Below are 72,089 nucleotides of genomic sequence, written 5' to 3'. Positions count from 1 at the left end.
GCTGCCACAACACCTCCATCTGAACCATCCTCCTACAGAAAAGGCACCTGTCGTCCCAAAGCCAAGTTGTGAAGCATACAGCCGGCCACGATTATCTGGCACACCTTCTTTTATGAGTAGAATTGGGAACCACCTGTCATATGGAGGCACCTGAACCTGGCCTTCAGGAGGCTGAAGGTCTGCTCCATAATCCTCCTAGTTTGCCCATTGGCTTCATTGTAGCGTTCCTCTGCCCTTGTCCTGGGATTCCTCACTGGGGTCAGTAGCCATGACAGGTTGGGGTAACCAGAGTCACCTGCAAATGGCGAGGGACAACTGTTAGACACACACTAACTCATAGGGACATCCACAGACAACTATTCCCACTGATTTGGGTCCAGGTGCTCAACTAATAGCCATCCCCGGTGCCTCTGTAGTTGCCCCATCACATAAGGGATGCTGCTATCCTGCATGATGTGAGCGTCATGTATTGAGCCAGGGAATTTGGCATTCACATGGGAGATGTACTGGTCTGCCAAACACACCATCTACACATTCATCGAATGGTAACTCTTCCAGTTTCTGTACATCTGTTCAACCCTGTGGAGGGGTACCAAGGCCACATGTGTCCCATCAATTGCACCTACGATGTTGGGGATATGTCCCAGGGCATAAAAGTCACCTTTCACTGTAGGCAATTCCTCCACCTGAGGGAAAACGATGTAGCTCCGCATGTGTTTCAGCAGGGCAGACAACACTCTGTACAACATGTTTGAGAACATAGGCTAGGACATCCCTGATGCTATGGCCACGGTTGTTTGAAAAGACCCACTTACTAGGAAATGGAGTACTGACAGCATCTGCACTAGAGGGGGGATTCCTGTGGGATGGCGGATAGCTGACATCAGGTCTGGCTCCAACTGGGCACACAGTTCCTGGATTGTGGCACGATCAAGCCTGTAGGTGATGATCAAATGTCTTTCCTCCATTGTCGATAGGTCCACCAGCAATCTGTACACCGGAGGATGCCGCCATCTCCTCACATGCCCCAGCAGACGGTGCCTATGGAGGAGAACAGAGAGCACAGAGTCAACCAAATCAGAGGTACGGAAACACAGCTTACTCTGAACATATTCATAAATTGAAATTTGCCTGTATGAGTGGTAAGACAAGGCCTAGGTATGTGTGACGCAGTCAAAAATAAAGCCATGTGGGCCCCTGAAATGGCGGCTGCCTGACCTGTAAGGAGGACAAGGGCATATGAGGTAACTGCTCTGGCGTTGTACACCGTCTCAGTAGGTGGTCGAAGACCGCGGCGCAATCCTGCATTGGTTAACATTGGACCCCATGGGTCCCAGGAGCCAATGATGGTGTACGCCGGCGGTAACGGTACGCACCACTGCGGAGGTGACCGCCATTTCCTCTCTGTTCAATCACTCGATACCTGATCTTCGACAGGAGAGGATCTACACTGCAAGTGCTGCTGTGACCTCAGTCTGGAAGAGACAATGGCTCGTGTGTCTGGGGAAAGGGCCCCTGCTTTCAGCACGGAGGAGTTGGAGAAACTAGTGGATGGGGTCCTCCCCCAGTACACGCTACTCTATGGTCCTCCAGACAAACAGGTAAGTACACTGTGAGCATGCTGTATGGGCAATGCCTGTGTGGAGTGGTGTGGATGAAAGATAGGGGGGGTAAGAATAAGGCGTGCATGAAACGACGGTGAGTGCATGTGCGTCATGGCAAGGGTAGGGATGCGGGCCAATAACTGTGACGGTGCAGTTGGTAATTACTACTCTTTTTCACCTGTACAAATCCTGTAGGTCAGCACCCACCAGAAGAAGGACATCTGGTGTGCCATCGCCAAGGAAGTCCGGACCCTGGGGGTCTACCACAGACAGAGCACCCACTGCCGGAAAAGATGGGAGGGCATTCGCCGCTGGAGCAAGAAGATGGCGGAGGCCCAGCTGGGGATGGCCTCCCAACGTGGGAGGAGTGCCCGTCACACCATGACCCCCCTGATGTTCAGGATCCTGGCGGTGGCGTACCCGGAGTTGGATGGGCGCTTGAGGGCATCACAGCAGCCACAAGGGGGTGAGTACACTCTCATTCTGCTGATTCAGCACGCATTGGAGGTGTCAGGGTGGGGGAGGTGGGCTGTGGGTTCCCTTAGGCCAGGGAAAGTTTGGTAGTTAAGATCCCTTCTTCAGCCAGGCCCTGTGGCACCCCACCCCACCTGTGTACAGTGCCAACTACACCTACTCAAGCTCCTGTGACATCCATGCGTGCAGAAATCAGCTATAGCCTTGTAAGCCACGTCCCAGGGATTGAATAGTGGCCCCCAAGTGCACGGCGTAGTGCAGGAGGCTTCTGTGTCTGTCGTGTCCGCCAATGGTAGCGGTATTGCATGCACTGAACATGTCTTTCTTCTGTCTCCCCCCCCTTTTTGTGGTCTCCCTGTTCTTGCGTGCATTAGTACAATCAGGTGGGGGAGCAGTGGCACCGGAGCAGGAGGGAGCTGCATCCCACATAGCCCTGGAGCACAAGACTACGGACTCTGAATTCACCAGTGGGACCGATGGCGAGGGGTGCTCCACGGCGGGGACAGGAGTAGACACCAGTGAAACTGACTCCTCCTCTGATGGGAGCTCCCTTGCGGCCCCATCTGTGCCCCCCGCATCTACATGTACAGCCGCCACCCCACTCCCAGCAGCCCCTCAGCTTTTGCCCCGTGCCCGCTCATCCCATAGGGTGGGCATCACCTTCGCCCCAGGCACCTCAGGCCCTGCCACAGTCACCCCTGCTGCCCTCAGTGAGGAGGCCATTGACCTCCTCAGGTCCCTCACTGTTGGGCAGTCTACCATTTTGAATACCATCCAGGGCATTCACTCTGGTAAGGCAGCCCTTCAGCAAGCTTTTCAGACTCTAGCCTCAGCATTGATGGCAGCCATTGTCCCTGTCTCTAGCCTACCCCCTCCAACTTCCTCCACCCAGACCCAATCCCCAGTACCTCAGCCTATCCCAAGCACACCATCAGAACAGCATTCACACACCTCAAAACACAAGGGAAGCTCTGGCAAACATAAGCACCACACATCCCACAGGCACTCACATAAGCATCATACCCATGCAGACACAGCAACATCCACTATCTCCACTGTGTCCCCTCCTCCACATCTCCCTGCTCCCTCTCTGTCACTTCTCCTCTCACACCTGCATGCACTACATCTTCAGCCACTATGTCCATCACGAGCACGCCCATCACCACACACCGCTCACGTGCACTCACCACCCCCACTACCATTTCCACATCCCCTGTGTCCTCTCCCAGTGTGTCTGTGAGCCCTCCTCCCAAACTACACAAATGCAGTCACACACCCACCCAACAGCCATCCACCTCACGACAGCCTCCAGCCCATGCACCTTCACCCAAAGTCAGCAAACGTACACCTCCTGCAACCACTACCTCTTCCTCCACTCCCAAACTCCCTCCATCTACCTGTCCCAGTGTGTCTAAAAAACTTTTCCTGTCAAACCTTGACCTCTTCCCTACACCTCCCCCACCCCTTTTGTCCCTTAGGGCCCGCCTGTCCAGGTTTCAACCCAGCACCTCAGCCACCACATCACCGGGATCAGTGGTGCCAGCAGTAACCGGCTTCTGGAGTGCGCCAAGCAGCAGGGCAGCCAGTGTGCCAAGAAGCCAGCACAAGGACATTCCCCCACCTCAAAAAGTAAAGAAGTTGGCCACAGCCCAGAAGGAGAAGGCCAAAACACCTGCCACCAAGGGCTCTCCCAGGACTACAGTTGTGAGTGGCAAGACAGCTGCGCCACCATCCAAGGTGGGGAAGGGCCAGAGGAAGAAAGGGAAGTTGCCGCCAACCTGCACGGTGGACAAGAACGCCACAGGCACCGCCACATGTACCGCCGCCACGGGCACCGCCGCTCAGGACACCGCCGCCAGCAGCACGCTCACAGAGCCAGCCACCAGCACCACCAGCCAGGACACCGCCGCCAGCAGCACGCTCACAGAGCCAGCCACCAGCACCAGGACACCGCCGCCAGCAGCAAGCTAACTGAGCCAGCCACCAGCACCGCCGCCCAGGACACCGCTGCCAGCAGCACGCTCACTGAGCCACCTACCAGCACCGCTGCCCAATGAGCGGCGCAAGTACCGCCGCCACTGAGGCCGCCGCCAGCACCGCCAGTGGCCACGCCACATCCTGTGCCAGTGGCTCCACTGCAGACATGGCTGCCATCCCCAGTGGTCATTTGTACGTGGCTGGTGGTCAGTTCCAGGGGCCTGTACAGCTTCCATGTTGGCCCACCGTCAGTGGAGAATGACATCCACTACCTCTGTCCTTGGCAGGATGAAGCACTCTGGGCACAAAGCCCCCTGCAGAACCACTGGAGAGATGCATCCACTACTTCTGTCCTTGGCAGGATGAAGCACTCTGGGCAGAAAGCCCCCTCCAGAACCAGTGTAGAGATACATCACCACCCACTGGAGAGACTTGTGAGACTGTGGCTTTGCACTCTCCAGGATAAAGCAGTGGGCAAAGCACCCACTTGAGAGACTGTGGCTTTGCACTCCCCAGGATATTGCAGTGGGCAAACCACCCACTTGAGACACTTGAGAGACTGTGGCTTTGCACTCCCCAGGATAAAGCAGTGGGCAATCCACCCACTGGAGAGACTTGTGAGACTGTGGCTTTGCACTCCCCAGGATAAAGCAGTGGGCAAACCGCCCACTGGAGAGACTTGTGAGACTGTGGGTTTGCACTCCCCAGGATAATGCAGTGGGCAAACCACCCACTTAAGACACTTGAGAGACTGTGGCTTTGCACTCCCCAGGATACCTTAATGGGCATGGAGCCCCCTCGTAGAGCTGGCGTCGTGCACTCATCCGGCTGAGGTGCCCCCCCTTCCCTTCCTCCTGAGGTGCCTGTTTTATTTCGATCTGATGCCCCAGCAGTGTTCTCTCCATTTGGATCGGGTATCTTGTGTGGACCTCACCCATGCATTTTGGGCCCAGTGGTCCACGGACTATGTAGGCGCAGTACATGGACTTGAAATCTTGGTGTACATATTTGTTAATAGTGTATATATATTTTTGATGAATAGATTTTTACTCATTACAATCGTTCAAATAATTTCCTTTTGTCCTTGCGTTCTTCCAGGGGGGGTTGGGGGTGTAAATGTAATGTTTCAACATGTATTTGTGTGTATGTTATTGTGTGTGAGGGCAGGGGTGTTTCGTGTTGCGTGTGTGTGTCACTCACTTTTCCCTCCCCCCTCCCCTGTGTCGCAGGTGCAGTACTCACCGTGGTGGTCACCGCCGTCGTTCATGCTCCTGGTAGAGGAGCAGGAAGAGAATGGCAGGTAGAATTTGGAGTTACGGCTCCATGGCATCCTGGTTCCTTGTGGGGTGTGTAGGGGTAAGCGTTTTCCCTTCCAAGTCCTGTTTCCGCCGTGTTTTTGTTCTCATTGAATCCGCCCCGGAAAAGGTGGCAGATTGGTGGGTTGTAATAGTGTGGGCAGTACATTGTCCTCCGCCTGTCTGTTGGCGGTTACCGCTGCGGTGTTTGTTTGTACTGCCGTGGCGGTCGGAGTGTTAAAGTGGCTGTCTATGTTGGCGGTTTCCGCCACGGTCTTTATTCCATTTTTTTTACTGCCGCCTTAACACTGACTGCCAGGGTTGTAATGAGGGCCTTAGTCTACGATGCTAGGCCGCACTGAAGTTCTTATTTATGTGATGTAATTGGTTCATGGATACCTCCTTTGTTAGTAATTAGTTATTTTAGTATAGCTGTAACAGTGTCAAAGATACAGTCAGATCCCCAAATACATTTTTCAAATAGGTTTAAAATAGATGACAGGATTCTCTCTAGGTTAAGGAGAGAGGAGGAAACCTGAATATTTTGTTCCGGGGAGTTACTTGGGAGATTAACATTTATGCTCAGATCAGGAGTTTCTGAGAGATGTGAGAACAATGAGGGATGATTAGAGGGAGTACTGCTAAAAAATTGCTGGCCCGTGGACAACAGTAGGGGAGAAGAATGGAAACTGCCCCCCCCCCGTTGGGGACCATGGCCCTCATTATGAACATAGCGGTCCGTTCCGCACCGCCGGAGGTGGAGGTAGAAACTGCCAACAGAGGAGGGGTCCAGACCGCGAAATAATGAACCAAATGAAACTCACACATCCCGCGCACCACCCACAGCCAGGAAAGGAGTCCCGCTGACGATGCAGAGTCTACCCACAGGTCGTCGGAAAGGCCCAACCCACCCATCAAATTATGAACCATAATTCCACCGCCAGTTCTGGGGCGGGAACCACCACCACACAAGCCAGGCAGAAAAGAAACAAATAGAAGGAAACACTCACCTGAGTTCCACAAAACGTGCAACGGCAGCCATGGACAGAGAGCTACAGATCATGCCAGCGTTGCTCCTTGCCATATATCTACACGACCGAGACATCCGACGAAGACGACAACGGTAAGTACAGCAACCTACAAGACAAGGGAGGAAAGGGCAAGCTTACATACCCACCCACTCCATCCACCCCGCAACGCCCCAACCCTTCCCAGCAGCACAAGTTAGACACCCCACACCAAGAGGGACGTACCCGACCGAGGCTACTGCAACTTGGCCATAGTACATACACTAGCCCCATACCCATAAATAATTTAAACAAACATCAGGGTGGAACTGCGTGCAGCCCAAACACAGGCCACACCAAAACTTTATTATGTAGCTCAGTGAGCTGAATGGTGCCAACAGGGCCAATGGCCAGTCCATCAAAAGTCAATTGTCCTTGGCCACAACTGGCCACACCTGACTCCCACAAGTGCTGGGTACTCCACTGAACAGGGTACCATATGGGGATCCAGGCACCTCACGGAAGGGGGCTGGGAGGATGGGGGTGGGGATTTACAACCGGGGTGGGACTTAGACTTGTGTGAGGAGGTTAGAGGGGCGTGGGCTTCTCCTTTGAAGGGGTGGGGGCTGTTTGGCTCGGGTGGAGCAGGATGCCTTAGGCTCTGAGCGGGCCTTCTTCTTCACCGGAGAAGGGGCACGGGGAAGGCTGGACCGGGGTGGGCTGCGATGTGGAAGGAGCAGAAAGGGCAAGGAGGTGGGCACATTTCAGTACAAGACGGGGTGGGCCAGGGGGTTCAAACAGGTCTGCACGGGAGAGTAAAGTTTTTTAGGAGCAAGGGGTGGGCGTGGATGAGAGCATGGGAGTGGAGGAAGTGGGAGTGGATGTATGGGGTGTAGATGTGCTTGTGGTGGGTGCCAGTGACTGCTCTGTATGCTGTGGTGTGGTGGATGTCTGATGGGTGGGTGTCTTGGTGCCTTTGAGTGTTTTGGGAGGTGGGGGGTGGACACAGTGGGAGAAGACAGACAGCTAATGTGGATATATGTTGGGTGGGTGTCTGCAAGTCGGGTGAGTGTGCTGCATGTGTCAACAACAGTGGAGGTGGTGAGTGCAGGTGTGGTGTATGGGGTGCATGTATGGCTGTCTGCTATTGTGGTGAGTGCAGGAAGAGGAGCAGTAACTGAGTGAAGGTGCAGTGCATGAGGGTGTGGATGTAGAGGGGACAGACAGGGAGGTGGAAGAGGTGTCACACTGGGGTAAGTGGACGTTGTTGTGTGTGCAGGTGTCTGTTGGCTGTGTGAATGCTTGTGGTGGGATGTGTGGTGCTTCTGTTTGGAAGTGTGCTTCTTGTTTGTTGATGTGCCTGTAAGCGGGTCTGATTGTGTGCTTTGGATGGGTGAAGGGAGTGGGGTGCTGGAAGGGGTAGAGGAGGTTGGAGGGGGGACGGAATGGCCAGGGAAACTGGCTGCCATCAAAGAGGAGGCCAGAGCCTGAAAAGATCTCTGTAGGGCAGACACAGCACCGTGAATGCAATTCAGATAGGCATTTGTCTGCTGCATCTCTGATGCTGGCCCCTGGATGGCACTGACAATGGTTGTCTGCTCTACAGAGATGTTTCTCAGGAGGTCAATCGCCGCCTCTGTGAGGGCAGCAGGGCTGACTGGGGCAGGGGAGAAGGTGTCTGGGGTGAAGGAGACGCCCACCTTTCTGGGTGGGCGGGCACAGGCAACTCAGTGGGGTGCAGAAGGGAGGGCGCTGATGGTATGTGGGGTGGCGGAAGATCTCACGGTCGTGGGTTGTCCACTAGCCACCGCCCGAGGGCCCTCATCAGAGGAGGTTTCAGAGTCACTACCTCCTGTGGTAGTAGCCTCCCCGTGGAAGTCCCCTCGCCCTCCCAACCACTGGTCCCCTGGGCGTCTGTTGTCTCTGCCTCAGAGGATCCGTGGGCCGGTGCCTCAGCTCCCTCGCCTGATGTTGATGCTGTACCAGACAAACACAAGAGAACAGGGATGTGGAGACAAAACAGGAGAGACACTTGTAAGTAGCTGAATGCTGATACACAATGGCCAGACATACACCTAGCCAGCAGACACACCCAACAGGCAGCACCTTGCACTAGGCCCAATACCATGGCCCTGACTACTGAGCACTATACTGACCTACACCCATATCCTGTAGTTGTATTGGAGATGAGGTAGGTGAAACCTGACAGGAACCCCCCTACACCCTTTGGGGAGCAGACAGTAGCTGGACACCAGTCATAATCCCTGCTCTAAGCACAATGAGCCCTATCGCACACACACTCAACCTTCCAGGCTGAAGTATGGCCTGTGAGTACTCACCCCCTTGTGACTGCTGTGCAGCCTTCAAGCACCCATCCAGGTGTGGGTACGCCACCGCCAAGATCCTTTGCATGAGGGGGGTCAGTGCCCGACGGGCACCCCTTCCACATTGGGAGGACTTCCCCAGCTGGACCTCAGTGATCTTCGGCACCCAGCACTGCAGGTCCTCCCACCTCTTTCGACAGTGGGTGCTCTGCGTGTTGTAGACCCCCAGGGTCCGTACCTCCTTGGTGATGGCATGCCAATGTGCCCTCTTCTGGTGGGTGCTGACCTAGTAGGGAGACACAGAAATGGAACACAGAGGTCAGGCACCTGCACGATGGAAACAGCTGGCAGATTGTCAGACATAGGACAGACAGTACTCCTAGACATGCAGGACAGTGGCACGCAGCATTCCATGCACCAAGCCCCATCGTGGCTCACAGGAGCACACATCTGAGCAATCCACTCCATACGTCACTAACACAGTGACCCCCAAACCCGGACTCACCTGTACCTCTGGCCGGCCGTAGAGTCTGCGGTACAGGGGCAGGACCCCTTCCACCAGTTTCTCCAGTTCTTCCTGGGCAAAGGCCGGGGCCCTTTCCCCTGCACCACGTGGAACATCCATAGCCAGAGGCAGGCCACAGCAGTACACAGAGTGGAGTACTTGTCCGCACAGGATCAGGGAGTCAAGTGATCAAACGATGACGAACGCACGTACGTTACGCGGCGGTATGCACTGTCACTGCCGGCGGCGATCATGATATGCCAGGATTCCCTATTGGCATCCATGTTATCCAATGAGGGTGCGAACAGCGGTCAACACCGCCGTACCCTTTGACATCAACCGCTAGCGATCTTAGGTCACTCCCTACAATTTTGGGGGCAGAACTACATTGGGCAGACATTTTGCCAGCACCTACGCATCTTGAAATTCATAATACTCACAATGCTGGGCCCACTAGCCATATGGAGCACCTAGGGCTCTATCCATTGAGTATGTAATCACACATGATTTACTCCATTTCCTCTTAGTGATGTACATGTACATCTGTCAGGTTGCAGTTATTGTACAGACACTACTATGAAGAATGCAGTGAATGTATGTAGCAAATATGCCAGTGTATGTGTGCACATGACTCCTTTTTCTTACCCCTCACAGGTACCGACCCTTGTGGCGAGGAAGGGCACCAGCAGTGTACAAACCACTTGTGGATTTAGGAACCATGGTGGAGCGTCAGATCATAATCACCTATAGACTCACATGTGCAACTATTCAGGACCTATATGCATTACTGGATCCTGCACTGACTCCCGGAAATCCTAATCCGCATGCCATTCCAACTGAGGTGCAGGTGCTCTCCGTACTCCATTTCCTGGCCACAGGCTCTTTTCAAGTGACAGTGGGCATGGGTGCTGGTTTCTCACAGCCAATGTTCAGCCAGGTACTGACAAGATTTCTGAATGCATTTGTACAACATCTGCAATGCTATGGGTGATTCCCCCAAAGTGCTGACCTCCCTGCCATCAAGTCTGACTTCTATGCCTTTGCAAACATTCCCCATGTTATAGGTGCCATCAATGGCACCCACATACCCATCATCCCCCCAAGAGTGAATGAACAGGTGTACAGAAACAGGAAGAACTTTCACTCCATGAACATCCAATTGGTATGTTCTGCAGACCAGTACATATCCCATGTGAATGCCATGTTTCCGGGTTCTGTCCATGATTCATTTGTTTTGAGTGACAGTAGTGTGCCACAGAAGATGGAACAACTACAAGAGGACAGAGGGTGGATCATAGGTAAGTTTGCCTGTCACTAACTGACTCATTGCAGAAAAACAGCCTGTCTGACTAAGGACATTACAATGACGACTCTGTATTGACCATTTATCTAGGTGATTCTGGCTATCCAAACTTGTGTTGACTCCTGACACCAGTGAGGAATCCTAGGATGGATGCAGAGAGGAAATACAATGAGATCCATGGACGTACTAGGAGGGTGATTGAGCATACTATAGGTCTCCTGAAGGCTAGATTCCGGTGCCTACATATTTCTGGGGGTTCCCTGACCTATGGGCCTGATAAGGTGTGTAGAATAGTCATGGCCTGCTGCATGCTGCACAACGTGGCAGTGAGACATTCAATCCCCCTTTTGGAGGTGGAGGGTGCTATAGGTCCTGATCAGTTACCTCAGAGAGGTGAGGAGAGTGATGGTGAGGATGAGGAAGGGGAAAATGTCAATTCCAGGAACCAACTGATACAACTCTACTTCCAATAACTGTGTGGGACTTCAGCCTGTAAATGTGGTTAGTGACTGAAAATGTAAGTGTGCCATGTCATCTAGGGGGAATTGATCATGATAGGCGAGACACGGACCTCTTCAGCATGGTACTGACAGACAATATATGCATTCCCTTCTTGACTAATGTGAAAGACACATTACCACCACCATGCACAAATTGACAATAAAGTTGTTCCCTGGCAGTTGCATCTATACTCCACTTTGTTCAACACTGAAGACAGGGGACAGTGTTACAGGTGAGATATGTTGCTTATTGGTGGAATACAGTGAAATGTGCTATGTATAGTGATGGAAGTCATAACGGTTGGGTGTCCTTAAACCCGACTTGGTGGCAGGCCTGTTTGATGTCATAGGTGGGTCCTATTTGTAGTTTAGTACTTTATTTAGCCCTCAGCTAAGAGCAGTTGGTGAATGGGTGGGATGGTTGTTTGGCAGTAGTAGCAGTGTCAATTGTTGGAGGGGGGCTTGTTCTTAGCTGGGTTTCCAGTGCCATATCTTGGCCTGAGACTACGTTTGGGCACCTGCTGTGGAGCTTCTTGGGGTGGCATGGTTGGGCCTTGTGATTCCTGGGAGGGTATTACCTGTGCTGTTTCAGCTGCTTGGGTCATCTGTTGCTGGTTGTCCAGGGCTGTTGTGGGGGCCTCTTGTCCGGTGTGGGTGTCTGAGTGTTTGTTTGCCAACTACAGCAGTGCTCCAGCAATGGTGGCCATTGTGGCATTGTGTTCTTTCCACTGCTCCATGGCCTGTTGGTGTTGTTCCAGCTGCATCCTCTGACTTTGCTCCAGGGTGGACACAATCTGTGCCAACCTGTCTTGGGTATGTAGGTAGGCCCCCAATACCTCTGCAATGACGTCCTGGGCTGCTGCATCTATCCGGTGCCCTACCCCCTTAGCAGCTGGGGCACTTGACCTTGCCCTAGCTCCTTGTGCCTGTGTCCCCTGTGCAGGTCTTGACGTGCCACTAGTACTAGGGTCCTCGTCTTCCTGCATGTTGGGTGTGGGAGACTGTGGCCTCCATAGCTGTGTTCCACCTGTTTGTTCCCTGGGTCCACTGGTGTGGGTACGCCTCCCCTGGCATGCTGGTCTTGACTGGGTGTTAGGGGTGACAGTGTTTTCCTGGGTGGGGCTGTTGCACGGTGAGCATCCAGGGCTGTGTGAGGAGCCTGCCTGCTCATCAGTGTCCAAAGATCCTTCACCAGTGTCCTGTGATGTGCCTCTGTCTCCCTGGAGTGCTGTGGCACTCCTTGTCCCCTCGATTAGGGTTGCATGGGTGGTGGTGCCTGTTGGGGGACATAGAAATGTATGTTACATAGGCATGAGGGTTTGAGGTGTACTGAACTGTGCAATTTTGTGCTGGTGTGCCTTTCAGTGGCTTTCCAGGGTGCCTTTGTGACGTGGACATTGCATTTAGTGGCAGTGGTGGGGTTACATTGTAGTGCGGGTTATTATTCCATTGTGGGTACGTGCAGGGGTGGGTGGCTGTGCACAGCGGGAGTAATGTGGGCCTGGTTGTGAGTTGTGGGGGATGCAGGGTGGTGGATGTGGTGGCTAATGGCTGGGTGGGGTGTGGGTCTAGGTGGGTGTGGGTGTGGTGGGGTGGTACATGCATTACAGGTATGGTGTATATGGGGTAATTGTAGATGACTTACCCGAGTCCATTCCTCCAGTGAGTGTAGTCGGGTGGTGTGGGTGGCGGTCCTCCCCCAGTCTTCTGCACTGCGATGTGGTGCCTGAATGCCATGGCCCGGACCTTCCCACGCAGGTCGTTCCATCTCTTGCTGAGGTCATCCCTGGTGCGTGGATGGTGTCCCACTGCATTCACCCTGTTGACAATGGTCTGCCAAAGCTCCATTTTCCGGCTGAAAGGTGTGTGCTGCACCTCAGACCCGAATATTTGTGGCTCCACTTTTAGAATCTCGTCCGCCATGGCCCTTAGCTCCCTTTCAGTGAAGCGTGGATTTTTTCAGGGGGACATGGTGAGGGTGGTGGATGGCGCCGGGATGGGGTTTGGGTGCTCCTGTGTGGGTTGCTATGTGTGTCCTGTCTGCTGGCGTTCTCCGTCTGGCTCTGGTGCTCTCCGTCTTCTTGTCCTGGTTTCGTTGCAAGAGATTGTGGGGTGTGTCTGGGGGTGTTTTATGGTGTTCTGGATGTGTGTCAGGTGTGTGGGGGCTAGGCCTAGCCAATGTGTGCACTGGTTGCTGTTGGGCCCACTTGTCGTCCGGCCTCCACTCTCCGCCGAGGTGATTTGTGCATCTTTATTTGGAGGGTGGGATGTGGGTGTGCTTGGCAGTGGCGGGGTGGGGTGGGCCAGGATTTCCGCCGACAGGGTCCTGGCGGGGAGTGGTGGTCTGGGAATTTTCGACGGGGTTGGGTTTTTCGATCATTATATGGCGGGTTTCCATTTGCGGCCGCCGGCGAGATTCTGTTCACCGCCGCCACGGCGGTCAGTGGTCTTTCTCGCCATGTTCATAATGACCGCACATATCTTTTATATAATTCAAAATCCAGATCTGGAATGGTGAAATCAACCAACTGATGTACTGAATCAACACTTTGGGGGGGGACCTCCTCTGCGGCACCAACAGGCAAACCTCCCTATTATGGTCAAAATAGACAGAGTTGCATGCAGAAGGGAGGAGAAGACTGTAGGGTGACAAAACTGCTTTACATGAATCATGCGCCTCAGTGTGGGAAAGGTCTACTAAGGAAGCGATGGAGACCTGAGTGGTCTTTTCAGAGATGCTGGCACGTGCTGACCCCTTTAGACTAGATTGCTGTGGTTCACCCAGAGGCAAAGCATTGGGAATAACTCGCTTGTCAAAGGGCCTAGTCTCTGGGGGTTCCAATAAGACCTTCTCCTTTTCCCAGAAAGAACAAAAAAACGATTTCTACATATCAACCTCAAGGATACAGCTCCATTGTTGCAGAGAGGGTTAGATTTGGTTTTGGAACAGGACCTTCCCGGGAGTAGGCGACCTGATCTCAATTTTTTGACAGTCATTATACTTTGCCAGTGTTTGTCAGTTGCAGATTTTGCTTTCCGCTATTCCCTGGGCGCCCGTGTGATATTCCGGAGATCAGATGAATCTGCTAAAGAGGTTTGGGCGTGAGTAGCAGTTTGGCCAAAAGCAAGATGCACCGCTTTGAAGGATTTCAGTCAAGTGTATATTTACAGTCTGAGTAGTGGTGCCCTTTCCCCCGGTTTGAGTAGGGAAGGATCTGGGCAAAACGTGGGGGGAGGAGACTTGGAGAGAAGGGTAGAAAGGCAACAAGCCACGCCTCGAGAGACCCCTGGCCACTTCCGTTGCCCAGACACTGCTGATCTGTCCTGTGTGTAACCACCCTTGGGTCGCACTAGGAGCCCCCTGGGCTACCCGAGTCTCCCAGCAGTCTTTTACCTCTTTTCCCAGATGTGCAGCTTCTGCTGCTGTAAGCCCGAAGCGTTGAACGTGCTGCATGCATCTTGTCTAATGGCTGGTCACTCTGGGTAGGGCTCTGCGATCATGGTTCTCTTGGTTCCTGTGGAGGCAGTTTTGTAGGGAATGCCAGATTCTCTGGACCCGAGTACAGCAACCCTCCACAGTCTCCGGGTCTCTGCTGCTCTACTTGAAGCCTGTGGACCGGGAGCTCCCAGCCCATGACCCAAGTTGCTGCTCCTCTAAAATACAGGCCGCACTGGCAGCAGGCCAGCTGCATGGCCAGAATGGCCTGCGCAACCTCTTCAGAAGAGGCCCACACTGCAAAGAGGCCCGCTGCAGGGACACCCGACAAGAATGGTGGTGACCTTTAAACTCCCTGTTGATGAGCAGTCATCAAGGCTGCCTGGCCTACAACTCCATGTCACCTCTGTGTGGGCCAGTGCTGGCCTCGTCTGGCCTATGCTGGGTGAGTTGTCCTGCGCCCACTCTTTCCAACCTCCACTTGATGCTGTTGGTGGGGGGTCGGTCTGTGAGCAGCCTCCTGGCTCTTTAATCCGCAACTTCACGGGTGCGGCGCAGTGGTGGTGCAAAATGAGCCGGATGGGCTGGTGGGGCCAATGAACAGCAGATGGGCAAACTCCACTGCGCTGGAGAGTCACAATAGACCAGACGGGCAGCCGGCAACCAAGCCTCTCGGCAGCTCAGACACTCAGATCAAATTACCGTGGCTCTGGCCAGCTCTGCTTCTGGCTCCCTCATGGCTCTCTGCTCGCTGCCCTAGGCTGTGCATTGAGAACGAGTTAAGAGACAAATCTTGCTGGTCACAGTTGCAGTGCCGCAGCGTTACGACTATTTGAGAAATGCGCTGTAATTCACATGCTAGTATGGGCACCCTGGAATTCAGATATGTGTACATACCCACTTCTTCTCAGCACCTTTTCTTGTGCCTATTTTGGAAATACAAAGGTTTCCTTGATACCTATTTTTCAATTTTTATATTTCAGCAAATGAGTTGCTGTATACCATGTATACAAGGAAAACCCATTGCAAGGTGCAGCTCCTTTATTGGTTCTGGGTACTTGATGAACCTACAAGCCCTATAAATCCCCACAACCAGAAAAGTCCAGCGGACGTAATGGCATATTGCTTTTGAAAATCTGACACTGCAGGAAAAAGTTACAGAGTAAAATGTGGAAACAAATAGCTTTTTTTTAACCTCAATTTCAATCTTTTTTTTCAGCTGTTATTTTCTGTCAGAAAACCCTGAAGGATCTACACAAATGACCCCTTGGTGAATTCAGAATGTTGTCTACTTTTCAGAAATATTTGGCTTTCCAGTATAGATTTCATACCCATTTCTGTCACTAACTAGAAGGAGGCTAAAAGAACAAAAAATAGTACAAATGGGGTATGTCCCAGTAAAATGCTAAAATTGTGTTGAAAAATGTGGTTTTCTGATTCAAGTCTGCCTGTTCCTGAAAGCCGGGAAGATGGTAATTTTAGCACCACAAACTCTTTGTTGATACCATTTTCAGGGGAAAAACCCAAGCCTTCTTCTGCAGTCCTTTTTTCCCAATTGGTTTAAAAAACAATTTTTTGCTGTATTTTGGCTAAGTTCTTGGTCTCCTCCAGGGGAACCCACAAACTCTGGGTACTTCTAGAATCCCTAGGATGTTGGAAAAAAAGGACACAAATTTGGCTTGGGTAGCTTATGTGGACAAAAAGTTATGAGGGCCTAAGCGGGAACTGCCCCAAATAGCCTGGCAGCGAAGGGGTTAATAATAGTTATTTTTTCTGACAGGCTATAATAACACCTCTGAAGTATAACGACTGGTTATATTCATCTGTTAGAAAATGACTGCTTCCCCTTAATAAAAGAAACGGAAAAGTAGAAGAACGCACTTAGCTCTCCAGACACCTAAGTACAAGTCCCGCTGCGTGGAAGATGCTACCATCCAATTTTTGACAGCCCTACTGTGACATGAACAAGTATGTCAAAGTGGAAGGATCAGGGAAGATTTAGTGACAATCTCTCACAGACTTTTAGACTGTGCTGCGATCCGTGGATAACTTCACACAGCCCCCTTTGGCTCTTCAGCTGAGAGCCAGAAAGGATTATTTTTAAAGTCTTATCTTCACAGAGCGACAGATAACAGTGCTGTTTACCAGAGGGATTGTCTATGTGTACATTAATGTGTACATCCACACAAAAACACTCAATGAGAAATGGATACAGTATGTGAAATGCTTTTTAACGTCAACTGCTGTCAGATGTACTCAACAGTCTGGTTTATGTTGAATGCCTTAGCTCTATATGTTCTTGACCTTCAGCTGGGAGTTTACAGGTCCGCAGGCGGCCCATTCACTTTCCATCACCAGTCATTGTTTCTCTTGTATTATTGCTTCTCTCCCAGAAGACTGGAATAAGCAGGTCAAATTAGAAAAAGTGCTGAAGTCTGAAAGAGAAAGAAAGATGACTACTTTTTAATGAGGATTGTTAGTAACTTTTGTTTCCTGTTGTGGCAGTTCTTTGGCATCCTTCATGTTTAAATATAACTGCTAAAAGATGCTGGTTGGCCAAGCATAATGCCTAGAAGAATATGTAAGTGCAAATGTTTTTTTCTAAATTGCGAGGGCTTGCACTTCTAGGAACTGGAATGTGAGACCGAGGTTCTCAAACGTGATTCGACGTCCATCTTGGAGGTAATTAAAGCAACGCCGAAGCACGGAAACTGGGTCTGAATTGTCTAAGCCAAAAATCAGTTCACTGTTAATTTCTGGCGTTTTTTGCCAGAGGTCAGCAACGCCTATTATGTATCGGGACTCTTTCCACTTTGTTTTGTAAAAGCAGTTTAAACTTAAGTAAATGAAAAAATTTCACTGGGTGCCCGCCTGGGTATTGATTTCATATGAGTCACCAGTGATTTGATCACTGCAGAGATATATAAACATGTTGCTGTAAATGTTAGTCTGGGTTCCATGGTTTTTTGTCCCATTTGTGCCATGACGAGATCCATCACTGTGCTTGACCTCACCTGGGTCCAACCTTGTGGGATAAATCAATTCAATGTTGCTTAGCAAAGGTGTTGCGACTCAAGCGCAGCAAGTTTTTACATGCCACCTGTACTTCAGTACAGTCTTGGGCTTCTGCCTGGCAGTGGGCTACGCTGCCCTTTCCATGCAAAAAGACAATGCACCGCAAGCCTGCCTGCGCTTCTCATTATGGGTGACTGTTTACACCTGGAAGTCCCTGAGTTCAGGCTGGCTGCAGGCTCTCTGTGCCTGCACACTCTGGAACTGGAACAGCAGAAGCCAGCAGTGACAGTGACCACCAGTCTGCTTTGTGCCCAACTATTCCAAGGTAGCTCCGCAGACTACCTAGGTCCTGTGAAAGTTGTAGGAGGCTAGCTCTTTATATGTGTACAAAAACGATGTGCACTGTGCAGAGAGTCTGAGCAACCACACGTTGGTTTACAGCGGTAAAAACTAGACCACCTAATGCTCTAATTTTTGTGTCAGCTTAGTCGAGCAGTTAGGCCAATCTTGGAGAAGTGCTAAGCATTTCTTGTACTCACGGTATGTAGGAAAGTACCATCTTGCCTGGCATGTTACCCCCATATTTCACTGTATATATGTTGTTTTAGTTGTATGTGTCACTGGGACCCTGCCAGCCAAGGCCCCAGTGCTCATAAGTGTGCCCTGTATGTGTTCCCTGTGTGATGACTAACTGTCTCACTGAGGCTCTGCTAACCAGAACCTCAGTGGTTATGCTCTCTCTGCTTTCCAAATTATCACTAACAGGCTAGTTATCAATTTCACCAATTTACATTGGCATACTGGAACACCCTTATAATCCCCTAGTATATGGTACTGAGGTACCCAGGGTATTGGGGTTCCAGGAGATCCCTATGGGCTGCAGCATTTCTTTTACCACCCATAGGGAGCTCTGACAATTCGTACACAGGCCTGCCACTGCAGCCTGAGTGAAATAACGTCCACATTATTTCACAGCCATTTACCACTGCACTTAAGTAACTTATAAGTCACCTATTTGTCTAACCTTCACCTGATGAAGTTTGGGTGCAAAGTTACTTAATGTTTGGGCACCCTGGCACTAGCCAAGGTGCCCCCACATCATTCAGGGCAAATTCCCCGGACTTTGTGAGTGCGGGGACACCATTTCATGTGTGCACTATACATAGGTCACTACCTATGTTTAGCGTCACAATGGTAACTCCGAACATGGCCATGTAACATGTCTAAGATCATGGAATTGTCACCCCAATGCCATTCTGGCATTGGGGAGACAATTCCATGATCCCCCGAGTCTCTAGCACAGACCTGGGTACTTCCAAACTGCCTTTCCAGGGGTTTCATTGCAGCTGCTGCTGCTGCCAACCCCTCAGACAGGTTTCTGCCCTCCTGGGGTCCAGCCAGGCCTGGCCCAGGAAGGCAGAACAAAGGACTTCCTCAGAGAGAGGGTGTTACACCCTCTCCCTTTGGAAAAAGGTGTCAGGGCTGGGGAGGAGTAGCCTCCCCCAGCCTCTGGAAATGCTTTGATGGGCACAGATGGTGCCCATCTCTGCGTAAGCCAGTCTACACTGGTTCAGGGATCCCCCAGCCCTGCTCTGGCGTGAAACTGGACAAAGGAAAGGGGAGTGACCACTCCCCGGACCTGCACCTCCCAGGGGAGGTGCCCAGAGCTCCTCCAGCGTGCCCCAGACCTCTGCCATCTTGGATTCAGAGGTGTGCTGGTAAACTGGACTGCTCTGTGTGGCCAAGGCCAGCAGGTGACGTCAGAGACACCTTCTGATAGGCTCTTACCTGTGTTGCTAGCCTATCCTCCTTCCTAGGTAGCCAAACCTCCTTTCCTGGCTATTTAGGGTCTTTGCTTTGGGGAATTCTTCAGATACCGAATGCAAGAGCTCACCAGAGTTCCTCTGCATCTCCCTCTTCACCTTCTGCCAAAGGATCGACCGCTGACTGCTCAGGACGCCTGCAAAACCGCAGCAAAGTAGCAAAGACGACTACTGCAACCTTGTATCGCTTCATCCTGCCGGCTTTCTCGACTGTTTCCTGGTGGTGCATGCTCTGGGGGTATCCTGCCTCCTTCTTGCACCAGGAGCTCTGAAGAAATCTCCCGTGGTTCGACGGAATCTTCCCCCTGCAACCGCAGGCAACAAAAGACTGCATCACCGGTCCTCTGGGTCCCCTCTCAGCACGACAAGCGGGTCCCTGGAACTCAACAACTCTGTCCAAGTGACTCCCACAGTCCAGTGACTCTTCAGTCCAAGTTTGGTGGAGGTAAGTCCTTGCCTCCCCACGCTAGACTGCATTGCTGGGTACCGCGTGATTTGCCGCTGCTCCGGCTCTTTTGCACTCTTCCAGGATTTCCTTCATTCACAGCCAAGCCTGGGTCCCCGACACTCTAACCTGCAGTACACAACCTTCTGAGTTGTCCTCCGGCGTCGTGGGACTCTCTTTTGTGACTTCGGGTGGACTCCGGTTAACTCCTCTTCTAAGTGCCTGATCCGGTACTTCTGCGGGTGCTGCCTGCTTCTGTGAGGGCTCCCTGACTTGCTGGGCGCCCCCTCTGTCTCCTCATCCAAGTGGCGACATCCTGGTCCCTCCTGGGCCACAGCAGCATCCAAAAACCCTAACCGTGACCCTTGCAGCTAGCAAGGCTTGTTTGCAGTCTTTCTGCGTGGGAACACCTCTGCAAGCTTCTACATGACGTGTGACATCCATCCTCCAAAGGGGAAGTTCCTAGTCCTCTCTGTTCTTGCAAAACACCAAGCTTCTTCCATCCGGTGGCAGCTTCCTTGCACCCTCAGCTGGCATTTCCTGGGCTCCTGCCCACTCTCGACACTGTCGCGACTCTTGGACTTGGTCCCCTTGTCTTACAGGTACTCAGGTTTGGAAATCCACTGTTGTTGCATTGCTGGTGTTGGTTTTCCTTGCAGAATCCCCCTATCACAACTTCTGTGCTCTCTGGGGGTTGTAGGTGCACTTTACACCTACCTTACAGGGTCTTGGGGTGGTCTATTTTTCTAACCCTCACTGTTTTCTTACAGTCCCAGCGACCCTCTACAAGCTCACATAGGTTTGGGGTCCATTTGTGGTTCGCATTCCACTTTTGGAGTATATGGTTTGTGTTCCCCTATACCTATGTGCTCTTATTGCAATCTATTGTAACTTTACACTGCTTGCGTTACTTCCGTTTGCTATAACTGCATATTTTTGGTATTTTGTACATATATCTTGTGTATATTGGGCATCCTCATACTGAGGGTACTCACTGAGATACTTTTGGCATATTGTCATAAAAATAAAGTACCTTTATTTTTAGTATATCTGTGTATTGTGTTTTCTTATGATATTGTGCATATGACGCCAGTTGTATAGTAGGAGCTTTGCATGTCTCCTAGTTCAGCCTAAGCTGCTCTGCTATAGCTACCTTCTATCAGCCTAAGCTGCTAGAAACACCTCTTCTTCACTAATAAGGGATAACTGGACATGGCACAGAGTGTAAGTACCCCTTGCTACCCACTACAAGCCAGGCCAGCCTCCCACACGGTATCAATAAATGTGGGCACAAACTCAAAAGAATAACTTGAGACTAATTTACAAAAATACTTCAAATTTTTATAACATTTTTAAGACCAAGATCATCACAATTGGGTAAGTTCTTTTTAAGTTATGATTTTTTAAAAGTTTAGCAAAAATAGTCTTTTGTGTGTAATTATGCACCATGGAAATGAATGGGAGCAACTTTCAATCAGGAAATGTTCTTACAAGTGTCACCTTCTGTTTTAATGTTCTTACAAGTGTCACCTTCTGTTTTTAGGTCAAGGTTGTCAAAATGTTCTGTGGGCCAGCTGGAGAAGTTTGGGCAGTCCCGGTTTTGGAGGGAGCAGCGACTGAAAGTCTTGGAACTGGTGCAGAACGGTGGAGGGAACCACCTGGAAAGACACTGCACAGATGGGCTTACAGGTAGGTCCGGAGGGTTTCCTTGGAGTTTAGTCTTTTTTGTGCATAATTACGCACCATAGGTATCAATGGGAGAACATTTTTAAAATGCATATAAAATCATGCAATGCTTTCACATATGTCAACTTTTGGTTTTAGGTCGGGGTCATCAAGATGTCCTGTGGGCCAGCCAGAGAAGTTCAGGCAGGAGCAGCTGCCGAAAGTCTTGGAGCTGGTGCAGGACAGGCAAGGAGGACCACTTGGAAATGCACTGCATAGGTGGACTTAAAGGTGAGTCCAGTGGGTCCCCTTGGAGTGCCAGATGTCACCAGGGGTTGTGGATCCCTAGAGCACAGCTAGATCTCTGATGCAAGGGCCAGGGAGGCTGGGTGCAGAGCAGGTAGGTCAGCCAAGAGCTGTGCGCAAAAGGATGTTTGCAACAAGGGGGCAGGTCACTTGGTGGGTTGATTGCAGGTCAGCTAGGCCACTCTGGGGGTGGCTCTTGGGTGTTCTAAATCCCTTGACTGGTGCTTGTTTCTGGTCTTTGGAGAGTCTAGAGTGGACTTTTCTTGTGGGTGTCCACTGTTGGGGGTCCAGTACCCCAGGCTATGGCACGGTTCAGCCACTGTAGGTCTCAGTGCCACCAAACTTGGCACACTTGCAGCGTTTGTCCTCTGGGTCTGGTGGGTGAATTTTGTCTGGCTGCTGTGTCCAGTTCCTTTGTCAGCAGCCTGTCAGTGAACTGGACGTCCGTGGATCTTGCTTGCTGGTTGAAGGGAGTGATGTCTTCACTCTGGAGGGAGGTCCTTGGCAATTCTTAGAAGGTTGGAGGTCCTCTGGGTTTCTTAGAGTCTGTCTGATGTCCAGTCAACCCCTCAGCAGCAATTGACAAGTCCTGGGTTCAGCAGATCGGGTTTGGTACCTTTTTCGTGTTCCTTGTTCTTGATCTTTGGGTCTTCCTTGTCACTGGCCTTCTTGTGTCCATCAAATATGATCTACAGGTCTAGTGATACCCACTAAATACTGCACTTAGGGGGCGTTTATGGTAGTATCTGGTAGTGACCAATGGGCCATCAACATTAGTGTGGCTACATCCACTATGTGACCACTTTCTGAAGGAAGAGGTCACATCCCTAACCCTGATTGGCTGACTGGCTATTTTTCTATCATGCAAGATGGAGGAAAATGAAATACAGAGGCTATATTCCTGAGGGCTGTGGTGCAGGCAAGAGGGTGGCCACTCTCCCTAGGCTTTGTGCATTTTCCTGCCGTTCCTGCCATCAGAAGTGGGGGTTTGCAACAGAGGCAGCCATCTGCTGCTAGCAGCAGGGCTGTGTGTCAAGTTTCAGGGGTGACAGGCTGTTTGAAGCTCGCTGGCAGGGCAGTGCACATTCCTGGGGGAGGAGATGTAACACCTCTGCTCAGAAAGGGCTTTGTTTTTTAGGTCCCAGAGAGCAGAGACCCTCACCCCAGGGATCCAGACTCTTGTCTAGTGGTGGCAGGCTAGTTAGAACCAGCCAGTATCCTTGCCAGAGCTAGTTAGCTTGTTCACCTCTAAGGTGGCCCCTGGGTACATTTAGCAATAAATCCAATACTGGTACCAGTTTGGACTTTTTGTTCTGAGTTGAATAGTACCAAACAACCCAGGGTTCCGAGTGGCCATCATGTAGCTGTGAAACTCATATTGACCAGTGCCCAGTACATACATTTAAAATGGCCACTCTGTACTCATACTATGTCCCAGGTTTGGCAAAGACACAGTAGGGGCATATTGCTCATGCACCTATGCCCACACATGCATTATAGTGCATCCTGCCTAAGGTTGTAAGGCCTGCTAAATGGGTGGCTTACCTATATTGTATGCAGCATGCAGTGGATAGGTCACACAGGCTGTGTGCCATGTCATGTTTGCATTCTTGGATTGCAACAGGACTCTCAGCTTGCCAAGGCAGGGCTGAGTGCACTTGGATGCAGGGCCCCTGAGGGTGGCACAATCGGTGCTGCGGCCCACAGGGGCCTGCCCTTAGTACCCCATGCGCTGGTTACCTAAGTGCCATTTATTAGTGACCATTAAAGGTGTTGCCAACTATGCTAATGCATCACAACAGTTTTAGGAAAAAGATCAGACCCTGTGAAAATTATTGGTACAGGCCCCAGGCACTTACAACTTTGAAACCACATCATGTACTAGACAAAAGGTTGGGGTTACCCATGTCAAAAGAGGCACTTTCTCACAAAAGTCACATGCCGCAGACTGAGGCTGGGACAGACAGCCAGATGGGAACAAAATCATTGACTATACTTCAAAGTTGACTTCCTCAATCCTTGAGAGTCACCCTGCACCAGTAAATTCTCCTGCAATGTTCCATGATCCAAACCCCAGATTTTGGCTGATGCCAAGAAGCTTCTTATTTTGTCCTGCTGAATTGTGTTGATCTGATGTGAGAAGCAGTTTCCATGTTTCGTAAAAATACTTTTAGTATTAGTTGATATCTCCGACTCTGCATTCCCTGACCTTGAGTTTTGCTTGACAGATATTGAAATGCCAAGAAATCATCTCACTTACAAACTGAAACGGAACATAGAAGAGTTTATGAAGAAAATGACATTAAGAAAGTAGCTGCTTGTGCTGAAAGAAATATCTATGAGTCTAACTCTGCTACACAATTGGTGAAGCAGAAAGCCAGCCCCATAAAGGTCTACCCAGAGGAGGCAAGCACTTAAAGGATTTCTCATTCGGATGATACATCACAGGAAAGGCAAACAACACTCAAGTTCCCAACATGTGCTGACATGAGAGTTGTCGAAAACTAAGAATCAGGCTACACAAAAAGACAATGTCTGATGTAGCAAGACTATCTCTTCTGAGGCTGTAGAAGAAGGGATGTTAGAGATTGACTAGATGGTGTTTAATTGATGAGCAATTTTTCTTTTGGAAGAGGATAGTGCTGCACTCCAGAAATGTGTCTGAGATTTATCAGAAAGTTGAATATTCAGACACAAAAAAGTTTCTCATAACCAATTAAATCCTGGCACTGCAGGAAACCTGGACTGAACTGTGTGAGTTACCAGAGGAGGCTAGTGAGGTAGGCCCAAGTGTGCGTCTGTGTGAAAAGAATGACTGTCCTGAAAGCTTCAGTCATCACGTTAATCATCATACAAGCCCACTCTCTGAAAATGACTGAATTTGAGTTGCAGTTGATTGAAAGAGTGAAGCAATAGAATATCCATCAATGACTCCTAATATGGCTGTTCTCAATATTTTGATGACACATTAAGATACTTACAGAATTATTTGACAAGCCGGGAAGAGCAGAGATGATCCATTGGAATAGCTATTTTCTCACACTCTCCAAAGTAGTCTACACAGCTTCTGTAGAGAAGAAACAGTGATATTGACATCAAACTATTGTGAGGGTTATGAGCGCAGTATCCCAGCTTAAAATGCATGTAGTGCAAACTTGGTGGTTGACTGTATGCAGATAGCTGCAAAGGAATGGAGTAGGTTTGTAGTCTTGTGGAAAATTAAGAGTGACCACCATTCTTTACAAATAATAAGAAAAGGGAACTTGGAATCCTTATGCCAATAGAATCCTCAGCCAAGATCAGAAACTATAAGGAGAACATTTGGAGCCTGATGTCCACACCATTATTTATTGTCATTTTTAACAGACCCAATTTGGAATTGTGAAGAAGTTATTCTATGCAAGGTGTATAAGCACCAATTCTGGTTAAAGCATCTTAACTTCCAAATCAATTAACATTTCTGGACCCAAAGCATTTTCTCCAACCTTTGCACTGCTACCTCATCAGTCCCACATCCCAGATCTTCAATATAGTTCCTCTCCATCATCTGGAAGTTGGTTGTGTATGTATACCTCCTTATTTCTCTGTGCTCCACCCATTCAAGTTTCCAATAATTGTGTTAGGAAAACGTTATTATAGGAATGTCTGTGTATCCCCATGAGATGTCAATACAATAAGAATGCTCAAATATTACTTATTTGAGTAACACATCCTACATCAGGTTTTTGCACCTGAAACTATATATATATTATGCAGTGCACACCACATTTTTATCGCACTTGATTTTGCCACCATGTTTGTTTGTAGATGAGTCTATCCAGTATGATGCAGTGCTCGACCCATTCAAGTTTCCAACACTTGTGTTAGAACAAAGTTATATGGGAATGCCTGTGAATCCCCACGCGATCACAATAAAATAAGGTTGCTAAAACATTACTTATTTTTTGTAACACATCTTTCATCAGGTTTTTGCACCTGAAAACTATATTATTTATGCCGAGCGCACCACATTTTGCTAACACTTGATTTTGCCACCATGCTTGTTTCCAGATGAGTCTATGCAGTATGATGCAGTTTTATTTGTGTGTGATTTTGTAACAGTTGATAGTTTAATAACATATTTATTTTTCAACCACTATTGGGGGTGTACAATGTAAGTCTGATAGATGAAGTCTGGCAGATGAACAAGCATCAGGCTGCACTCCAGAGGAAGTGGCTGTGATCTAGTAGCTCAAAGGGAGTGAGGTGAATGTAGTATTTCCAAGAACATCAAGCATAAGATAACTTTATTATTGTGAGGATCGAGGAATTTAAATGATTTAACAATCCCGGTTGTGTTGTACACCTTTATCAACCTTGGAACATTATTTAATGATGATGCTAACTCTAGAACTCGAGGGCGTCTTCACTGTATTATGGAATGATCTCATGTATACAGGTTAAGGCACAATGGACCAGAATTATCAACTTGTCAAGGAATGCAGAGCAGCAGCCAAAATGCTGTGTTGTTGTGTTTGAGATGGAGAGACAATGGTAGAGATGATGGTTCTCATCTCCCTTCTCCTTTGCACCGGTGCATAAACTTGCTGCAGAGCACAACACACATACCTTTTCACCATAGTGCAAGGGTGTGTGCATGATCTCGGTTTTGTACTGGAAGGGTACACATCCAGTACAATATAATATGCTTTGACTACATTTAAAACATTTCCTACTTTTGTGTGCTGTAAAGTGCAGCACACATGCAAAGTCAGAAAGGAAAGGAGAAATGAAACAGTTTGGGTCGCTGAAGTGGAAATTTAGGTCACAGAGGAAAATATAGTCCTTGGAGTCTAAGGCTAGGGGTAAAATGAAGTCTGCAATGGTGTTGCAGAATCTGGAATGCAGGCTTGGTGGTCAGTATGTGAAGGTGGCTCTGATGGCTGTTTTGTCATCCGCGTGGAGTTTGAAGTTGGGATGTTCCATGGGGTTGGAGGTGTCATTGTTAGTGGTGCACTGTTTGATCTGTTTGTGAATTAGGGCTGTACCTCCTCCTGGCTTGTTGATGCAGTCCTGGTGAATGATTTCATATATCCATTGGGGATCTCTGTGGCAATGTCTGGGGAGGATGTGGGGTTGAGCCAGGTCTCAGTGAGGAAGACAATGTCCGCTGCGAGAGTGGTAATGAGGTCCCATAATGCGGTGGAATGCTTGCATGGTGAGCATATGTTGAGAAGGGCCCATGCGAGTTGGTATTTTTGTTCAAGTGGTGTCTTTGGTGTGTTCTAGGTGGGGCTGGTGAGTGGACTGGTGTGTGTGCTATGGCAGGTGAAGTGGCAGTGGAAGCTGGCGAAAGTCCTAATGTGCAGTGTGAGTTGGCATGGTGGGAGTATTTGCCTTTGGCATGCCTTCAGTGTTCCAGTGGCATGCCTGCTGTACCTATACGCTGCATGGCAATGCTGCAGCCTGCTTTAAGTAGGTCCTGGGTGAGCGGGGCTTCTGTTGGCAGGAAGAATTGTGAGTGTGAAAACCTGGTCGGGAAAACGCCGGCGGGAAAACCCAGGCAGCTGTCGAGTCACAGTATCAGTCTGGAACAAGCAGGAACTGGAAGCCACAGGAAAGTGGCAGGCTAGGTGTCCATGTGCCTACTATTTGAATTCTGCTATTCGAGTTAATATTTGAGAAAACTGTAGACAACATGTCAAACAGTTCCTTTTAACTGATGGAGTAGCAAATGAGGGTGGGAATGTCAAATTTGTAGTTGAAGCTCAAGACACTTACAGAACATAAATATTTTACTCATGAGTCACCTTCCCAGAAATAAATGTAGATACATTGCATACATATAGAAAAGCAAATGTTGTGCCAACAGCATTGTCCCCATCAAGAGCAACAACCAAGGAACATCCTCCAAAAAGGCCAAGTGGTACTCCCAAGAACTCAGAACAGCTAAACATGACAGCAAACAGTTGGAGAGGAGATGGCACACCAGCAAGGATGCCTCCTGCAGAGCAGCCTTCAAGACCTCCCTCAACCTCTCCCACTGCCTCCTGGCAGCAACCAAAAAGACAGTCCTTGCCACACTCATCAAAACTAAGCCCAACAACATCAAGGAACTTTTCAACATCATTAAGGGATTCTCCAACCCAGCAGTCGGAGAAAACAACATCACACCCTCACAGGAGCTGTGTGACAACCTCTACGACTTCTTCCAGGGCAAGATCGCAACCATATACAGTAACTTCAAACCCAACCCACACCTATGGACTGCCTCCATAGATATGCCACCACTGTTACCAACATGAACCACACACTAACCACCTGGAACATCCTCTCCACCCAGGACATCAGTTCCACAATTAAATCCATCCACTTGGAAGCTCCCACAGACCCATGCCTACACTACATCTTCAACCTTTTAAACCAAAGGATCAGCCAGGAACTCACCATCCTGCTTAACATCGCTATCATCATCTCAACATTTCCTGACACCTGGAAACACGTCAAAGTCAGACACTACTCAAAAATCATCTGTCAACCCCAGCGAACCCAAAAACTGCCAACCAATCTCCCTGCTCCCATTTCCAGCAAAGCAACTGGAAAAGATCATCAACAAGCAACTCATGACATACTTGGAGCTGAACCAACTACTCAACGCCTCCAACTGGCTTCCACAACAATCACTGCACCAAAACTGCCTTGATCACAACCACCTACAACATCCAAACCCTCCTCGGCTGAGGAGAAACAGCAGCTTTGATCCTCCTCGCCCTCTCAGCAGCCTTCAACACCGTATTCCACCACATGCTGATCGAAAGACTCCACCACATCAGCATCCGAGGGGACACACTCCCTTCCTCACAGGAAGAACCCAGAGGGTCCACCTCCCACCTTTCACCTCTGTACCCAAGGAGATCACCTGCGGTATCCCCCAGGGATCATGCCTCAGCCCCACACTCTTCAGCGCATATATGTGCTCGTTGGCCAACATCATCAGATCCAAGGTATCAACATAATTTCCTATGCAGACAACACCCAACTTCTCCTCTCACTCACCGATGACCCCTCTATTACCAGAACCAGAACCAACTTCCACGGATGCTGACTGGATGAAGAGCAAATGCCTGCAGTTGAACGCAGACAAGACGGAAGTACTGATCTTTGTCAATCGCAGCAATGCATGGAATGACTCCTGGTGGCCATCAGACCTAGGATCCACACACACTCCCTCCGACCATGCCAGAAACGTCAGAATCATCATTGACAAAAAGCTGACCATGAAATCACAGATAAACGCAGTCTCCTCCGCCTGCTTCCTCACTTTGTGCAAGCTACACAAGATCTTCATGTGGCAACACCTACACACGAGACACACTGTGACACAGGCCCTCATCACCCCGACTGGACTACAACATTGCCCTCTACATAGGAATCGCAACACACCTCCTACAAAGACTTCAGACCATACAGAATGCTGCATCCAGACTCATCCTCGGCCTTCCCCGATGAACCCACACCAAACCCCAACTCCGGCAACTCCACTAGCTCCCCATACAGAAGAGATGCAAATTCAAGCTGCTGACCCATGCAAACATGGCTCTACACAACAAGGACCCATGTACCTTAACCAGCTTAACCACGGTATGACTTTCCACCAACTGGCGAGAAGAGTACAATATTCCTCCCTTTCAATTGCCCATACTCCCCTCATCTACCGAAGTCAAAGTGGAGGACGCTCCTTCGCTCACATCACAGAAAAAATCTGGAACAGCCTCCCCATGCATCTCTGGGCCATCACCACACCTCCGGAGTTCCAAATGACCCTCAAAACCTGGTTCTTTGAATAAGCCTCCAGGACCTGCAAGTGCCTGGATACTCTTATCGGGTGATTAGTCATGCTTTAAGAAATCCTCATTTGAGATTGATTTACTTGTTGTGCCACATTAAGGAAAAGGTATCAGAGTCAGAAACAGCAACGGGGGAATCCTTTTAAGGTTTAAGCTTGAACAACCTGAAGCCTAGATAGGTGCTCCCTATTCAGCTGAGGAGTATTTTCCTTAAGACCACAGATGTCTCCGTATAATGGTTCTTAGCGTACCTTTAGTGTGTGTGAGACAAAGATTCTCAGGAGACCTGTATAATTAGTGCCATAACAACGTTGGCAGTGTCATGTTGTAGAACTCCTATTATTGGAATGAGACAGCTGGATTAGGGGTGGCAGCACCACGGTTTGTGGGTGACTGAGTCAATCCCACACCGTGTTGACAGCTGTTGGCCCAACCCTTTTGGCTAGCTAGCAGCACCTCAACCAAACGTGAAAGAAAAGATGATTTATGGCAGCCTGAAACATGACACTCTGTGGTTTCTCCAGGGAAGCTATGGTCGACCAGTCTCACACCTTTCTCTTGTTAGCAAAAGGTCTCATACACACATATAGGCCAAAGACAGAGATGCAGGATGGTTTTCAATACATTTATTGAAAAGACTGCAATCAATTCTAAAATATATGAGCCACAATTATTAGGGCAATGAGACATAATAGGATTGGAATGGTGGTGCCCCAGCGAGAAGAAAATAAACACTCCCAACACATTGAAATGACATACATAGATGAATTCTGCCTAACCTCTAACTCCTAAGCAAGAGCATAGCGGATATAGCCCAATCTGTATGCACTTAGTCTATTAGAGGAACACCCACCCCATTACCTAGAAGGTAGGGGTCTTCATGTTGTCTCCTGGGTCAGTTGTAGAGACAGGGCTGAGGTCATGAATGAAATGGCATGCAGCATAGACAGAATCCTGACAGGAATGACCTCCATTGTGGGCCTTTGGCCTATACAGTGTTTTTATAAGAAAATATACTTCTCTTCTATGTAAAGCCTCATGTGGGCATGTGCCTAAGTGTAAGACTGTTTACATACTCTTGTGGGAACAATTCCTAGCTGGATTATCATGTACTGTTCTTGTCAGCCTTGGAGAGAGGTACATTGTGAAATGCCTTGCACAGAATAATAACCTCAATGGTTTCACAGAATCACAAAGTTACAGATGATTAAAAAATGAAAACAACCCTGCTGAAATAAGGCTTTCTAAAAATGAACAAAACTCAATAAATAAAATCAGAGCACATATGTAGGTGAAATGGCACAGGCTGCAGACCTAAGCTAAACTAAAATGTGTGTGCACAAGCAGAGAGTAAAATGAACCCATGACACCACACCCAATGTTGGAACAAAAGTGCAATTCTAAAACCAAAATGCTCTTAAATCAAAAAACTCTAAAAGCATATTAAAATATACATAAAAGAGATAAACATGTCTAAGGCGACAGAACAATTTAAAGGGAAATTTAGTGACTTAAACAAAAAATACCAATCGATGCATTCAACAATAATTGTGGTCATGCAGGAAATATCTGATGTCTTCAATACTGATGGAAACCAAGAAGGATTTCACCTCGGTAGGTGACAAGTTGACCAGTGCATTAACTGAAGGACTCACAGAGCATATGCTGTGCAGCGGTAGATGTTGAACGAGCCAGGAAATCTACAAGTGGGGGTTCATAGGATACCTCGGGCATCAACCGCAGTCTCAATGGACATGCCCATGAATGAGCCCTCAACGAGAACTTTATCAGATCTGTGTCCACAGAAGGCACAGGCTGCACAGCAAGGTACATCTTTGGTGCACATTCAAAGAAGCAACACAAGCAGTGGAAAATTATCTGCACACAGGTCAGTATTGGTCAAAATTTCAATGACCGATTCAACTCAAACGCCTCTAGCAGTGAAACTATGAAGTATTGCGTCATGCGATCACGGGTAGGTTGGTGGGAGCTCCATTAATCCACTTTGCTAAGATGGGACAGCCATTGCGTATCAAAAATAGCAACAGCAAAAAGCTGCCAATCATTTCGGAAGTTATTGGTAATCCACCAAAGACGCTTGAAAAGAGTAAATGTATGGCTGAAGTTATCACTCCAAATACAGTGTAGAAGGTGCTAACAAACCCAGGCCCCACAGCCTTAAAAGGTGCACAATTCCCACAGTGGAACCAAGAACACGATCTGGCAAAGATCATTTCCAAAATGAATACTAGTGTTGGTCGGAAAGGTCTGGGGGCCAGACCAACTAAACCTCAACTACAGAGTACTTCCACTAGGGAGGGTACTAAGCACACAAAAGAGAGCTCTAAAAAACGCTGGGGTATAAAACAAAATAAAGGTAGAAGAACACACAGATGACAATCTCCACCACTTGAGACCTCAGAGGAAAGATACAACCTTAGTGATAGGAAACATTTTAAAGTACCAGATAGATATCAATATACTAACAGTCTCCAATCTTGTTCCTTCAAGGACACACTGGATAATCGGAGTGACAGAGGAGGACAGTCTGAACACTAAAGCCACTACGTGAAGCCAAAAAAGGACTCACAATGCTCCTCAGAGACTTTCACAAAAAACAGAAAAGAAACCTCCACAGCAAAACCCCAATTTAAAAAGAAAAAGGTTGCAGCAATTTTAAATAAAGATGCCACTCATACTGAGAATGTTGTTGAAGAGCAGGATGTGGGCAGTGACTCTGCTAGACAGCACAGCAGAGGTCACAACAGGTGGCCAGAGTCTTGTAGATCATCTGGATGTGACACCAACTTCCTTGAATTCGAAACAGCGGATTGGCTTGTCTGCCCTCCCAACAGAATATACAGATTAAACATACAGATTGAGGGAGACATAGAGTGCATTGTTAAAGTAATCTTCTGGAGGAGATTAACACTAAATTATGATATTCTATTGGTAGAAAAAGATTGGACCCCGGATTTTGTCCACATGCTCCCACAAGGGGAAGATATAATTTTGGTTTCTTTCTCAGTCCTAGTACCAGACTAAGTAAAGAAAGCTTACGCTGCCGATTGGGCTATGGTACAGGCTCAATCAATCAATCAATCAATCACGATATTTATAAAGCGCGCTATGTACCCGACAGGGTTTCGAGGCGCTGGGTGGGGGGGGGGGTGCGCTGCAGTTAGCGGTCGAAGAGCCAGGTCTTGAGGAGTCTCCTGAAGGCGAGGAGGTCCTGGGTCTGGCGTAGAGATGTGGGGAGAGAGTTCCAGGTCTTGGCGGCGAGGAAGGAGAAGGATCTGCCGCCGCAGGTCTTGCGCTGGATTCGGGGGACGACGGCGAGGGCGAGGTTGGCGGATCGAAGTTGACGTGTGGGAGCGTAGAAGTTTAGTCTGGAGTTGAGGTAGGAAGGTCCGGTGTTGTGCAGTGCCTTGTGAGCGTGGGTGAGGAGTTTAAAGGTGATCCTCTTCTCCACCGGGAGCCAGTGGAGTTCCCTCAGGTGAGGGGAGATGTGGCATCGGCGGGGTATGTCGAGGATCAGTCGGGCGGAAGCATTTTGGATGCGCTGGAGTCGTTTGATGTCTTTGGTTGGGATGCCTGTGTAGAGTGCGTTGCCGTAGTCCAGTCTGCTGCTGACGAGGGCTTGGGTCACCGTCTTTCTGGACTCTGTTGGAATCCACTTGAAGATTCTGCGGAGCATGCAGAGGGTGTTGAAACAGGAGGAGGAGACGGTGCTGACCTGTTTGGACATGGTGAGGGCCGGGTCCAGGATGAAGCCGAGGTTTCTTGCGTGGCTGGCAGGGGTGGGTGGGGGTCCGAGGTCGGTGGGCCACCAAGAGTCGTTCCAGGCCGAGGGAGAGCGTCCGAGGATGAGGATTTCCGTCTTGTCGGAGTTGAGTTTCAGGCGACTGTTGTTCATCCATTCGGCGATGGATTTTAGTCCCTCGTGGAGGTTTGTTTTGGCGGTGAGTGGGTCTTTGGTCAGGGAGAGGACGAGCTGGGTGTCGTCGGCGTAGGAGATGATGCTGAGGTGATGCTGGCGGGCCAGTTTAGCGAGGGGGGCCATGTAGACGTTGAACAATGTGGGGCTGAGGGAGGATCCTTGGGGGACGCCGCAGATGAGGTTGGTGGCTTTGGAGCGAAAGGGGGAGAGTCGGACTGTCTGAGTTCTGTCGGAGAGAAAGGAAGAGATCCAGTGGAGGGCTTTGTCTTGGATGCCGGCTTCCTGGAGGCGGGTCAGTAGGGTGCAGTGGCAGACTGTGTCGAAAGCGGCTGATAGGTCGAGGAGGATGAGGGCCGAGGTTTCGCCGTTGTCCATTTGATGTCTGATGTCATCTGTGGCGGCGAGGAGAGCAGTCTCCGTGCTGTGGTTTCGTCTGAAACGGGATTGTGAGGGGTCCAGGATGGAGTTGTCTTCGAGGAAGTGGATGAGTTGTGTGTTGACGATCTTCTCGATGACTTTTGCTGGAAAAGGGAGGAGAGAGATCGGGCGGAAGTTTTTGAGATCGTTGGGGTCGGCCTTGGGTTTCTTGAGGAGGGGTTGGATTTCTGCGTGTTTCCAGCTGTCCGGGAAGGTGGCGGAGGTGAATGAGAGGTTGATGATCTTGCGGAGTTTGGGGGCGATGGTGGCGTTGGCTGAGTTGAAAACATGATGAGGGCATGGGTCCGTGGGGGAGCCTGAGTGGATGGTGTTCATGGTTGTTGTGGTTTCTGCGTCATCCACGTGGAACCAGGCGGTGAGGCGGCAGTCGCGGGTGGAGACGTCGGGGGTGGGGTCTGGCGGTAGGCCGGTGTTGAGGCTGTTGTGGATGGTCACAATTTTCTGGTGGAAGAAGGTGGAGAGGTCGTCGCAGAGTTTCTGGGAGGGCGGGATGTCGTTGGCGTTGGCTTTTGGATTTGAGAGTTCTTTCACGATGCCGAAGAGTTCTTTGCAGTCGTGGGCGTTGTTGTTGATGCGTTCGGTGAAGTGGGCGCGCTTGGCGACGCGGATCCGTTGGTGGTGTTCACGGTTTGCGTCTTTGAGGGAGGCGAGGTTGTCGGGTGTGCGTTCTAGGATCCATTTCTTTTTGAGCTTCTGGCAAAGGCTTTTGGAGGTGGTCAGTTCGTCTGTGAACCAGGCTGGTTTTTTCTTTCCTTGGTTGGCGGTGGGTTTCTTGAGAGGGGCTAAGGTGTTAGCGCATTCGAGGATCCATTGATGGAGGTTGATGGCAGCTGTGTTTGGGTCGGCTGCGTCGGGTGGAGGGTTTTTGACGAGGGTGCTGGTCAGTTGGTCTTGGGTGACTTTGCTCCAGCGGCGGTAGGGGGGTAGATGGATGAGATGCTGCTTGGTAATTTTCTTATAGGAGAAATGGACGCAGTGATGGTCGGTCCAGTGGAGTTCGGAGGTGTGGCTGAAAGAGATGTGGTTGCTTGAGGTGAAGAGGGGGTCGAGGGTGTGTCCGGCGATGTGGGTGGGAGTGTTGACCAGCTGGCGGAGCCCGAGGTTGAGGAGGTTGGAGGTCAGTGCTGCGGTGTTGGCGTCGTTGTTATTTTCCAGATGGTAGTTTAGGTCTCCCAGGAGGATGTAATCCGGGGAAGCGAGGGCGTGGGTGCTTGCGAGGTCGGCGATGGTGTCGCTGAAGGGGGATCTTGGTCCTGGAGGGCGGTATATGAGGGTTCCTCTGAGGGTCAGCCATTAAGAAGGGAGGGGGGAGGGAGGAGCAGCTGGGAGGCGGGAGGCGGGAGGGAGCGGCAAATGGGGGCGCGAGGGGGGCGGGGCCGCAGGGAGGCAGCGGCAGGGATCGGGGAGCGCACAAGGGGCAAAAGAGCACAGAAATCGAGGCAAAATTCAAGGCAGTCACAATACGAAAAAATACACAATAAGAAATACAATACTGGCACAATACACGATCGGGGAGACAGCAATCAGGGGGGCACAATGGGGGCAGAAGCGCCGGCGGCGAGGCGCAGAAAAAATGAAAAACAACTTACGGGACGGCGGAAGCGGCACACGGGTCAAGTGAGCCCACTAGCCACCAGGGATGAGGCGCAGGAGGATGCCTGCGGGTGGAGGAGGGCCTCGAACACGCAAACGGCAGCGTGGTCGTGGGACAGAGGCAGGAGGCAGCAGGTTGGTGCTGCGGTCGTGGGGGGCGAGCTCAGGACCTAAAACAGGTCAGAGTTCGCTCACTCGCGACGCGCAGCGCCAGCCATTAAGAAGGGAGGGGGGAGGGAGGAGCAGCTGGGAGGCGGGAGGCGGGAGGGAGCGGCAAATGGGGGCGCGAGGGGGGCGGGCCGCAGGGAGGCAGCGGCAGGGATCGGGGAGCGCACAAGGGGCAAAAAAAGCACAGAAATCGAGGCAAAATTCAATGCAGTCACAATACGAAAAAATACACAATAAGAAATACAATACTGGCACAATACACGATCGGGGAGACAGCAATCAGGGGGGCACAATGGGGGCAGAAGCGCCGGCGGCGAGGCGCAGGAAAAATGAAAAACAACTTACGGGACGGCGGATGCGGCACACGGGTCAAGTGAGCCCACTAGCCACCAGGGATGAGGCGCAGGAGGATGCCTGTGGGTGGAGGAGGGCCTCGAACACGCAAACGGCAGCGTGGTCGTGGGACAGAGGCAGGAGGCAGCAGGTTGGTGCTGCGGTCGTGGGGGGCGAGCTCAGGACCTAAAACAGGTCAGAGTTCGCTCACTCGCGACGCGCAGCGCCAGCCATTAAGAAGGGAGGGGGGAGGGAGGAGCAGCTGGGAGGCGGGAGGGAGCGGCAAATGGGGGCGCGAGGGGGGCGGGGCCGCAGGGAGGCAGCGGCAGGGATCGGGGAGCGCACAAGGGGCAAAAAAGCACAGAAATCGAGGCAAAATTCAAGGCAGTCACAATACGAAAAAATACACAATAAGAAATACAATACTGGCACAATACACGATCGGGGAGACAGCAATCAGGGGGGCACAATGGGGGCAGAAGCGCCGGCGGCGAGGCGCAGAAAAAACGAAAAACAACTTACGGGACGGCGGAAGCGGCACACGGGTCAAGTGAGCCCACTAGCCACCAGGGATGAGGCGCAGGAGGATGCTTGCGGGTGGAGGAGGGCCTCGAACACGCAAACGGCAGCGTGGTCGTGGGACAGAGGCAGGAGGCAGCAGGTTGGTGCTGCGGTCGTGGGGGGCGAGCTCAGGACCTAAAACAGGTCAGAGTTCGCTCACTCGCGACGCGCAGCGCCAGCCATTAAGAAGGGAGGGGGGAGGGAGGAGCAGCTGGGAGGCGGGAGGGAGCGGCAAATGGGGGCGCGAGGGTGGCGGGCCGCAGGGAGGCAGCGGCAGGGATCGGGGAGCGCACAAGGGGCAAAAAAGCACAGAAATCGAGGCAAAATTCAAGGCAGTCACAATACGAAAAAATACACAATAAGAAATACAATACTGGCACAATACACGATCGGGGAGACAGCAATCAGGGGGGCACAATGGGGGCAGAAGCGCCGGCGGCGAGGCGCAGAAAAAACGAAAAACAACTTACGGACGGCGGAAGCGGCACACGGGTCAAGTGAGCCCACTAGCCACCAGGGATGAGGCGCAGGAGGATGCCTGCGGGTGGAGGAGGGCCTCGAACACGCAAACAGCAGCGTGGTCGTGGGACAGAGGCAGGAGGCAGCAGGTTGGTGCTGCGGTCGTGGGGGGCGAGCTCAGGACCTAAAACAGGTCAGAGTTCGCTCACTCGCGACGCGCAGCGCCAGCCATTAAGAAGGGAGGGGGGAGGGAGGAGCAGCTGGGAGGCGGGAGGCGGGAGGGAGCGGCAAATGGGGGCGCGAGGGGGGCGGGCCGCAGGGAGGCAGCGGCAGGGATCGGGGAGCGCACAAGAGGCAAAAAAGCACAGAAATCGAGGCAAAATTCAAGGCAGTCACAATACGAAAAAATACACAATAAGAAATACAATACTGGCACAATACACGATCGGGGAGACAGCAATCAGGGGGGCACAATGGGGGCAGAAGCGCCGGCGGCGAGGCGCAGAAAAAACGGAAAACAACTTACGGGACGGCGGAAGCGGCACACGGGTCAAGTGAGCCCACTAGCCACCAGGGATGAGGCGCAGGAGGATGCCTGCGGGTGGAGGAGGGCCTCGAACATGCAAACGGCAGCGTGGTCGTGGGACAGAGGCAGGAGGCAGCAGGTTGGTGCTGCGGTCGTGGGGGGCGAGCTCAGGACCTAAAACAGGTCAGAGTTCGCTCACTCGCGACGCGCAGCGCCAGCCATTAAGAAGGGAGGGGGGAGGGAGGAGCAGCTGGGAGGCGGGAGGCGGGAGGGAGCGGCAAATGGGGGCGCGAGGGGGGCAGGCCGCAGGGAGGCAGCGGCAGGGATCGGGGAGTGCACAAGGGGCAAAAAAGCACAGAAATCAAGGCAAAATTCAAGGCAGTCACAATACGAAAAAATACACAATAAGAAATACAATACTGGCACAATACACGATCGGGGAGACAGCAATCAGGGGGGCACAATGGGGGCAGAAGCGCCGGCGGCGAGGCGCAGAAAAAACAAAAAACAACTTACGGACGGCGGAAGCGGCACACGGGTCAAGTGAGCCCACTAGCCACCAGGGATGAGGCGCAGGAGGATGCCTGCGGGTGGAGGAGGGCCTCGAACACGCAAACGGCAGCGTGGTCGTGGGACAGAGGCAGGAGGCAGCAGGTTGGTGCTGCGGTCGTGGGGGGCGAGCTCAGGACCTAAAACAGGTCAGAGTTCGCTCACTCGCGACGCGCAGCGCCAGCCATTAAGAAGGGAGGGGGGAGGGAGGAGCAGCTGGGAGGCGGGAGGCGGGAGGGAGCGGCAAATGGGGGGGCGAGGGGGGCGGGGCCGCAGGGAGGCAGCGGCACGGATCGGGGAGCGCACAAGGGGCAAAAAAGCACAGAAATCGAGGCAAAATTCAAGGCAGTCACAATACGAAAAAATACACAATAAGAAATACAATACTGGCACAATACACGATCGGGGAGACAGCAATCAGGGGGGCACAATGGGGGCAGAAGCGCCGGCGGCGAGGCGCAGAAAAAACGAAAAACAACTTACGGGACGGCGGAAGCGGCACACGGGTCAAGTGAGCCCACTAGCCACCAGGGATGAGGCGCAGGAGGATGCCTGCGGGTGGAGGAGGGCCTCGAACACGCAAACGGCAGCGTGGTCGTGGGACAGAGGCAGGGGGCAGCTGGCGGCGGTGTCCTGAGCAGCGGTTCAGCTGGTGGCGGTGTTCTGGGCAACGGTTCAGCTGCTGGCGGTCCTGTCTTGGGCAGCAGTTCAGCTGCTGGCGGTCTTGTACTGGCCTGCGGTGCTGCTGGTGGCGGTGTCCTGGGCAGCGGTTCAGCTGCTGGCGGTCCTGTCTTGGGCAGCGGTTCAGCTGCTGGCGGTCATGTCTTTGGCAGCAGGGCTGCTGGCGGTCGTCTCCTGGGCAGGGGGGCTGCTGCTGGCGGTCGTGTCTTTGGCAGCGGGGCTGCTGGCTGTCGTGTCTTTGGCAGCAGGGCTGCTGCTGGCGGTCCTGTCTTTGGCAGCGGGGCTGCTGGCGGTCGTCTCCTGGGCAGCGGGGCTGCTGCTGCCGGTCGTGTCTTTGGCAGCAGGGCTGCTGGCGGTCATCTCCTGGGCAGCGGGCTGCTGCTGGCAGTCCTGTCTTTGGCAGCGGGGCTGCTGGCGGTCATCTCCTGGGCAGCGGGGCTGCTGCTGGCGGTCGTGTCTTTGGCAGCGGGGCTGCTGCTGGTGGTCGTGTCTTTGGCAGCGGGGCTGCTGCTGGCGGTCATGTCTTTGGCAGTGGGGCTGCTGGCGGTCATGTCTTTGGCAGCGGGGCTGCTGCTGGCGGTCCTGTCTTTGGCAGCTGGGCTGCTTGTGGTCGTCTCCTGGGCAGCGGGGCTGCTGCTGGCGGTCGTGTCTTGGCAGTGGGGCTGCTGGCGGTCTTGTCCGCTGTGCTGGTCTTCCCAGACTTGCCGGTTTTACGGTGCCCCTTCCCCACCTTGGATGGTGTCGCAGCTGTCTCCCCACTCCCAACTGTACCCCTGGGAACGGCTTTGGTGGCTGATTTCTTTCCCCTCTCCAGCCACGCACTGTCCAACGTTTTATGCTTGATAGGTGGGGGACTGTCCATGCTGTGGCTCTTTGCCATACTGGCTGCCCTTGCCTGGTGCACTCCATAATCCGGTGACTACTGGCACCACTGGTCCCGCCGATGTTGTGGCTGAGGTGCTAGGTTGGGACCTGGAGAGTCAGGCCCTAAGAGACTGAAGGGGTGGGGGAGGTGAGGGAAAGAGGTCAAGGTTGGACAGGAAAAGTTTCTTAGGAACACTGGGACAGGTAGCTGGAGGGGGTTTGAGAGTGGAGGAAGAGGTTGTGGTTGTAGGAGGTGTACGTTTGCTGGCTTTGGTTGAAGGTGCATGGGCTGGAGGCTGGAGGCTGGAGGCTGTCGTGAGGTGGATGGCTGTTGGATGGGTGTGTGGTTGCGATTGTGTACCTTGGGAGGTGGCCTCTCAGACACACTGGGAGAGGACACAGGGGATGTGTGAATGGTAGTGGGGTGGTGACTGCACGCGAGCGAGGTGTGGTGGTGGGTGTGCTGGTGATGGACGTAGTGGCTGAGGATGTAGTGCACGCAGGTGTGAGTGGAGACGAGACTGGGAGGGACGAGGGAGACGAGGTGGAGGGGAACACAGTGGAGGCTGTGGATGTTGTTGTGTCTGCATGTGTGTGATGCTTGCGTGAGTGCCTGTGGGATGTGTGGTGCTTATGTTTGCCAGAGCTTCCCTTGTGTGTTGAGGTGTTTTCATGCTGGTCTGATGGTGTGCTTGGGATAGGCTGAGGTACAGGGGTGTGGGTCTGGGAGGAGGAAGTTGGAGGGGGGAGGCTAGAGACAGGGACAATGGCTGCCATCAGTGCTGAGACCAGAGTCTGAAAAGCTCGCTGAAGGGCTGTCTGACCAGAGAGAATGCCCTCCAGGTATGCATTGGTTTCTTGCAGCTGCCTCTCTACACCCTGGATGGCATTCACAATGGTAGACTGCCCAACAGTGAGGGACCTGAGGAGGTCAAAGGCCTCCTCACTGAGGGCAGCAGGGGTGACTAGGGCGAAGGTGATGCCTACCCTCCTGGGTGAGCAGGCACGGGGCAAACACTGAGGGGCTGCTGGGAGGGCAGTGCTGGTAGGGGGGTGGCGGCTGTACCTGTAGATGCAGTGGGCACAGAGGGGCCCGCCACCGCAAGGGAGCTCCCATCAGAGGAGGAGTCCGTATCGCTGGTGTCATCTCCTGTCCCCGCCGTGGAGCTCCCCTCGCCCTCCGTCCAACTGGTGTATTCAAACTCTGTAGTGTCGCCCTCCAGGGCCATGTGGGATGCAGCTCCCTCCTGCTCCGGTGCCACTGCTCCTCCGCCTGATAATGCTAATGCACACAAGAACAGGGAGAGCACAAAAAGGAGGGGGGAGACAGAAGAAAGACATGTTCAGTGCATGCAATACCGCTACCGTTGGCGGACACGACAGACAGAGAAGCCCCCTGCACTACGCTGCGCACTTGGGGTCCACTATTCAATCCCTGGGACATGGCTTACAACGCTATGGCCGATTTCTGCACACATGGATGTCACAGGAGCCTGACTAGGTGTAGTTGGCACTGTACACAGGTGGGGTGGGGTGCCACAGGGCCTGCCTGAAGAAGGAAACTTAACTACCAAGCTTGCCCTGGCCTAGGGGAACCCACAGCCCACCTCCCCCACCCAGACACCTACAATGCACGCTGAATCAGCAGAATGAGAGTGTACTCACCCCCTTGTTGCTGCTGTGATGCCCTTAAGCGCCCATCCAACTCCGGGTACGCCACCGCCAGGATCCTGAACATCAGGGGGGTCATGGTGCGACGGGCACCCCTCCCACGTTGGGAGGCCATCCCCAGCTGGGCCTCCGCCATCTTCTTGCTCCTGCGGCGAATGTCCTCCCATCTTTTCCGGCAGTGGGTGCCCCGTCTGTGGTAGACCCTCAGGGTCCGGACTTCGTTGGCGATGGCACGCCAGATGTCCTTCTTCTGGTGGGCGCTGACCTACAGGAATTGTACAGGGGAAAAAGAGAATTAATTACCAACTGCTCCGTCACAGTCATTGGCCCGCATCCCTACCTTTGCCATGACCCACATGCACTCACCGTTGTTTCATACACGCCTCATTCTTACCCCCCCCTATCTTTCATCCACCCCACTCCACACAGGCATTGCCCATACAGCATGCTCACATACCTGTTTGTCTGGAGGACCGTAGAGTAGCGTGTACTGTGGGAGGACCCCATCCACGAGTTTCTCCAACTCCTCCGTGCTGAAGGCTGGGGCATTTTCCCCAGACATACGAGCCATTGTCTCTTCCAGACTGAGGTCACAGCAGCACTTGCTGTGTAGGTTCTCTCCTGTCGAAGATCAGGTATCGAGTGATTGAACAGAGAGAAAATGGCGGTCACGTCCGCGGCGGTGCGTACCGTCACCGCCGGCGTACATCGTCATTGGCTCCTGGGACCCATGGGGTCCAATGTTAACCAATGCAGAATTGCGCTGCGGTCTTCGACCGCCTACCGCGACGGTGTAGAACGCAAGCGCAGTTACCTCATATCCCCTTGTCCCACATTACAGGTCAGGCATCCGCCATTTCAGGGGCCCACATGGCATTATTTTTGACTGTGTCACACATACCTAGGCAAATTTTGATTTATGAATATTTTCAGAGTAAACTGTGTTTACGTACCTCAGAGTTGGTTGACTCTGTGCTCGCTGTTCTCCTCCATGGGCACCGTCCGCTGGGGCATGTGAGGAGATGGCGGTATCTTCCGGCGTGCAGACTACTGGTGGACCTGTCGACAATGGAGGAAAGACATGTGATCTTCACCTACAGGCTTGATCGTGCCACAATCCAGGAACTGTGTGCCCAGTTGGAGCCAGCCCTGATGTCAGCTATCCGACATCCCACAGGAATCCCCCCTCAAGTGCAGGTGCTGTCAGTACTCCATTTCCTAGCAAGTGGGTCTTTTCAAACAACAGCGGCCATAGCATCAGGGATGTCCCAGCCTATGTTTTCCAACGTGTTGTCCAGAGTGTTGTCTGCCCTGCTGAAACACATGTGCAGCTACATCGTTTTCCCTCAGGTGGAGGATTTGCCTACAGTGAAAGGTGACTTCTATGCCCTGGGACATATCCCCAACATCATAGGTGCCATTGATGGGACACATGTTGCCTTGGTATCCCCCGCAGGAGTGAACAGGTGTACAGAAACCGTAAGAGTTACCATTCCATGAATGTGCAGATGGTGTGTTTGGCAGACCAGTACATCTCCCATGTTAATGCAAAATTCCCTGGCTCAGTACATGACGCTTATATTCTGCGGAATAGCAGCATCCCTTATGTGATGGGGCAACTCCAGAGGCACCGGGTGTGGCTATTAGGTGAGGACATGGACCCAATACAGTCTGATTAGGTGTCTGGGTATGTCCCTAAGAGTTAGTGTGCGTCTAACAGTTATCCCTCGCCATTTGCAGGAGACTCTGGTTACCCCAACCTGTCATGGCTACTGACCCCAGCGAGGAATCCCAGGACAAGGGCAGAGGAACGCTACAATGAGGCCCATGGGTGAACTAGGAGGACTATAGAGCGGACCTTCGGCCTCCTGAATGCCAGGTTCCGGTGCCTCCATATGACAGGTGGTTCCCTATTCTACTCACCAAAGAAGGTATGCCAGATCATCGTGGCCTGCTGTATGCTTCACAACTTGGCTTTGCGATGACAGGTGCCTTTTCTGCAGGAGGATGGTCCAGATGGAGGTGTTGTGGCAGCTGTGGAGCCTGTGGACAGTGAAGATGAGGAAGCAGAAGAAGAGGACATCGACAACAGGAAAACGGTGATCCTGCAATATTTCCAGTGAGACACAGGTAAGAAGACAACACTGCCTGCTACATCTAATTTAAATCTAAAACCTCTCTACTGTCTGTCTTTTTCACCCAGTGTATGGTCTCTGAGTTGTCACTTTCCCTTACGATTTCACAGATGTGCGTCCCACTGTGTGACATCTGCTTTTTCTCCTCGTGGACTATAGCTGTGTGACATAGGTATGTTGACATCACATTTGAAAGAGCATTTTGGCACTGTAATTGCTAATACTCTATTTCTAAATCACAGACAGACTCCAGATTGTTTTGTGCTTTAAGGGAGTTTATTTAAGTGCTCAATATTGGAGGGGGGTGTAAAATGGTGAGGGGTGATGGTGGAGGAATGTCCATGGCAGAGTCCAGTCTATTAGTCTCACAGGTGCATTGTCCAAAGGGGCATATGAAGTGGAGCTGGGGCAGTTTAAGGATGGACAGGGTGACAAGGTGGGACAAATTGATGACAATCAGGGTGGTCTCATTTCTTGGTGGGAGTCTTGGCATCGCTCTCTGTCTTTGTCCTGGATCTCAGGGACCGTTTGTGGGGTGGTTCTCCCTCTGCAGGGGGTGGAGTGCTGGTATGGTGGTCCTGTTGTGGTGCCTCCTGTCCACTAGCGCCGGCGGAGGTGGTGGGCAGTTCATCGTCCAGGCTAGTGTCAGGGGCCCCTTGTTGTGCCATAGTGTCCCTCCTGGTGTTGACGAGTTCCTTCAGCACCCCTACAATGGCGCCCAGGATGGAATTGATGGATTTGAGTTCCTCCCTGAAGCCCAAATACTGTTCCTCCTGCTGCCGCTGGGTCTCCTGAAACTTGGCCAGTACCGTTGCTATCGTCTCCCGGGAATGGTAGTAGGCTCCCATGATGTTGGAGAGGGCCTTGTGGAGAGTGGGTTCCCTGGGCCTGTCCTCCCCCTATCGCACAGCACCCCTCCCAGTTCCCCTGTGTTCCTGGGCCTCTGTCCCCTGAACGGTGTGCTCACTGCCACTGCCCCCAGGTCCCTCTTGTTGTTGGGTGGTGGGTTAGCCTGGGTTCCCTGTAGTGATGGACACGCTGCTGATTGACGTGTCCTGGGGACAGAGGGATGGGCCCGCTGGGTGGGTGCTGTGCTGGTGTTTCCCGAGGGGGGAAGCCCTGTAGTGGCTTGCGCCAGTGTGAGGGGAACTGACTGTCTGAGGTCCCAGATGGGCCGGGCTGGTCGTCTAGATCCAGTTGGACAGAGCTGCTGTCATCATTGTGGGCCTCTTCTGTGGGTGGAGTCGACATGTCTGGACCCTCCCGTCCGGTGTCGTTGGGTAGGGGTCCTGCAGGGGTGTAAACGCATGATTATTGCATCTGTGTGTGCCATGGTGTGCAATGGGTGGGTGACCGTGTACCCCAGTGCTTGCATTCATGTGTAGGACCTAGTGTGATGATGGTAAGGGGGGTGTATGGGTATGTGCAGTGGCCATGCTTTGGTGATGGGTGTCCATGCTTTGGTGTTGCATGCAGGGCTTGGTGTTGGGATGGGTGGTTTGTGATATTGGGACATGTGTGAGGAGTAGGAGTGATGGGGGTGAGGGCGAGGGTGGGGGTATGTGATAGCATGCAGGTAGGGTGGGGGATGAAGTAGTGAAATATTTGACTTACCAGAGTCCATTCCCCCAGCTACTCCTGCGAGGCCCTCAGGATACAGAATAGCCAAGACCTGCTCCTCCCATGTTGTTAGTTGTGGGGAAGGAGGTTGCGGTCCTCTGCCAGTCCTCTGAACCGCAATGTGGTGTCTGGAGACCACGGAACGCACCTTACCCCGTAGGTCGTTCCACCTCTTCCTGATGTCATCCCTAGTTCTTGGGTACTGTCCTACTGCGTTGTCCCTGTCCACGATTCTTCACCATTGCTCCATCTTCCTAGCTATGGAGGTGTGCTGCACCTGTGATCCGAATAGCTGTGGCTCTACCCGGATGATTTCCTCCACCATGACCCTGAGCTCCTCCTCAGAGAACCTGGGGTGTCTTTGCGGTGCTATGGGGTGGTGTGAGTGATGTGTGGGGTGGTGTGTGTTGTGATGTGTGGGGTAATATTCAGTGGTGTGTTGTGTGAGGTGCGTGGGTGTTATGTGGGTTTTGAGTGCCTGTGGATGCTCGTTTGTAGATGGTGGTGTCTCTCTCTGGCCTTTAGTCGCAATTGTTGTCGTAGGGGTTTGTGGGTGATGTGGGTGTGTGTTTTATATTGTATTGGGTGTGTGGGAGTGGTGTGTGTATGTGTATCAGGTGTGTGTGTTTGGAATTGTCCAATGTGGATGTGTTTTGTAAATGTGTGTGTATTTTGAGTGCAGCGGTGTGTACCGCCAATGGAATACCACGGTTGAAAGACCGCTGCGTGCATTCGTGGGTTTTGATAGTGTGGGCCTATTCCTGTTGGCGTGATAGTGGAGGATTTCTTATCACCAGTTTATCACTGACCTTTGGTGTGGCGGACTTGTGTGGGTGACTAGATTTTGGCCGATTCCGGGCTTTGGGTCATAATGACCGTGGCGGAATTCCACGGTTGCGGCGGTGTGTTGGCGGTCTTCTGCATGGCGGTAAGCGGCTTTTACCGCCAATGTTGTAATGACCACCATAGTGTACTAATCATAGGAGATTTTCACACAAAATAAAACAGAAGCTAAATTTGCTACTATTATTACACCATTTACAAAAAACACACTAATGTGGGGCGATGATACTCATTTAGCGAAAACAGTACAAAAAATGTTTTGTTATCAAACATATACGACTACAGAAAATGCAGATCTTCCAGGGTTGAAGCTTCAAGCAGGAATCACGGCTGAGGAAATCAAAAGCTTTGCACTAGAATTAAAAGGAGAAATAAAAAATTACAATCACAAATGCAAATGTTGACACGTGAAACAGTTAAAATTATACAAGTACTATGTCACTATCCAAATGCTAGTCAACACATACTGCAAGCCAAGCGCTAGTCCACACACAGCGCCAGCCGAACTCCAGTTCACACACACAGGAAAACTTTCCCTTGGTGTCTAGTGGTTTTCTGCCCCTCTTGGGGGCAGATGGGCCTAAATATATTGGCCAATCTGCCACCAAGTGGTGCAGAAAACGGGCAAAAGTAAATAATAAAAATACCCCCTCAATTGGGGCAACCTTTGCTCAAGGGGTCGCCCCCAAATATAAATATATGTTCATCCCTGGTGCTAGTGGGTTTTCTGCTTCCCCCCGAGGGGGTGCCTCCCAGAAGGGGCAAAACATGGCTGAACCTATGCCCCTGTTATTGGAAGCAACCCTTGCCAAAAGAGACACTTTCATCCAAGCTAAAAAGAAAAAGGAAATCCCTGGTGCTAGTAGGCGCATTCCTGCTGCACGATCGTGGTCTCATGCACGATCGTGCAGCAGGAACGTGTTGAAAAGAGACATCAGGAGAAAGGGAAACCTCTTTCCCTTCCCTGATGCTTCTTTTCATTCCTCAAACCACCCCAGAAAGTAAAACCAAATGGCTTCCAGCGCGACCCAGGGCCTTTTCATGAGGTTGGCACCCTCTGTGCACGCCGATGCCCTCGGATCGCTATGGAAAGGGGGCGGGTCGGAGGTGGCTGCAGAAGAACTTCCGCTGCAATTCCCTGTGGGGGAGTGAAAGTGGTTGCCCATTGGTGGAGCGCCATTCAATATTTTTAATACTTTTTAATTAAAAACTATTTTGAAAGACTACTCTGCGTTTTACTGTACATTATAGGTTTCTCTCTTGTAGAGCTTTCTTGGGTGACCAAATGTTTTTATTTCTATTTGCTTTTGTAATCAGTGTCTAACTCCAAAGATTGAATGATGTTAATGCCAGTGAAGGCTGCTGATAAAACTTATCCAAGAGTGAGCTCTCAAGAATCTGATAGATACACCCCCAATTTTGATTTCTGTGGATGTGACCCTACTCACGATAAAGTATTATTCTCCCCCAATTGGCATTCCTTTGGCCCTACTAACGATTAAGTATTATGGAGAGCGTTGTAAAGTAGGCCTGTTTTATCCTTCCCTATAATTTCATCATCTCCTTTTTTAATTTTTGAGAAACTATTAACAAGGAAATCCTGCTAACAGGTAATAAAAGTTCAATTGGGAGGTAGTGAGACATAGTAATAATGTTTTCTTTATGAAAATCCCTGCAGCCAATCTAAGGGGGATAGAAGCAGGGGCTTAGCTATCATTGATGCAGCTGGTGCAGGGGCCCCAGGACCCAGAGCCCTGAGGGGTCATTGAGCCCTGATAACTGCTGTTCCTTTCCTACTGAAACAGCAGTCAGAGCGTTTTCCATGTTTGCACCAGGACCCATGGCATCTTTCCTACGCTACTGGATACAAGGGTGACCTAATGCTAGTTATGTAGAACCTGTGACGAATCAATTGTCAGTTACTCCAATTTTGGATTTTATAATGCTCAATCAGTCATCTGAGGGAATACTTTCTGATTCAACTCAGCAACAAAATGAGTTTTTCTTTCTTCGGGAGAGAAGAATGGAGGTCTGTTTTAAGTTTCTGTCCGAGTAAAAAAACAGCGAATCCTTCTAACAGCATTTTTATATACCAGTGTAGTTCCATCAGTAACCGCGCGGTACTAGATGACAGCAGGATGTACAGATTTGACAGCTGAATCCATATGGGTCCAACTCAAAAGGCCTCTAGACTACTTATGGACTCTCTATGCAATAAAAAGCATAGTCATCATCATATCACGATTGTTTCCCAAACTTTGAGAAAACAATGTGTTAAGAAAATCTGAAGAGCCTATGCTCTAAACATTTAAAACAGCACTCCCAAAATTGACAAATATATTAGTTAAGTAGAATATAAATAAATGTGGCTCAATTAGGGTTACGACCTGAGTCAAACTCATCGAGCATTAGAAGATCGAAGAGGTTTCGGCCTTCTTTCAGCAAAAAGAAAAACAATGTTTGTTTGCTGATGCAGAAAAACATCAGGAAAAGTAAAAATGAGCTGTTGTAGCACTATGACATGCATGACGACATATATTTCACGATTCACCATGTATGCACACATATGTGTCATGATGCATCATCTTTTCTTCTTTCCTTACATTTAATTTACAGTTTAAATGGTGGAGACAAGTTGACCGTCGGTAAATTGAAAAGCAAAAATGCACCAAAGTGCATTAAAGAAAAAAAGAGCAGCACAGTGACAAATTGGAGCACCGTGTCACTTTAAAAAAAAAAATGTAGAAGCTTGTGAGCAATAGAGGACGAGAAGTGACAAAGGATCTGATGGGGGCTGAGAAGTCAGTGCTGGAGCAAGGAGTGTGGAGCAACAGGACAGAGGCACAGGGGTGCCACAGAGGAGTGTGGGGTTGAAAAATAAACTAAAATAAGCATTTGCAATACATTAGGTCATGAATTTGCAAGAGTTTGAGCTACTGGTGTTGTAAATGAGTGTGTCTTTTACCTATGTGTTTTGGTTTACAGTGTAGAGGATGTATGTGGTGTGGAGTGGAATTATGTGTGTTGAATTGGTAGTTGTGGAAATGTGTGGCGTGGAATTGTGTGTAGTGGAATTATGTGGCATGGTGAATAGATAGGGGTAAGAGCTGCACAGAATAGGTAGAAAGAAAGATTGAAAGGGGTAGGTAGTTTTTATTTTACAAAAAGGGTGACACGATTTTCATGTGTCTGAGCACGGAATCTGAGAGTTTGGAGGGTCTGTTGATCCACGGATTTCAACCCTGCAGGAGCACATGCTCATCTCCACTGAACAGAAGCATCCTTTGAAGTACACGAAATCACAGTAAGCAGCTATTCCATCAAAACAGCCTTTTGGGCTTAGAAGGCTAATAAGCATTGGTAATGCCAATAGGTCATGCTTTACATGAATGTTGTATGGTAATGTGAAACATTACAATAGTCTGGGAAGATACAAATATTTCTATATATTTGTAACTGTAGAATAATATTGGTGTATATTAAAAGGTCAGCATTTTAAAGTCATGTGTGTGCCCTAGAAAGTTCAAGCTGAGCCAGCTGGATAAATAAACAAAATGATCACAGCTGCATGGAGGGCAAGCACTTTTTAGTGGAAGCATACAAATTCGGCCCAATCAAAACATGTACACCTGAGCCCCAATATGTGGGCAAGGCCAAATCCCCTCTCTAGTGATGCTCACATAATTGGTGATAGCTGCGCTATCAAGCCAGAACAGAATAAAATGACCATTAAATATTTGAACTACAAGCAGATTTGACCCCCTCCTCTTATACAGTGGTAACTCTAAATCAATTAAATAGCCCAACAGGTTTATGCATCTGCTGCTGAACTCCTTGTGCAGGCTGCACTTGTAAATCCGAGGAGAGTAAATCAGGCACTCATCCTTCCGAAGTCGATAACATGCACATTTTGAGTTGCAGATCAATAGCACCTATGAATCACCATGCTGTAAAGCTGGAAGGTCATGGCAGAAACCACCTTAAATAACATAGCATTTTCAGTCCCCTGTAGAACATCACACAAGCTAGATGCAAAACACCATGTTAACCTGACATTAAATTGACTAATTGCAGACATTTGCACAATACCAGGACAGGGAGTTTCACAGGGTGTTGAACTCATGAATTAGGTCAAAAAAGGATGCAAGTCGGAAACATTGTCACAGCGAAGCCAATGTATTTGGGGTCAATTTTAACAATAGGATAGCTCAAAGGGTTCTGCTGTTGCTGTAGAGATCTGATCTGCCTGCTGCCACAAAGCTCTGAGTGTTAAGTGCTGAAGAGCAGAGGTTGCTGAATTAAGGTGTTCTAAGTTTTGGTAGTCATATAACACTCCCAACCAAATGTGGCACAAATACCTCTGTTTCAGCTTTACATCACTCTAGGGTTGTGCATTGAACATGTGAGTAGCAATAAGATGGCACGGACATAAGGAAAAAAAGAAAATGATACATAAAGAAAGGGGTTAAGAAAAGGCAATGGGAAGAAAGAAAAACAAACAAAAGAGAGGAAGAAAGTGAGAGGTAATGAAGACTAGAAAAATGGAGTAAAAAGGGGAGGGAGGTAAAGACATTAGGATTAACGACTGAAGATTACACAAAGCAAAGAGCAAGGAGCTATTGGTTTGAAATGAGAGTTAAGCATTGAGAAAGTAACATGAACCTGAGAGAATTACCCAGGGGGTAGTTAAACTGACAGAAGTTGAAGTGGGGAGGAAAGAAGCATGTGCGACAAATGTTGGGAGATGCGGAAGGGAGACAAAGAACGAACTACTGAGAAAGCGGCAGCGAGACTTAAAGTGGGAGGTAGGCACATGAGGGAGAAGAGGTGAGGTTAGAGATGGGGGTGAAGAAGAGAAGCACAAAGAACCATGTAAAGGTAAAAAAATAAGCACTGGAAATGAGAAGGAAAAGGGAAGGGTGAGTGTGCAGCAGTGAGAAATAGAAATGAAGTGGGGGTAAGAAAGCTGAAAGATGAAACAGGAAGGAGACCGGAGAGAGAGACAGGGAGGGACTTTGAGAGGCAGAGGTGAGAGAGAACTGTGAGAAATGGTGGCGAGGCCATACAGGATGTAGACGTGAGAGGGTGACCAGAGAAGGAGGAAGAGAAAGAGGACAATGGAACTGGCAGAAAGAGAAGGAGTTAAGAAATGTGCAGAAGAAGAGGGCTTGTGACAGAGACACGTGTGAGAATGAGAGAAACTGGGGAATATGCCGGTGACAGCATGGATGTGGGAATGAAACAGGGGATAAAAGTGGTGCAGAACAGAAGGGATATGGGAACGGGGAGCTGCCAGAGCAGAAGTGAGCGTGAACTGTGGAGGTTTCCTGTTAATTTGTTTGTGTGGAGGATTTATTGTCCCTGTTGTCTGTGCACGGAGACAACCCGATGGGTAAGACACTGAGGTCTGTAACTCTGACATGGAACAATAGGGGAGAGTAGGGTGAGGAAGAAAGGGGTAGAGTTGTTGGTAATAAAGTAAACTGGTGGTGTAATGGTAGGTGCTCTCGCCTTTGACACTGGGGTACCAGATACTAGTCTTAGCGTCGGCTCAACACATCCCGTTATTCAGGGTAAATGACTTAACCATCGCATGCCTAAAAAACATGGATGTGACCTTATGTAATGTAACTGGTGGCCAGGGCATGTAAAAAGCCCCAATACCTTCAGGTAGAGTTTGAGCTATATAAACCACAAAAAAACATAAATTCAAACATGAAGCATGGCATCCAACCGTGAGGAGAGAATATCACAGCTGAGATTAAAGGTAAAACCAAAACCAGGGGGTAGGAGGGTCCCTCACAGGCTGTAAGAGGAGAAAGTGTGACGTATTGTGATGGACAACAAAAATGTTCTCTAAGTGAAATCCCCTGGGTGGCAACTTAGCACACAAAAGGATGGAAATTTGGCAAAATGCACTAATAAAAGTGAAGCTTTTAAGACATGCATAACAAAGAACAAATGGCAAGAGTGGGCATGGTTAAAAGTCCATATTCAATACAACATGTCTTGTAGACAGCGCTGCGCGCTGCTAAGCTCAACATAGAAAGGTGAACAGGATCAGTGGGAAAGGAATGGACAAACTGGACAGGCGGTAGAGGGGAGAAAAAGAGAATGTGCGAGGGTTGGGGATTTGATGGGGAAGCAGCACAAGAGGGAGGGAGAAAGAAAATGCACACCCATATGCTAGAATAAATGAAAAAGTGCTCCACTAATGTAAGCAGTGGAAGGAGACATGTTACCCAGTCAAAAGATTGGTAAAGAAGCTATGCTCTAAAGGAGGGGCAAACACAAGAAGAGGATGGAAAGCATTAATAAGAAGCAAGCATATGAGAGTAACAAGAAAGTCAGGTAGTGATAAATAATGAACTTACACACAGCTCACCCTAAGTATGATATTATGCACAACAGATGCTTGGCAAGACTAAAAAGGGAACAGCAAAAACCAAACATTTAGCTAAAATCTGTAAGGTTAGGTGAAGGATTTAAAAACATCAATCAATTAATTATTGAATCCTTTCCCAATTCCAGCATTCTTCTCTTTCCAAAGAGATCAAATCCGCTAACATTAGGTTGGAGGGTTTTGGTTAGACTAAGAATGGGAAGGAAATCACTAATTCAACCTTTTACTCTCTGTTAATTGGCTTTACAGTTCTAAGGATGGATGATAAATTGGAGCCAGTAGCTTTATGTATGGCATCTGAGGATGATATTGTTATCTACAGTGAAGGAGAGCCTAATAAGTTTATAAATATGGTATGAATGTAGGCACTCCAGATACCAGGATTGCTCAAAGAAAGCAATTTATGTCAATGACTGCTCAGGAAATACTTGGCCCAGAATTCATAAAAAATGAATAAAGCTTACTTTGTTTTTTTTATGCCAATCACAAGATGACATTCAATTCTTCTTTCTAATGCCTCTGAGCTTCCTGAGCTCACAGCTAGAGACTTTACTAATACAGAGGTCAAAGGCCCAAGTGTACTGGACAACATATTCACTAAAGGCTGTTAATGTTTTATTTTCAAAGTTTAAATTTGTGCAACTTCACACTACCACATACCCTTACCCATGAACTAACTTCATTGATCCTCGAGCTGTGATAAATTAGAAGAGTCCTGTAAGAAATTTGATTATTGTTTAGAGAGAACTCGCTCCCCCATCATTCCTTGTGGCCTGGGACGTGCCGCTGATGTTAGCCCAAGCGACAGGAGGCACATAAAATCCAGTACCCTCACCTGCAGTGCGGGACACTCTGAACGGGACCGGGGCAAGTGAACTCGCTCTCCCAGCATTCCTTGCGGCCTGGGATGTGCCGCTGACACTTGTCCAGGCCAAGACCAGGCCAAGACCAGGCCAAGATCGGGCCCGTCTGCACCCGTCCGAGGCTGGCTCAGTTTGGGCTGGCCACCCCCCTTGAGTTTGGTTTTTAGGACTTTGTTGAATTTCCCTTTTATTTTTCCTTCCTTTTTTCTTTTTTCTTGGGCCCCCTGAAGTGATTTGCATCCTTCTGATGCAATGGGTAAAAGAAAGGCAACTGAAGGAGGCCTGAGGGTTCGGGAGAAGAAGTTTAGGAAAAAATACTGAAAAGCCAGGCGGCTAGATCGTATTAATAATCTCCTGGGGACTGCAAAGAAATACTAGTCCCATCATGTGTTATAGCTCAACCTATGAGTCCCTCACAAGTGGTGCCTAATAAACAGAAAAGCATATCTAACATGTTTAGCAAAGCTAGGGATTGGATGTGGAGTAAAACCAATGCAATACCCTAAAATCCCACAGATTCATCTCTAAGACCCGACCCCCCCCATACGGATTGGTGCCAGTGTCCCCTGCCTCTCCAGTCCCTTGTACCAATCGCTTTTCACCACTTACAAGCCCTATAGATATATCCACATCTCAATATTCCACAGTTGCTCCTGCACAAGTTGGGGTAGGCTGCTCAACCAATCACCAGGCAGATCTATCTCCTTTAACTGATGATCTATTGGGATAGCAGCCCTAAAGTCTATGATTGGTGATCTTGTGGTTACAGTGGGGCGTTTTATGGAAGAGAGGGGGAGGAAATGGGGGAGGGCGCCGCCAACCCTGTTATGACTAACGCTCTAGCTCCTACATCTTTTGATCCTTCTTCGGTCCCTCCTGCAAGACATCCTGTGGGTTACCCAAGTTCGCTACATGAGAACATAATTCCCAGGATACCCACCAGAGCTTGTCCCAAGGGTTGGCATGCATCAGCTGGTGTGCTAGCTGAATCCTCCTCTAGCTACTCGCAGAGCAAAGGCCATAGCATTCTACCTCCTGTACCATGGGATGGCCAATACCCTTGTTGAACATACAATGCTAGAATTACCATTCCTTCTCCTTGTAAAATTTTTATGACAAATGTAACTAAACTCAATTTGCGGATGGTGGAAGGGAAAGTCTCTTTGATGAATAAGGATACGCACTGGATCCATCCTAGCAGAGGATGTCTTTCTGTAATCAGAAATGACATTCTGAGGGCCAGGCGGCATAGCCTTCCGAGCTCCCCTTTTGATTGCATTGAACTTCTTCTAGCGAGTGGGCAGATAGTCTAAGATTTAGTGGCCTTTTACCAAAGAACCAATCCTCTGGATGAGCCCACCATTCCGTTTAAATTTGATTTACCCCTCGCCTTTCATGTGCTACCCCCTTGAGGTGCTCTCAACGATGGTTCTGTCTGTTCGAAGTTAAACTGACCCCAGGTGGCTTGGGTAGCTCCAATGGTCCTGCGAGTTTTGACAGCTGTCGCAGCAATAAATACGCCATTCAGTAGGTCTGGGCCACCTTAGAGGCAAGAAGGTTTCTATCATTCCATCTCAGGCAGCAATTTCTGCCACTAATAATGCTTGCAGCCCATCAGCAGTCCGTTAAGACTCCCTGGCTAATTGTTTCCCTCCGCTTAATGCCACTAGTACTAATCCAAACTTCTGTTGCCCCACTGGAACCTCATGGACTCTTTTGACTTATGCATCTTGCAGGAAACCTGGCTCGTCCAACCAGCCTATAAATCTGGCTATGCTACTTATCATCTTCCCGCTATTCCTAGCAAAGCGGGCCGTCCATAGGGGGGCATTTTAATATGGTTAAAATTTCATTGCAGTGCATAGTGAAATGGTTGCCTATGGACAGCCCGGATATCCTAGGCATCAGCCATAAGGGACCAGGGACAACTGTCACTGACATATTCAACATCTATGCCAAGGGGACAAGGGGGCTCAATTATTCCATCACCTTGTAGTCTCCTGAGAACTTGTTGGGCAAGAGACCATGCAACCACGCCCTTATTGTAGCGGGGGACTTTAATGTCATGTTCGAACCCCTTGGTGTGAGTGATATGGGCAATTACCTGGAAGAAGATGATATATGGCTTATACCTAGGCTTGAGCTCCCCGCTGTGAAGAAGGGCACCGGGCCGCTTTGCAGCAGAAGATTCTGACTCTTGGTCTAGGTCTTAGGGCAGTCAATGGAAGGGCAAAATCTGATATGCATGCTGCCTATATGTTTAGTGGTCCACAGGGGAAGAGCCGTATTGATTATATTTTGATTGATCTTAGAATTTGTAGTTAGTGGATGATATGGTAGCCCGGAATCTAACAGGTAACAATCATAACTCTCTCTATCTCAGCCTAGAGTCCCCAAGGGAAAGGGCTCAAATCGCGCCCGCTCCCAACCAAGTAACTACGGAGGTAGAGTCTTCTAACAATAGATGATGTATAAGATGGAGTAAGGTCCCCTCCATGAAGATATCCTCAGTACCATTAGCCAAGATCTGACACACTGTGTGGCATTGAAAACCAAGCTGAATGAGGAAGTGGGGAATTGCTATTCCCTCCTAGATATTCACAGAAATACGCCAACAGCATCATGACCCACGAATCACCGCAGCGGTCATTAAACCGCGGTAAACCATTGGCGGTACACACTGCCGCGCTCAAAATACACACACACACATACAAAATAACACCACATTGGACAATTCAAAATACAAACACCTGACACACATACACACACCACACCCCCACACCAATATAAAACACACACCCACATTACCCACAACCCTTTACGACCCAAACATATTGGTAACTGAGGGAGAGACAAGCCAGGAGCACCCACTGAATCAGAGCCACAAAACACCATCACCCATACACCATCCACGCACCTAACAGCACACACCCCAACACATCACCCCACACACCCTCACACATACCACTCACACTACACCCATGGCACCACAAAGACACCCCAGGTTCTCAGAGGAGGAGTTAAGGGTCATTGTGGAGGAAATCATCCGGGTAGAGCCACAGCTATTCGGATCACAGGTGGACCGGATGTTCATTGCTAGGAAGATGGAGCTATGGCGGAGAGTCGTGGACAGGATCAACGCGATGGGGCAGCACCCCAGAACAAGGGATAACATCAGGAAGAGGTGGAACGACCTTCGGGGAAAGGTGCGTTCCGTGGTAGCAAGACACCAGGTAGCTGTACAGAGGACTGGCGGTGGACCCCCACCTCCTCCCCCACAACTAACAACATGGGAGGAGCAAGTCTTGGCGAACATGCATCCAGAGGGCCTCGCAGGAGTAGCAGGAGGACTGGACTCTGGTAAGTCAAATCTTTACTACTTTATCCCCCACCCTACCTGCATGCCATCACATACCCCCACCGTTACCCTCACTCCCATCACTCCCTCACCTCACACATATCCCACCATCACAACCCACCCATCCCAATCCCAAGCCCTGCATGCAACACCAATGCATGGACCCCCATCACAGACCTGCATGGACACCCATCACCAAAGCATGCACACTAGTGACAATCACTTAGCCAAACCAAGCACAACTCACACAAGCCAAAGCTGCCTTGCTGATAACAACCATAGAGGGAAACATAGCCATGCACAAGATGGCACACTCAGATACAATAACACTGCATTTACATCCCAACAGGACCCCCACTCAACGTCACTGGAGAGGAGGTGCCAGCAACATCCAGTTCCTCCCTGAAGAGGCCCACAGTGATTACAGTAGCTCTGCATGCCTGGATCACGATAACCAACCTGGCCCATCAGGGACCTCTGGACAGTCGGTTACCCAGCCACAGTCCCAACCCACCCCAGAGCCTCCCCCTCAGGAAACACCAGCACAGCACACACCCTGCGTGCCCATCCCTCTGTCCTCAGGACACATTAATCAGGAGTGTGTCCACCACTACAGGGATCCCCACAAACACAGGATGATCAGGGACCTGGGGTCAGTGGTGGTGGGCACACGGTTCAGGGGACAGAGGCACAGGACAACAGGGAAGCTGGGAGGACTGCTGTGCGACAGGGGGAGGACAGGCCCAGGGAACCGACTCTCCACGAGGTACTCACCAACATCCTGGGAGCATACCACCATTCCCAGGAGACCATGGGCCAGATACTGGCCAAGCTGCAGGAGACCCAGCGGCTGCAGGAGGGACAGAACCTGGGGATCAGGGAGGACCGGAGGGACATCCACACCACCCTGGTCACCATTGCAGGGGTGCTGGCAGACATGGCCAACAGCATGAGGGAGGCAGTAGCACACCAAAGGGTACCTGACACTAGCCAAACCGAAGAACAGCCCTCCACCTCCGCCGGCCCCAGTGGCCAGGAGGCCCTGCCACAGGAACAACAGGCCACCAGCACCCCACCCCCTGCAGAAGGACAACCACCCTGCAAATGGTCCCTGCGATCCAGGCAGAAGACAGAGGACATTGCCAAGACCCCCGCCAGGAAATAAGACTCTCCTGATTGTCACACTCTGTCCCACTCTGTCACCCTGTCACTTTGACCTGCCATTGCTCCACTTCCAATGCCACCTTGGACAATGCACCTGGGATACAAATAGAGTGGACTCTACCCTGGACTTTCCTCCATCAGCAACCCAGCCCATTTCAATACCCCCTATACATATTAGCACATAAATAAACACCCTTGGAACAAATTCAAGTATTGAGTCTGTGAATTCTATGACAAATGTATTACATTCACAAACTGTAAACATTGCAAATCAAATGTACTGTAATATTTACATAGGTATGACCTGCAGTGAGCAGCATTAAACACACAGGAGCCAGAGTGGGGCACAGAGATCTGAAAATAGAGATGCCAAAGGGTACAATAAGTGGCCATAGAAATAGGGAAATCAGGCTGTCATGTTCAATGTTAAACACAAAACTGCAATGGAAGGTGAAGTTACAGTGTCTTACCTGTGTGTCACTGGAAGTACTGTTGAATGAGTGTACTTCTGTTGTCCACATCTTCTTCCTCTGCCTCCTCTTCGTCACTGTCTACAGGCTCCACCGCTGCCACATGACCATCCCCAGGCTCATCCTCCTGCAGAAAAGGCACCTGGCGTCTCAAGGCCAGGTTGTGCAACATGCAACATGCAATAATGATCTGGCACACCTTCTTGGGTGAGTAGTACAGGGATCCACCTGTCAGGTGGAGGCATCGGAATCTGGCCTTCAGGAGGCCAAAGGTTCTCTCAATGATCCTCCTTGCTTGCTCATGTGCCTCATTGTAACGTTCCTATGCCCTTGTCCTGGCATTCCTCACTGGGGTCAGTAGCCATGAGACGTTGGGGTAACCAGAGTCACCTGCAAATATTCGAGGGATACCTGTTAGCCAGACACTCACCCCTAGGGCCAACCCCACACCCATATACCTACATCAACTGGGTGGGGACCATGGGCTCACCTATTAACCACACTGGAATGCTGCTATTCCTCACGATAAAGGCATCATGCACAGAGCCAGGATACTTGGCATTGACATGGGAGATGTACTGGTCTGCCAAACGCACCACCTACACATTCAGAGAGTGAAAGTTTTTCCTAATTCTGAACACTTGTTCATTTCTCTGCTGGGGGGGGGGGGGGGGGGGACAAATGCAATATGTGTACCAACAATGGCACCAATGATGTTGGGGATATGTCCCAGTGCATACAAGTCAGCCTTTACTGTTGCCAAATCCTCCACCTGGGGGAGTTCGATGTAGCTGCGCATGTGTTTCAGTAGGGCAGACAACACTCTGGTCAGAACGTTTGAGAACATTGGCTGAGACATCCCTGATGCCATGGCCACTGTCACTTGGAAGGAACTGGAAATGGAGCACTGACAGGACCTGCACTAGAAGGGGGATACCTGTGGGCTGGTGGATAGATGAAATCAGGTCTGGCTCCAATTGGGCACACAGCTCGTGGATTGGGGCCCTATCAAGTCTGTAGGTGAGGATAATGTGCCTGTCCTCCATTGTCGCCAGGTCCACCAGGGGTCTGTACATGGGGGGATGTCTCCATCTCCTATTCATCCTCAGCGGTTGAATTCTAGGGTGAAAAACGGTGAGCAGAGGGTCATATTCACACATATGTCAATATTAATATGCAGTTCTTCATTTACAGAAACAGGATGTGAACTCAACAGTTAGTTGATGTTCCAATGTCTGTTGTGACGCAGTTAGGTGCCATGGCCTTTGCCCCCCTGAAATGGCGGCTGCCTGACCTGTGAGGAGGGACAAGTGGAAATGAGGTAATTTCGGTGGCGTTGTGTGCCCCACAACATCACATTGGTTATCATTGGGCCCTATGGGTCCCAGGAGCCAATGATGATGTAGGCCGGTGGTGACGGTACGAACCGCCGCGGACGTGACTGCCATTTTCTATTTGTTCACTCACTTTCTACCTGACCTTCAACAGGAGAGAACCTACACTGCATGTGCTGCTGTGCCCTGTGTCTAGAAGCCACAATGGCTCGAGTGTCTGGGGAAAGGGCCCCCGTCTTCACTTCGGAGGAGTTGGAGAGACTATTGGACGGGGTCCTACCCCAGTACACTTTAATTTATGGTCCTCCAGACAAACAGGTGAGTACACTGTGAGCATGATGCATGGGCCATGAATGTATGGATTGCTGTGTGTGTGACACCCGTGTAGGGGTGGGTCTGAGGGGTCCTGGCCAGAGTGATGCATGTATGGTGGGGAATGTAAATGCGTAAGGGGATGGGAGGGATATGGTGGGCTATGAGCTAGAAAGTCAGGACGGTGTGACTAATCCCTTTTCTGCTGTATTTTTTCTGCAGATCAGCGCCCATCAGAAAAAGGGTATTTGGCGTGCCATCGCCAAACAGGTGTGGACCTTGGGGATCTTTGACAGGCGGAGCACCCACTGCCGCAAATAGTGGGAAGTCCTGCGCCGCTGAGCAAGGAAGACGGCGGAGGCCCAGTTGGAGCTGGCCTCCCAACAAGGAAGGGGTGCCCGTCGTACCATGACCCCCCTGATGTTCTGCATCCTGGCGGTAGTCTATCCAGAGTTGGATGGGCGCTTAAAGGCATGACAGCAGCCACAAGGGGGTGAGTACAGAATCAAAATCATGACTTTGCACGCGTTAAGGGTTTACCTGGGTGGGGGATGTGGCAGTGGGTGCCCCTAGGCCAGGGCGAACATGGCAGGGTATGTTCAATAATGGACAAGATCAGATGCACTCCAACCCCAATACTGTTATTGGCCATCTATTACTGGGCAGGGTCCTGTGGGTTTCAGGTGTGCAGCTAATGGTGTTAGGCATTGTACCCCATGGGCTGTTGACTAGCATTGTAACTGGTAGTGCATGGCCTAGTGTATAGGGCTGTTCCCTGTGTGTTGTGTACACCAACGGTAGTGTTGTTGCTGGCATTGACCAAGTGTATCCTCACCCTGTCCTTGTGTGCATTAGCATCATCTGACGGAGGAGCAGAGGCACCAGCAACGGAGGGAGCTGCATCCCACATGGGCCTGGAGGCCGAATCCACCAACGGTGAGGACACCAGTGGGACGGAGGGCGAGGGGAGCACCACGATGGAGACAGGAGGGAACACTACCGACAGCGACTCCTCCTCTGATGGAAGCTCCCTGGCAGTGGCGGACACCTCTGTGCCCACCCCAACAACAGGTACAGCCGCCACCCCCGTACCATCACCGCCCTCCCAGCAGCCCCTCAGCGTGATTCCCGTGCCCGCTCACCCAGGAGGGTGGGCATCTCCTTTGCTCCAGGCACCTCAGGCCCTGCCCCAGTCAGCCCTGCTGCCCTCAGTGAGGAGGCTATTGACCTCCTGAGATCCCTCTCTGTTGGGCAGTCAACCATACTAACTGCCATCCAGGATATAGCAGGGCATTTGCAACAAACAAATGCATACCTGGAGGGCATTCACTCTGGCGTGGCGGCCCAACAAAGAGCATCTCAGGCTCAGGCCTCAGCACTGATGGCAGCCCTTGTCCCTGTGTCTAGCCTCCCCCCTACAACTTCCTCTACCCAGACCCAATCCCCTCAACCGCAGCCTATCCCAAGCACACCTTCAGACCAGCAGTCACCCAAATCAACACACAGAAGTGGCTCAGGCAAACACAAGCACCACACTTCATCTCACAGGCACTCACAAAAGCACCATCCTCATGCAGACACACCAACATCCACTGCCTCCACAGTGTCCCCCTCCTCCTCGTCCACCCCCTCCCAGTAGCGTCTCCACTCACACCTGCATGCACTACATCCTCATACACTACCTCCATCACCAGCACACATATCACTACACGCCCCTCACTGGCAGTCACCACTGCCTCATCCATGCACATGTCCCCTGTGTCCTCTCCCACTGTGTTTGTGACCCCTCCTCCTAAAGTACACAAACACAGGCACACACACACACCCAACAGGCATCCACCTCACAAGCCCATGCACCTGCACCCAAACACAGCAGACTGACACCTCCTACAACCACTCCTTCTTCCTCTACTCCCAAACCTTCACCCTTCTCCCGCCCCAGTGTCCCTAAGAAGCTTTTCTTCGCCACCCTTGACCTATTCCCTATCCCTCCCCCGTCCTTCACCTCGGGCCAGGGTGGCCAGAGCCCAGCCCAGCACCTCAGCCACCCAGTCCACAGCCACTGTGGTTTCTGCAGCTGTGAGAGGCTCCAAGGAGGCACCCCTCAGCCCAGCCAGTGTGCCACTAACACCTGCCAAGGCCAAGAAGGGTCCCCAACCTGGCAAGGGAAAGAAGGGGACAGCAGCCAGCAAGGGGAAGGAGGTACAAACAGCCAGAAATTCCAAGTCAAAGACCCCACTTGGCAGAAGCAAGGAGGCACCACCATCTGCCAAGTGCAGAAAGGGTCACAGAACACCAGCCATGGCACTTCAGCCATCGGAGGCTGTAGGTGAAGGCCTGGAGGCTACCACCACAACTGCCAGCACCACCAACTGCACCGCAGCCAGCACCGTCACCTGCACCACCGCCAGCACCGCCACCTGCACCACAGCCAGCACCGCCACGTGTACCACCTCCATCAGCACCACTGCCAGCAGCAGCAGCCCCAGTGGGAAGCCGTCCGAGGCTGCAGGTGAAGGCCTGGAGGCTATCACCACCACTGGCAGCACCGCCAACTGCACCACCACCAGCACCGCCAGCTGCACCACCGCCAGCACCGCCACCTGCACCACAGCCAGCACCACCACCAGCAGCACCACTGCCAACAGCAGCAGCCCCAAGTGGGCAGCTGTCCAAGGCACCCAGGTGAGAGACTGTGACCTTGCACTCCAAAACATCTGCATCACAGGGTGCAATGCCCCCTCCAGAACCAGTGGAAGAAGGCATCCACTCAGCCCCTCCTTGCCAGGATGAAGCAGACTGGGCACAATGCCCCCTCAAGAACCAGTGGAAGAAGGCATCCACTCAGCCCCTCCTTGCCCGGATGAAGCAGACTGGGCACAAGGCCCCCTCCAGAACCAGTGGAAGAAGGCATCCACTCAGCCCCTCCTTGCTAGGATGAAGCAGAGACTGGGTGCAATGCCCCCTCCAGAACCAGTGGAAGAAGGCATCCACTCAGCCCCTCCTTGCCAGGATGAAGCAGACTGGGCACAATGCCCCCTCAAGAACCAGTGGAAGAAGGCATCCACTCAGCCCCTCCTTGCCAGGATGAAGCAGACTGGGCACAAGGCCCCCTCCAGAACTAGCAGAAGAAGGCATCCACTAGAGAGACTGTGGCTTTGCACTCCCCAGTACCAAGCAGTGGGAATACCACCCACTAGAGAGACTGTGGCCTTGCACTCCCCAGTACCAAGCAGTGGGCAAACCACCCACTTGAGAGACTGTGGCTTTGCACTCCCCAGGACCAAGCAGTGGGCAAACTACCCACTTGAGAGACTGTGGTTTTGCACTTCAGTGGGTAAACTACCCACTTGAGATACTGTGGCTTTGCACTCCCCAGGGCCAAGCAGTGGGCAAACTACCCACTTGAGAGACTGTGGCCTTGCTCTCCCCAGGACCAAGCAGTGGGCAAACTATCCACTTGAAAGACTGTGGCTTTGCACTCCCCAGGACCAAGCAGTGGGCAAACCACCCAATTGAGAGACTGTGGCTTTGCACTCCCCAGGAACAAGCAGTGGGCATAGAGCCCCCTCCAGGAGCAGTGGCTTTGTACCATCTTCCGGCTGAGGTGCCCCCCCATTCCCCATCCCCCTGAGATGCCTGTGTGTTTTCAACCTGATGCCCCTGCAGTGTTCTCTCCGTATTGAGTCAGGAGTCAAGTGTGGCCTTGGCCTATGTGTTTTAGCCCAGTGGGCCACGGACAATTTTTGAGTGGGGATTGTCCCTCCTTTTGTATATATTGTATATATTGTACGTGCTGTTTTTTCTTTATGAACGTATTTCTTAACATTACTAATATTACACTCATTATACTCCATTCCTTTTGTCCTTGCGTTATTCCAGAGGGTTACGGGGTGTATATGTAATGTTGTTGCATGTGTTAGTGTGTATAGTGTTGGGGGTGGGGTGTTGCGTGTTGCTTGTGTGTGTAACTCTCTTGCCCCCCTCCTCTGTGTGCTAGATGCAGTACTCACCGTGATCGTCGTCGCCGGCTTTCATGTTCCTGGTGTATAAGAAGATACACCAGCATGGGGAACACCTGCAGCTCGGGCTCGATGGCATCCGGGTTCTTCCTTGAGTGTCAAGAGGTGAGTCATTTCCTTTCTGTGTTCTGTTTCCACTGTGCTTTTGAAGACGTTGGTACGCCCCCCGGAAAAGGTTGCGGATGGCCAGGTTGTAATGCAGTGGTCAGTACATTGTCTTCCGCCTGGCTGTTGGCGGTTATCACTGCAGTGTTTGTTGCTAACGCTGTGGCGGTGGGTGTGTTAAAGTGACTGTAGCTGTTGGCGGTTTCCGCCGTGGTCATGATTCCATTTTTTTTACCGCCGGCCTGTTGGCGCTATTACCACTGCTTTATCACCGACCGCCAGGGTTGTAATGAGGGCCATAGTATTCTTTAAAACCACTGGCCCCAATGGCATTCCTGGTGATCTTTTTCTGCACAGCATAGACAATTGGGCTGAGTACATTTTACTGCTATCCAATGCGATTGCTAGGGGAGCACTGATTACCGAGTCATGCAGGGGGCGAGGTAATACCTATTCACAAGAAAGGCGATAGGGCCTCACCTGCCAACTACAGGCCCATAAGCCTTATAGATACAATACAAAAGGTATTCTGTTGTGCTCTATTATCTAAAATCCATGACTGGATTACTTATAATAACATCTTGTTACCATTCCTGGCTGGCTTCAGGCCCAAAATGAGCACCATCGATCAGGTGTTTCGCTTTATGCTTCTGTACTGGAAAGTTGTAGTGAGAGGGAGGGGGAGTCTCTATGTTGCTTTCATAGACCTGAAATCTGCATTTTACTTGGTTCCTAGAGGCAAACTCTGGGAGGTGCTTAGTGACATGGGAATGTCCTCTGTGATTTTGGCCATAATTGTTCTTCTCTATGAAGCCACTTTTGCAAGAGTATGTTAGGGGAAGGAAGGTGAGCTCACCAATCCAAAAAGGCTAGTTAGGGATGTACGGCAAGGATGTGTACTGGCTCCAACCCTTTTTTCTTTATATCTGAATCAGGTTGTCCAGCACCTCACCCCCCAGCCCTCAGATGCACCAGATCTAGGTAGGGACAAAATTGTGACACTCTTGTTTGCTGATGACACCCTCATAGTGTCCAAAACTCCAAGGGGACTCCAACTGCTGTTAAACAGATTCAAAGATTTTTGCTCCCTGAGAGGGTTACAGATAAACACATCTAAAACCAAGTTTATGGCAATCCACCTGTGTAGATCTTATAGGGAGAACCCCTCTCTGGGTGGGTCGAAACTAGAACAAATTAATACCTTTGAAAACCTTGGGAGTAATCTATCGGACAAAATGTCCTGGAAAACCGATATTAATTCCACGTTCCTAAAGTTTAGCCAACTGGTCAGAGTTCTTTTAAGGAAGCACTACTCATCCACTACTAGCCCTATATCTGCAGCTCTCCAGATCTATGACATGAAGGATGTCAGTGCAGTACTCTATGGGTGGAACTTTGGGATTTTGAGGATGTAAATGACCTCACTCGCACACAACATATGTTCTTGAGAAATCTTGTTTTCCTGCCCCAAAGTACCCTGTTCTTTCCCCTGCATTTGGATATAGCTCGCCAACCACTAGCAGCAAAAGTTAGACTTAGACCATTGCTGTTTTGGAGGAGAATTATGGCTACTCCTGAACTGTCCTCCCACGCCACCACCTTTAGGGAAATCTGTCTGTTGGATACCTTCAAAAAGATCAAGTGGATCAATTCAGTCAAATCATCACTGATCGCCATTGGGTTGGGAGATTTACGGAATTACCCACACTCAGGGCCACTACCCACTGAAGAAGGGTGAAGTCCTGTTAGTGGAAATGGGTAGCGCAGTCTGTGTCTCTCCCTGACTTTCTAGGGTGACTAACCAGTGAGTTTTTGGATTTCAAATCCACCTGGCTGTTGGAGCCCTAAGTTGATGGTATCCTAGACACGAGTGTTAGGAGGCTCTCCATGCAATTTTGATTTGGCTGTCTTCCCCTTCATACATTCACAATCAGATGGCAGAACAGGGCTTCCTCCAACTCGCATTACCCCAGCTGTAATTTATTTCAGGAGTCCACTGTTCATGTTTTTTTGCATGTCCTTCTTACATTTCCCCATTCTTAGAAATGGGGTCTTTGGATGGCAGTCAGGTTACCCCCTGTCCAAGCAAGGACCCTCACTCTAGTCAGGTTAAGTCACACACAATCCAAATTATCCTGTGCCCACCCTCTGATAGCTTGGCACTGAGCAGTCACGATTAACTTAGAAGGCAATGTGTAAAGTATTTGTGCAATAATTCATACAATAACACAATATAGCAAAACAAAAATACACCACACAGTGTTTAGAAAAATATAATAATATTTCTCTGGATAACTGCAGGTCAACATGGTCAAAGATGCAATAAGTAAATGTTGAGATGTCACTGAAGAGTGATATAAAGGGGGTCATTCCGACCCTGGCAGTCCATGACCGCCAGGGCCGGGGACCGCGGAAGCACCGCCAACAGGCTGGCGGTGCTTCCAGGGCTATTCTGACCGCCGCGGTCAGAAAAGGGGAACCGGCGGTTTCCCGCCGGTTTTCCCCTGGCCCAGAGAATCCTCCATGGCGGCGCTGCTTGCAGCACCGCCATGGGGATTCCGACCCCCTTCCCGCCAGTCTGTTTCTGGCGGTTTTGTCTGCTTGGCAGACAGTGAAAATCGCGACGGGTACCACTGCACCCGTCACACCCCTGCAACTCCGCCGGCTCCATTCGGAGCCGGCATCCTCGTTGCAGGGGCTTTCCCGCTGGGCCAGCGGGCGGCCTTTTGGAGGACGCCCGCCGGCCCAGCAGGAAAGTCAGAATGGCCGCCGCGGTCGCCTGACCGCAGAGCGGTCAGGAGACCGCAGTAACCGCATGGCGGGCGGTGACCGCCGCCCGCCGCATCAGAATGACCGCCAAAGTATCTTAAGTCTTTTAAAAGCAAACAAAGTCTCTTTCAAGCACAAAGTACCTGGTTTGCGTGAAAAATCTCCGCAAAGGGCCGCAGAAGAGGAGAAGTGTGAAAACAAAGGGGTGTGCGTCGATTTATCGGACCGCACACAGCGATGCGTCGTTTAGTTTCCACGCAATGACGGCTGTGCATTGATTTCCGGCACTTGGTCATGGATTCTCTTCGGGTTGAGGGGTTTTCAGACACCCTGGGAACAGTGCGTGGATTTCCTGCGCTGGCAGAACGAAGTCACAGTAGCTGCGTCGATCCGGTAGGCGTTGCGTCTGATTTTCTACTGCATGGCAGGCGCTGCGTCGATTCCTGTCTGGAAGTTGGGCTGTGTCGTTCCGGCTCAGCTGTGCGTCGATCCAGTGGGCCGCGCGTCGAACTTCTGGCCGCTATCCTGGTGCTGCGTTGATCTTCTCATAGCGAAGTCAGGCTGTGTCGTTCCGGTTTGGCGTGTGGTGAAATTTTCACTACGGGGCAGGCTGTGCGTCGTTTCTGGCAGGCTGTGCGTAGAATTCACCACACAAGGAGTCCTTCTTGAAGGGATGAAGTCTTTTTGGTCATGAGACTTCAGGGAACAGGAGGCAAGCTCTATCCAAGCCCTTGGAGAGCATTTCTTCACCACAGCCAGAGGGGAAACACCCGGAACAACGACTCCGAAACCACAAAGTCGTGAAAAACGAAAGCGAAACAAAGGTTTCGTTTCCCACGACTTCCTGGTTTTGGTACCTTAACCACGCATGTCTGAACCACGTACATGCGTGGTTACGGTACAGAAGAAGGGAGTTGGAGTCGATGCGGTGAAGGAGGAGGTAAGTTGGGCTGGGACTGGGACTGGGGCTGGTTTTTTTTGGGGGGGTGGGGTGGGTGGCTTGGGGTGATTAGGGTTTGGGGAGCAGGGGGGGGTCAGGGTTTAGGTTTAAGGGGTGGGTTGGGGTGCTGGGGTGTTTAGGTTTTAGGGGTTGGGGACTCAGGGTATTTTTTGTTTTTGGGGTGGGGGCTAGGGGTGATTAGGGTTTGGGGTCTCAGGGTTTAGGTTTAAGGCATGGGTTGGGGGCTGGGGTGTTTAGGTTTTAGGGGCGGGGTGGGGACTCAGGATATTTTTAGTTTTTGGGGTGGGGTGGGGGGCTGGGGGCGATTAGGGTTTGGGGGTGTCAGGGTTTAGATTTAAGGGGTGGGTTGGGGTGGCTTAGGTTTTAGGGAAAGTTGGGGGTTGGGGTTCTGGTAATTTTGGGGGTGGGGGTTGGGGTAGTTGTGGGGATGGGGGGTCGTGGTAATGTTTTGGGGGTGGGGAGCTAGAGGGGAAGCATGTTGGAACCGTGTATGCTGATCGCTAATGCCTTTACAAGGAATGCATCTACAACGGTAAAATCGCAAATGCATTCGTGGTAAAGGCATTAGTGGTTAGAACGAGGTTGTTGTTCCGACCTCGTTGTTGAGCCACGGGTGCTTGAAGCACCCGTGGTTCCGACAAATAACCCAGCCAGAGAGCAGTAAGGCAGCAGGGCAACAGCAAGGCAGCAGTCCTGCACAGAAAGCAGTCAGGTGAGTCCTTTGGGCAGCCAGGCAGTTCTTCTTGGCAGGATGCAGGTTCTGGTTACAGGTTTCTTCTCCAGGAAGTGTCTGAGTTGGTAGGGGCAGAGGCCCTGTTTATATACCCAAATGTGTCTATGAAGTGGGGGAGACTTCAAAGAGTGGCTTAGAAATGCACCAGGTCCCCTTTCAGTTCAATCCTGTCTGCCAGGGTCCCAGTAAGGGGTGTGGCAGTCCTTTGTGTGAGAGCAGGCCCTCCACCCTCCCAGTCCAGGGAGACCCATTCAAAATGCAGATGTATGCAAGTGAAGCTGAGTATCCTGTGTTTGGGGTGTGTCTGAGTGAATGTACAAGGAGCTGTCAACTAAACCCAGCCAGATGTGGATTGCAAGGCACAGAAAGTTTTAAGTGCAGTGAAATGCTCACTTTCTAAAAGTGGCATTTCTAAAATGATAAAATTAAATCTAGCTTCACCAGTCAGCAGGATTTTGTATCACCATTCTGGCCATACTAAATATGACCTTCCTACTCCTTTCAGATCAGCAGCTACCACTCAAGCAATGTATGAGGGCAGCCCCAATGTCAGCCTCTGAAGGGAGCAGGCCTCACAGCAGTGTAAAAATGAATTTAGGAGTTTTACACTACCAAAACAGGTAAACTACATAGGTACATGTCCTGCCTTTTGCCTACACAGCACCCTGCCCTATCGGTTATCTAGGGCATACCTTAGGGGTGACTTATATGTAGGAAAAGGTGACTTTTAGGCTTGACAAGTACTTTTTAATGCCAAGTCGAATTGGCAGTGAAACTGCACACATAGGCCTTGCAATGGCAGGCCTGAGACAAGGTTAAGGAGTTACTTAAGTGGGTGGCACAATCAGTGCTTCAGGCCCACTAGTAGCATTTAATCTACAGGCCCTGGGCACATGTAGTGCACTTATCAGTATATTAAATAATCAAATTGGTTATGATCCAATGTCGTCATGTTTAAAGGGAGAGAGAATATGCACTTTAGCACTGGTTAGCAGTGGTAAAGTGTGCAGAGTCCTAAAACCAGCAAAAACAGTCCAAAAAGTGGAGGGAGGCAGGCAAAACTTCAGGGGTGACCACCCTAAGGCTGTCAGGTATAACACACACCTATCACATAAAATACAGCTTACTACCATTTTCCAACATTTTGAAAGGTTGAATTGTAAACCCATGTGATGCACATGAGGAAGACATAAGATGGTAATTGAAGGAGGGATATTTCTCAGGTAGTGTCATGCTGAGGAGAATTAGCAACACAATGACACAAGTGTTTGGTCACACCAAACATTTTATTGCACAGTAAAGCAGATAGGCTGTTAAAATCTCTGGAGTGTCCTTGCCAAGAATGGCAGAACCATCTTGAGTGAGGCTAGATATCACAAAGGTACCATTCCCCATACCACAGAAGAAAGATCTTTGTCAGACCTTGTCCCATAGAATAGGCCAACATATTAGTGTATCTTATCATTAGCTAGAGCCTTCTCACATACCAAACCATGTATGCCAACTTTACATACACCATAACACAGACAAAGGGCAGTCTAACAGCCCATGCTCATTGGTCCATCCCATTACAATGAGGAAGCATCTGGTGGCATGACACAAACCTATTTCAGTCCCTGTGGCACTGGCACTGTCGCCTGCAATGAGGAAACACATTGACAGCTATACAAAGTATGTACAGGATCATTGTCAACACAATGTAAAGGGAGAATGTATGGATTGGTCTGGATGACATGTTTCAAGGCCACATGATCACACACATGAGACAATTGGACCAACTCACCACATCAAACAGGTGTATTGTGCACTTCAGAATTCCATCCACCCACTATCCAAGCTGCTTTGGCACATGACTCATACACCCCAAATCTGTGACCAGCATTATCTGGATCAATCAATGTCCACTTCCTATGTCAGAGCACCAACAGCTACCTGCTAATGTCACAACTCTGAAATGCCCACATGAGTATGGCATGGTAAAGACACCTAGATACAACACAAGGGTGGTCATTACAACCTCAGCAGTCTTTTTGCAAGACCGCCGAGGGACCGCCGTGCTGAAGACCGCCAGTGCAGGTGGTTTTCCGCTGGGCGAATTATGACTGCTGGCAGCCCTCCATCCTTTTCTGGATGGAGAGCCACCAGCAGCCATACTGGCGGTCGTCGGGGAAGTGAATGTTGCTCCACCTCCACCGCCCCGTCAACGGAACACCGAACACCGAATCACGTTCCGTGATTTGGCGTGGCGGTGTTCTGTTGACGGAGTGCTGGCGACGGAGCAGCTCCCATGGATCCCGTCCCCTCCCAGAGGATCAACAGACCTGGTAAGTTGATGGTCCGTTAGGGGAGGAGGGTGGGGGGTGTTGTGTGTTGTGTGCATGCATGGAGGTGTGTGTATGTAGAGGGGGTGTGTGAGTGGGTGTATGCATGCGGGGTGTGTTGTGTTTGGAAATATGTGCGTGTCTGTCTGCATGTATGTCTGAATGGATGTGTGCGTGTATGTCTGTGTGTGTGGCTGTTGGCATGTTTGTTGATATGTGTGCGAGTATGTATGGTGGTGGTGTCTGCGTGCATGTACGGTGTGTGTCTGGGTTGCGATGTTGGGGGTAGGGGTGGGGAGGGGGATCCTGACACCTTTGGGGGGTGGCAGCAGAGGGGGATGGGGGAGGGCTCAGGGGTGGGGGTGGGGGAGGGGGAGGGGGAGACCCCTATCAGTGCCAGGGAAGGAATTCCCTGGCACTGATAGTGCTTACCGCCATGGATTTCATGGCGGTTCCCAACCCCATGAAATCCATGGCGATCAGCTGGGTCGTGATACCGCCGGCGGTCTTGTAACGGCCACCGGGCTGAAGACCCATCTCCAGCCCAGCGGTCGGAACGGAGAAGTGGCGGATGACCATGGCGGTAACCGCCATGGTCATAATTCCATTTTTTTTACGGCCAGCCTGTTGGCGGTAAAACCGCCACTTCTCTGCCAACCACCAGGGTTGTAATGGGGGCCAAGGTGTTTAGGCAGTAAAAAAATACATATTATCCAAATCTCATAGCAAACCTCTGTTGATCCACTCACATTGTAATGAGACTGACACAAACAAAGCAGAACATCAAGGTAGTAAGATTTTCAAGTCTGACTTAACAAGCAAACCATGGCTGTATTCTGCATAGCATGAGATCCCCTGTCTATTGGAAAAAGCCCTACTCAACACACCCTGACTCCTACAGTTCCCCATACTGTCACAGAAATCACATAGCAATACATATTTACACTCAAGTGAAATAGTGGTTGATGAGATCTCCCAGCAAGTCTTCACCTTCCTCTTCATCACTGTCATCCTCACTTGTCATTCCAGGATTTCAGGATTCTCACCTGGTTGTACTGTTAGCTATCCCTCATCTGGAATCTATATGGGATATTTCTCCTCAGGGCAGTGTTTCGGAGCATGCAGCAGGCCACAATGATCTTACATAATTTTTCGGGTGAGTAGAGGAGGGCTCCACCTGTCTTGTCCAGATACCTAAATCTGGCCCTCAGGAGCCCAAAAACCCACTCCACGACACCCTGTGTTCTTCCATGGGCATCGATGAAGCAGACTTCCCCTGGCATACTTTGGTTCCTCACTACTGTCAACAACCACGGGCGTTGTGGGTATCCTCTGTATAAGAATGGGACATATCTTCAACTATGAGTCCCTCTCATCCAAATTTTGGA

This window comes from Pleurodeles waltl, chromosome 2_1, assembly GCF_031143425.1.
Source record: "Pleurodeles waltl isolate 20211129_DDA chromosome 2_1, aPleWal1.hap1.20221129, whole genome shotgun sequence".
Lineage (NCBI taxonomy): Eukaryota > Metazoa > Chordata > Amphibia > Caudata > Salamandridae > Pleurodeles > Pleurodeles waltl.
The sequence above is the reverse complement of the archived record's forward strand: the minus strand, read 5'-3'. Positions refer to the sequence as shown.